The following is a 72,089-nucleotide window of genomic DNA, read 5'->3' on the forward strand; positions in this document are numbered from 1 at the left end:
CCACGTATAACAGAATGTGTGGCACCCTTACGAAGGGCGACACACCCTTCTGTGTGGCGCCCTTGCGAAGGGAGCCACACAAAAGGGTTAGAAGCGTGAAATAGTTTGGCTGAAGGGTCATTTTGTGCAATTCTTACCTAAAAGGGTCATTTCTGTGTAAATCGCCTAGCAATGCATCTCTTTGTGTAGGACATGGCTGGCTAGACTAGCCGTTTCCCTCTCTCTCTATTCAGGTTAATTTGTAGATGACTGTTTGTCGGGTAGTCCGTTATTGTGGCCTGGGCTCACCTCAGTCGGTATGAATTTATAGACCCGTGCGTCTATTCCGTGTCAGACAGATGGGTACCAGCACAACTGAAAAAGCATTGCGTTTGGCATGTAATTTGATTAGGTATTAATGTACAAAAAACGGAACACTCTAGATCTGTGTACGTGTACATACTGCTTTTTTTAACATGGAAATATATTAACATTATAGACCAGGGTACAATATTACATGACGACCGAGCGCCAAGCAGAGAATACAAGTGCCTAGAAGCACAAATTAAATAACATAAGGATGATCTAAACACGAGTAGACGATACTGAAGACTGCATATGAAGCCAAACAGCGATCGTTTATCCGTCGACAACACAGACTTGATATTGCTGCATCTGCAATCTTCGAGGGCCTCATTTATGCTCCATACCAGTTGATGCCCCGCGGATGGCTCTCCTGACGGTCTATTTGGCGTATGCATTCGAGATTTAGGTGAACTAAGCTGTAGATTTTTAAGAACCATCACCAAGCTCAGTCTCGACGGGCTCCTGCTATCTGTTGAATCTGGGGATCAACAACAGAGAAATTGTCGTGCACCTCTGGTGAAAGAACCCGAACAGACAGGCCGTCGTATCTTGTACAGGGTGATCATCAGCCATGAAGAACTTTGTGCATCTAGAACTGAAAATGCAATCTTGCTCATGCTTTGAGGCATTACCCATCTCCAGATTTGCTTGTGCGTAACGATCAATATGAAGCAGCAGCCTTGTATGAGCAGCAGGATTGAACTTGTCACTCTTCTTCTTATATTTGTGTTGAGTTTGAGCTATCGGGAGAGCACCACCGGCCCGACCGAGTCAGGTCAAAATCAAGCAGGTGAAGAAGGGGGAAGGAAGCGCGCGCTCACCAGAAGGTCGTCGGAGATGCAAGAACGGCCGGAGGCATCGGAATCGACGAGGAACGCGCCGTGCCGGAGATGAGGAAGAAGGCGTCGTAGTCGATTCCAGCCGATTGAGAGCGTCCCAGCCCGATTCTTTGCGCCAGGAGGGAGATGGAGATGCGGCGCTTCTCGGGGCGGCGTCAGCTCGAGGTGGGGTGGACGGAAACGTCGGGAACGGCGGCGTCTCAGCCGGCGGACATGGCTCGGTGAGGCTCTTTTCCGTGTCTTTGCATGAGGCGGAAGAAGAAGGAAAAAGGGGAAAAGTGGAGACGCCGCAAAGGCTTGCAAGAGGGGAAAGAAAAGGAGAGGAGCGAGAGGAAACAGTGGGCGAGGATAATGGCGCCGTGCCAGCTCGCACGTACGCGCCGCCGTGCCGCTCGCACGCGAGCGAGGAAGACGTAGTCGGGCCGAAAAGAAGAAGAAGAAGAGAAGAGCGAAAGGGTACGTGCTAGCTGGGCCGGCCGGAAGAAGAGCTGGGCCGCGCGGAATAGAAAGAGAGGAGAGAAACGGGCGGCTGGCAGTAGCTAGGTCTAGTATGTTTTCTTTTTCCCTTTTTATTTCTTTTCTCGTTTCAAAACTGCTTTAAAATCCACTTGAATTGCAAAAGAACTCAAACAAAAATTTGAAAAGTGAAAGTAGGGAAGAGCTAGGGAATAGAAACTCTGATGTTGCCAACTTTTGAAAATAAAATAAAATAACTTTATTTTACAAAATATCAACACCACATATTAATGGCATAAAATAAGAAAAGGGATTAGGGTTTGGATTTAACATTAATCCAATTAAGAAAAATTTGGCATGACCTATTTGAAATGTAGGTCAAGTGTAGGAGTAGGTTAGGCTAGAGTTGGAACATCCCAAGTGTGATAGAGAGAGAGAGAGAAACAAGAGAGAGAGGGAGAAGAACTCAACCACATAAAATAAAGGGCAACAAAACCAAAGTGCAATTTTGATAAAAAACAAATGTGACATGATGCATGTATGAGATGCAATGATGATGTACGAATTTGCCAACTTAACAAGGGTTGCTCACTTGGGATGTTACAATGAACCTATACACACCGGCAATAGTAAGGCCGACACGGTCCCACTACCGGTTGCGGAAGACCCTGCCGGCGTCAATGGTGGCTTCAAGTGAAAATAGCATCACTATGATAATAGCAATGCATCTCTTTGTGTAGGACATGGCTGGCTAGACTAGCCGTTTCCCTCTCTCTCTCTTCAGGTTAATTTGTAGATGACTGTTTGTCGATGTAGTCCGTTGTTGTGGCCTGGGCTCACCTCAGTCTGTACGAATTTATAGACCCGTGCGTCTATTCCGTGTCAGACAGATGGGTACCAGCACAACTGAAAAAGCATTGCGTTTGGCATGTAATTTGATTAGGTATTAATGTACAAAAAACGGAACACTCTAGATCTGTGTACGTGTACATACTGCTTTTTTTTAACATGGAAATATATTAACATTATAGACCAGGGTACAATATTACATGACGACCGAGCGCCAAGCAGAGAATACAAGTGCCTAGAAGCACAAATTAAATAACATAAGGATGATCTAAACACGAGTAGACGATACTACTGAAGACTGCCTATGAAGCCAAACAGTGATCATTTATCCGTCGACAACACAGACTTGATATTGCTGCATCTGCAATCTTCAAGGGCCTCATTTATGCTCCATACCAGTTGATGCCCCACGGATGGCTCTCCTGACGGTCTATTTGGCGTATGCATTCGAGATTTAGGTGAACTAAGCTGTAGATTTTTAAGAACCATCACCAAGCTCAGTCTCGACGGGCTCATGCTATCTGTTGAATCTGGGGATCAACAACAGAGAAATTGTCGTGCACCTCTGGTGAAAGAACCCGAACAGACAGGCCGTCGTATCTTGTACATGGTGATCATCAGCCATGAAGAACTTTGTGCATCTAGAACTGAAAATGCAATCTTGCTCATGCTTTGAGGCATTACCCATCTCCAGATTTGCTTGTGCGCAACAATCAATATGAAGCAGCAGCCTTGTATGAGCAGCAGGATTGAACTTGTCACTCTTCTTCTTATATTTGTGTTGAGTTTGAGCTATCGGGAGAGCACCACATTTGACTGTCCTAGGAGAAGTCTGAGTATAATATTGCAATTCATCTTCTCCAACCAAATAAATTTTCAGTAAAACCAGATCCATGATGGTGCGTTGCTTCTCATTCCATACTAGGATGTACCAGGCATGTAGCAACAAAAAAGTGGGGCTACCAATTGCTGCAAGCCTAATGCTGAACTGACTGCTTGTGAAAGGAGAAACGGCAGCATACCATGGAGTGGTGCAGATGGAAGTCCAATCCTTGGCGAGGAGATAGAAATTGCACGTCCTGGAACCGCATATGCAGTTGCAACCCACCAGAATCTGGAGAAAATTATCCCGCGTCTCATGGCCACGGGAGGAGGATTTGGTGCTATACGACAACCACCAGTGCTCTGTACTTGGCATCGACCGAGGGGAGAAGACGACGACGCAGCATCCAACTCGGCATTACCATGGCATGGATGCAACCTGGACGAAGCCCCGCAAAATCCCCACCGGCACGAGAACCAGCGGCCAGAGACAGGTGTTGCTGCAGCTTGGCTGAGCCCAAGCCATCGCTCAATAAGCCTAGCCTAGCCCTGGCCACAACTTGGAGGAGACCAACCAGCTCCCTCTTGACCGCCACCGAGGAGCATAAGGAAAGAAGGGGCACCGGGGACCTCACCAACCACTCCGGCTGCGCATTCGGTTAAATCGGTTCGGTTTATACGGGTTTTCGGTAAATACGATTTTAATACTTCGGTAAATACGGTTTTGTACGAGAATACGATTCGGTTTCGGTAATAACCAATAACATCCGGTTCGGTTTCGGTAATAACCAAATTAACCAAAGTTGACGCGAATTTTTGAACAGCAGACAACTTTTTGCATGTCTTTTTGTATGGTGCATTCGGTCAAGTGAAAATTTTGGCATGACCTTTTTGCTTCATGCTAAAATATGACTTTCGGTCTCGGACATCTAAATCAAGACAAGAAATTTCTCTCATACATCTAAAATATGACATCTACCAGCAATCTCTAAAATCTCTAAAATTTCTCTCATACATCTAAAACATGACATCTACCAGCAATCTCTAAAATCTCTAAAGAATAGAAGTGCTAAGAAAGTAAGAAGTAAGGTGGAGGCGTGGAGCCATGGTTACCTGAGGCCTGACCGCTTGAGCAGTGAGCGGCTGAGCGCCGATTAGAGGACGACCAGAGGAGATGGTGGAGGCGTGGAGCCGTGGTCGTGGCCGTGGGGATGCAGCCGGAGGGTCGCCGACTCGCCGTGGCCCGTGGCCCGTGGGGATGGTGGAGACGAGAGAGTGGAGAGGATGGGGACGGTCGGACGGGAGGGGACGGGGGGGTCGCCGTGGCCCGTGGGGATCCGGTGGGGGCTTGCAGGTTGCAGCAGTCGACGTGGCCGTCGCCGGTCGGCCCGCCGCCAGCAGGATTAGGGTTCGGCGCCGCCCTTCTGCTCGCCTGTCGTGCGCGCCTGCGGGGTGCGAGGCCGAGCCGACACAATTGACGACGGGACGAGGCACGACCGCACGAGGACGAGCATCGACTTGCTGGGCCTGCCGGCCTGGGCATCTCCGCGGCTGGGCCTGGGCTGTGCGGTTAATTTCGGTTAAAACCGCGGTTATTCGGTTTAAAACCGAAAAACCGAAGGTTAAATGGTTAGTGATTCTGCTAACTGTAATCTTAACTGTAAACTGATAAAACCGAATTTTTGGGTTCAGTTAGGTTTTTTCGGCTTCGGTTTTTGGTTTCGGTTCGGTTATGCCCGGCCGGACCAACCACACCCAAATTGGTAGATCTGCTGCCTTCCTTCCTGGACATCTCCCAACTCTTCAATTCCGGCCACCATGGACGAAAACGAGAGGAGAAGAAGGCATATCCAAACCGGAGATCTAGCTTATTAGCTAGAGAAGCTAAAACTACTAGAAAACCTACCAAAAAGACGCCGGACCTCCCTTCCCCTCACCATCGGCCACCGTGGCCGCCGGAGATACTGCTATACCACGAAGGGTCAGTCGCCACAGGGGCAGCTCTCGAAAAGTCCACGTGTACATACTGCTATAGCACGAGTGAGAAATTGGCACGCATTTGATCGGAATTAACGTACTACAAACCATCGCCTATGGATCACTTTAAATCCGTGTATTTATGTGTATTTTGTGCTAACTTACTACAGCCACTAAGCAATTCAGTTGGTGGGTATTTAATAAGCATTAACGTATAATCCAACGTTAATGGAGCACTTCAAGTAGGTGTATATATAAACTAGAGCCCAAGTACGTATAGTCAATTCACAGGAAGTGGTCTCCCTGCTCGCCGCATGTCGCGAGGAAGCAAAGTGGGGACAAGGGAGCACATTTTTTTTAAATAATACACTTTTTTATATTTATTTTAGAAATAATACTCGTTTTTAGGTTTTTCCACGAATAATACACCGTCGGGTTCGTTGAACCCGATTTTTAAATATCGGGGTAGCAGAACCCGAGTACTTAAAATCGGGGCAGGCAACCCCGACTCATTCTTTTGCCGAGAGGCGAAAAAGGAGAAAGAAAAGGAAAAGGAAAAGGAAGAATCGGGTTTTAGAAACCCGATATTAGTGAATCGGGTTAGGCGATCCCCAGATTCCCGCATATTTCGGGTTACTCTACCCCGATTTTGAAATTTCGGGTTCCTCTACCCTAATTCTGAAATTCCCAATTCCTTCTTTTTCGCGCGGAAACAGGATTAGTCGGGTTACTCTACCCCGATTTTGAAATTTCGGGTTCCTCTACCCCGAGTTTTAAATTTCGGGTTTCCTGAACCCGACAGTGTATTATTCCTGGAATATCTCAAAACCGAGTATTATTTCTGAAATAAACAAAAAAATGTGTATTATTTAAAAAAAATCGCGACAAGGGATGAGAGAAAGGTCACGTGAGGGTGGGTTGTTTCAGTTTTTCCCTTTTTTTAAAATGAAATATCTTGAGAACCGTTCGTCCAAATTGCGAACGGTTTTCACATTTGAGATCATCGCGTCGAGATTTTCAAAACTAGATCCCACGGTTGATAGGTTTTGTGGGTGTATTTTTGTTTTTAGCATAATTTTATACTTTGATTTCACTACGGGTGTACTTCCATGTACTTTCGGTTTCAACGCAAGTGTACTTGGTGTACTTGGGGTTTCACTACGGGTGTACGCGTACTTTGGTTTTACTACGATTCTATTTGGGTGTACTCGGGTGGCAGTGCAAGTGTAGTTTAGTTTCCATGTAGTTTCCATGTAGGGTTTTACTACGATTCTATTTGGGTGTACTCAGGTTTAGGGTGTAGTTTGTGATTTGCTAGATTAATCGAAGCAGTAAAATGAGGTATAGCAGTTTCAAAAGCGACTCGATCGATTTTGGCCAAGTACACGGAATCAGCGAAGCTTGTGTTGTTGGATCGGAGTACTCACGTCCACGATAGCTAGCTACGAGTGTACTCCCGTAGGTGTCCGCGATAGATGGCTAGCTAGCTACGATGGCATGCCGAACCAGACCTCCCGCGCGCGTCTTTTGATGGGCTGGCTGGCTAGCTGCACGCATCCACCAAACATTTTTTTCGGTTAGCCCAAATATATAATGAAGAGAAACATGCATGTACCACCGATCTTTACAAAGGGAAAAAATCAGCCCGCTGTTACACCACAGCTCCACACGTGTCAGCGGCACAGCAACCGCTGGTCCTTCCGCGAGAGTCCCGAGCGCGCAACAAGTACGCTCCGTGACCGAGTTCCGCACAACCAAGTACGTCCAGGCGATAAAATTTCCCGCGGCAAGTACGCTCGCCCGTGCAAAACAATTACGGAGTAGCTAGTTCCGCGCGATGGATAAGCTAGCTCAATCAGCGCGATGTATAAGCTAGCGCAATCATAGGCTAGCATGCAAGTACAAAACGCACCGAGTAGGTACAGTCGCGCACACGACGAAGTACAGTCACGCACAACCAAGTACATGTACAGTAGCGCACACGATCGTATGGCCCCACACACGAAAGATACAACAAGACACGAGCAAAGATCTGCAGCACACGAAAGTACATGTACAGAAATCTGATCACGTACACGAGTAGGTACGATCAAGACACGGTGATCGTGAACACGAGCAAGTACATGTAAGTACAACAGACACACGAACGAGTACAATACAAGACATTAAAGTAAGATGTAACACACGGACGAGTACACACACTAAAAACAAAGTTACTTATCAGTTGAAACATGAGTACAGTTAGGTACACACCACAGGTACAATCATACTACTATTGGAAATACGGGGGAAAAATATCTCCAAACCTATCAACATGGGATCTAGTTTCGAAGATCTCGACTCGAGGATCTCAAAAGTGAAAACGGTTCGTAATTTGGACTTACGGTTCTCAAGATATTTCATTTTGAAAAAACGAATCTAGAAAAAAAGGGAAAAACTGACACAACCCAGCCTCCCGTCTTCTTTCCTCCCTCATTGCTTCCCCTTGCGACACGTGACGAGCAGGGAGACCACTTCCCAGGGATTTTCTGGCACCACAGCGCGCCACTTGTCGCGTGCGGAGCGAGTTGTCTTCCCTTCGCGAAGATTGGCCTTTTTTTTAACGATTTCCTGTATATCTGATCGGAACATGCATGGCTATAGCTTTTTCCTTTTTCTTGTCGTATACGTGCAGCGCAGGGATCGCCAAACTGCGGGCATGGATTTTGATTCGCGACACGGAAAAGGCAGGCCCATCAAAACCAGTAACGCTACACCTATGGACGAAACATGCTACGGAAATTCCTTATTCAGCTGGTTGAGGCATGATAAGCTGAACGAGAGAAAAGGCACATGTGTGCGGTGCCACAAAGCCTATGTGTACGTATTCTTCTACATGTGTTTAAGAGAGAGAGAGCTAGAGAGAGAGAGATAGCCAGCTACATTTGTGGCAACTCGAACAACAGTCACATATAGATGCATGCTGTACAAACTATAAATTGACTTCTGTCAACAAACAAAAACTATAAATTGATTATGAAAGGACCATGAATTTTAGCAGTAACTGAGAGAGACACCAATATTCTACATACATCTAATACTAGGATATTTGTTTTCCTCATATATTATAATGCCCTCAATCATTCTAATAAAGGGTACACCTTATTATGGCAATGAATGTGATTTTATTGTCATTTCTATTATATTTAGTAAGATTGAGATTAAATTCAGTCCAGTTAAATCTTCGAATCAGAAATTTTAAGATGATGTTATTTTAAATTGGATATTTTTCCTCGAGGAATGTTGTATTGTAGCGATAGAAGTTTGAATTGTACATAATTTTTTATATGATCAACAAATCTATGTGGACGATATTGCTAAATACTGTAAAATAATTCATTTAAGATTATTTGATATATGTAACATGAATAAAAAATGATTGAGATTCAGCGACATGATAAGTTGTAAACAAGTAAAAACATTTAGTATAAATGGTTATTGTTTTGAAGGCAGCTCATCTACTTCAGCTAATATGAGACACTACTACAGAGTGACCCTGTGGACACGGGTCAACAACCCCTATGGCAACAGAAAAAAAAGGCTCGTTGCCACGAGCATGTGGCTTATGTGAAGGCCTCTATGGCAACGATAAAAAAAAACCGTCATCGATGAGGCCACTTTTTTGGCATCGGTCATTTCTTATGCATTGTCACCGAAATAAACCTTGCTTTCAAAGCTAGTAGCATCAACTAAGTGTAGCGCAACTGTTGAATTATCTATCTCCATTTTTATGCACAATTCTCAAAATAGACTCCTGATTTTATATGCATGAGTTCTAACTTAGTCACAAGAGCACTTAATTTTGCAGAATAAGAGAAGAACAAAGGATAACAAACAGTAACACAACAGTGATAATGTGCTTTTATACAGTTAACCGAAGCTACACCCACATGATCTTCTAGGATACTATAAACAACACCCACAATTAGCCGAAGCTACAATTAGCAGAACCTACAATTAACCGAAACTACAATTAGCAGAAACTACAATTAACCGAAGCTACAAGCACTTGATTTTTCAGAATAGCATAAACCGAAGCATAAACAGTTAATCGAAGCTACACCCACATGACCTTCTCGGATAGTGTAAACAACACCCACAATTAACCGAAGCTACATTTAGCAGAAACTACAATTAACTGAAGCTAAAATTAAAAGAAGCTACAAGCACTTGATTGTTCAAAATAGCATAAACCGAAGTATAAACAGTTAACCGAAGCTACACCCACATGATCTTCTTGGATACCGTAAGCAACACTCACAATTAACCGAAACTACAATTAGCAGAAACTACAATTAACCGAAGCAGGACATAACAGATCCAAAAAATAGCCAACTATGAAGAAAGCCTAATTTATCAGCACGACGGCCGGTCAACCAAAGATTTATACCTTTGATTACGTGGGAGGTCGTCATCGGCGTCGCCCTCAGGTCCAGCCGATTCATCATTGGTATCGCCGGCCACGGATCTACGCGGCATGGGATGTAGGATACCTCCGCGTAGGAGCCGGCCGTCCCCCACCGGACGAGCAGTGCGGAGAGGAATCCGGATGCGCACGATGCCGGCCGGATCCGCCCACATCCGGCGGGCTTCGTCTTCGATCTCTACTACTAGGCCACCTTCTACCCGGTACGACCAGATCTGGAAGAAGAGGAAAGGAGGACGTTGAGCCGCCGTGCCTAGACACGGCAGATGCGCTCCCTTGCGACGGGACAAGACGCGAGAGACCACTAGGCCACCTCGAGCGCCGCCGATGCCACGCTCGTACGAATTCATGGAGAGAGGGGGCAGAGAGAGTGAGGGTAGGGTTTCTGTGAGGGTTAAGTGTTGTATATATATGTCATTTTTTTATCGGAAACAGATATTGATGTAGAACTGTTTGTATAGTGGACAGTATTGGAAATAGAGGCGTGAAAAGAATCGTTTGCAATATTTCTGTGATGGAAAAATAAATTTCACCGTGGCCCATGCTGTCTCCGCAGCGGCGGCCCATATCTGGTAGGCCTCTTTGGCAACGCGGAATTACGTTTAACCGTGGGCCGTGTCTCTGCCGTTTTCATGGAGGGGTGTCCTTAGCGTTGCTCTGTACTAGTGAGCGGATAATTGTCGTTTTGTAATTTGGTTTTTTAAGTTGTAATTAAGTTTGTTAATTAATAAAGTCGTTAAAAGTGCAATGTGTTTGCCCCATGTTTTGTGTGTTTGTTGACAATACGAGAATATTTTACCGTGTGCTAAGTATGTAGATACATTGGATGAAAAACATCACGGTCGGCGACCCGCAAAAACCTTGTGTCTGTCCAACCCGATCCCATCCCAGTATCACGCGTGTACCTACAAATTCACATACTTCATGGCTGTTTTTCCTCGTGACAGACAGCATTTACAGCTAGTCGTTGCCATCAGCTAGCTCTCAAAATGGAAGGCACAAGCTTTGATCCATCTCACTAATAGATCGTACCTACTCACTCCGTTCCAAAATAACTTGCTCAACTTTCTCTAAATGCGAAAGTATATAGACACATTTTAGTTATAGATACATCCGTATCTTGAAAAAGTTGAACAAGTTATTTTTAGGACAGAGTGGGTACTAGTTTTTAGTAGTGCTATTTTTAGTAGTTTTTAGGACAGAGTGCCTGCTAGCTTATCCATCAGATGAAACAGTCGCAGTCAGCTTCATTCGTAGATCATACCGTCTCTGTTTCAATGAAGCAGGCTTATATTATTTTTAATAAATCAAACCATCTAAAGTTTGACCAAATTTTTACAAAAAATCGTCAACATAAAAATACAAAATCAATATCATTAGATACATCAAAAAATATATGTTCATATGATATCTATAAAATATCATATGGGTTGATAGATTTTTTTAAAAGTTTGGTCAAATTTTACTTGGCTTGACTTTAAAAGAAAAATAAGCCTTATTCATTGGACTGAAGTGAGTATCTACTAAGCATTAGCAATAGGTGTCCAGTACCAAACAATCCGTAGTATGGATGCAACGCCCAGCTGCATAGCTGTATCAAATAAATTGGCAAAAATACATACATACCGTATGGCCGGCCCGTCGGCAGCGCAGGACACCAACTCCTTTTGGTGACCAAACCATCATATGAATCTGATCTCAATCGGACAAGATGCAGCTAGCTCTGGTTATGAATTCATCACATGAACCGATGGTAATCACAAACTTCACAAGGAAGTGCAGGAGTAGATACTAGCCAATGTTTGCCAGATCACATCTAGTAGCAAAACAGGCATCAATCTTGTTAGAAATAGAATAGCTTTGATACTAAACTAACTAGGCAGTTATTAAGATTAGCTTAGATCCTAAAATAAGTAAGCAGTTAGTTTTGTCCAAACGTTGTAATCCTGAAGGGTGCCTAACCGCCGCCTATCTGTTCGGTGGGTATATAAACCCCAATAATTAATTGTCAATGAAACAACATTTGATTCTCTCAATCATTTTATTCTCAAACACGTTATCACGCACGCTGCTCTCCGTGAGAGCGAAAGGCCACCAGAGAAAGAACTGGCAGTCAGAGAGACGACGGAAGGTACCGTACTCGGCAAGGACCGAAGCTGCAACTAACTACGGCTACTCCTCTGCACGGCAAGGTGAGACAAACTCCAGCGTCGCCCCGGCGAACTCCGGCGTGCCGCGGCCAGAAACTCCACTCACCAACGTGCGACTCCGGCAAACGTCCGGCGCGCACATGACCGGGCCAGCGGCGGTTCCTCGCGACGCGGCTACCGGCAAGAGGCCGCCTAGGCGCGGCGAAGGCGACCTCCAACGGGCCTTCGGCTCGTCCCTCGCTCGCAACCCGGTCCCGACATGGCGGACGGCACGCTCCAGCCTTAGGCAACGGCGGACGACGCGCTCCGCAGATCGCATCAGCGCGGCGACACCCGCGAGAATGACCACCCGGCGCGGCTCCACGCACCATGTATCTCGTCGGTGCGGCGACCAACGGCCGAGCTCCGCGCTGTCCGGCGTGGCCCGAACAACCCAAGCGGTGGGTTCTGTGAGCAAATCAATTGATTGATTTTGCCCATGAAGAGGATGACGATGAAGCCTTATCCCTTCGTCAGTTTTGTTTAGATGTAGCGTACGGTCCTCTGACTTTCTATTTAGGTCCTCAGATCTAGTTTATATATACAGTTCAACCATCAGCTTTACTATAGATTAACATATGAAGACACCACAATTGTTGTATAAATTCGCCTCTAGTATTTTATATACTATTTGACTAACAAGCAATTTGATAGTACAACAACCTTATTTTGCAATTGTAATTATTTTTTTCTTGCAAATCTCTCATTAAAATTTGATTATAAATTGCCAATATAATATGTGACTATCTTAAATTTTATTTGTGAATCACAAAGTAATGGCATCGACTGCGAAAATTGCAGATTTTTCATTACTGGGAGATGTACTTATTTGTCATTTTGACAATAAATTATCTTCAAAGTGTTTTTCCAAATAAATTAATGTCAAAGTGTAACACAAGGTACTAGGATAAGGCATCTACTGACATATGTCACACTGTGCTTCCTATTACTCGGAGATGTACTCCATGAATATGATATTATCTACAATGTGTTAATTTAGAATTTGAGATCAACCCATTTTAGCTTAACATTTAAGTTGTTCCTCTAGAGCATACTTGTTGTTTACCAAAGCAAATTTTTACTATCAAAGTAAAATTAAATTTCAGCATGATCACTGCATGCTTCTATTACATTGGTATAACGAAAATTGTGGAGCCTACATCACTAAGTATTATTGTTGTTTTATGTCTATCAAGACAAAGTCCATCATACATAGCAATGATTGTTCCTTTGACAAACTACTATAGGTTCTAGATCATACGGTGATAATTATATTCACCATGAATAATCAATGTTAGAAAGACATATCACTATTTTGGCAGTGAATGTAACATCACATATCCCTTTAGGAATGAAGTCCAAATCATTAATAGAATTATCATTTAATGTCTCAACATTGAATGTCTACCTTATGGTTATTAAGGAGTCACCTTGACTATTAGTATGCTCAATCATAGCATTTTCATCATCTTTAATTTACTACTATAGTAAATGAATTGCATGATCATCTCATGTAGGACATGGCTAGCATTTTCACAAAGGAATGCATGAACTAGCATTAGATGAGATTTTGTTTGGATAAATATTCATTTCCCTCTAAACCTCCATCAAGGAGATGTATGTTGCATGACACAATGCGAATAGTCTCACGTTCATTTTTTATAACTTTTAGTCCATTGCATTTTTTAATTTTGTTGTCTAAAGAATCAACTCCAAGTTGATGTTTCTGATCAGGCTTTCCAAGCATAGTTCTGATTCAAAGCCTCAAAATCAGTTTACATTCTATTTTCATGATAATGCAATCAATTATCGTATTTATTTCAGGATAATAATATATCATGTCTTCTTATGAAGACTCATATGATACACCCTACAGGTGATATACCATTACCTGTTATTCATATTAGTACTCAAAATAATAAGAATCTCAATGGTTACAAAAAGAACCATGAGAAATCAATGTAAAGTGGAGGTAAAATGACAAGCAGAATCATAGTAGACATATTAAAGGGGATAAGATAACTATCAAGTTTATCAAATATGTTATTGCATGAATCATTGTACATATAAATGCTCCCTAGCATCTAGTTGAATTATACTACAGATTCATTAAGTAATGTGAGTGTAACAGGATAATTTTGAAGCTCACTTTGACAAACACCAGAAAATAATCTGGATGCGGATTGTACTTATAATCTTCATCGAAAGATAACATAAGTCCACTCCGGTAGGAGATACACTCCTTCACAAAAATAATTTTCTTGTGGAATAAAATTCCCAATAAATTTTTGGGACTTCGTTCTGTCTCATAACTATTCCAATATATCATTTAGCCTATAATCATACTAAATGTGGTATGTTGTCCATTAATATCATGTTTCTCATACATGACATTTCAATGTATGAACTAAATTATGCTAAACTTTGTTGCGTACAAACTTTTTTTTCGAATTTTGATGAATTTAAGATTTGTCATAATCGCCTGGGTCACCCATTTTAGCGATAATGCAAAAAAATAGTGAAATTTTTGGTGATCATAACTTAAAAGTTGCAAAATTCTCAAATCATTAGATTTTATGAGCACCTAATGTGCCATGAGAAAAAAATTCTAAGGTTCTCTCACTCCACTCAAATTTCTTAAAATTATTCAAGAAGATTCATGTGGACTATTCAACCACTATTTGGGTCATATAACTACTTCATGGTATCCATAGGCGCATCTAATTGATGGTCCTATGTGGATCTCTAATCTCCACAAACCCATGATTTTAATAAATTAATTGCTCATATTATCAAATTAAGAGCAAATTATCATAACATATTGGTTTAAACCAATTTGAATATCGTTTTCATGAGCATTTATGATTTTACTAAGTAGCTAAGTGTACGTACCCAGAATAGTGGAACTAAATTCTTTTTCCAAAGAATCAAACTAATTAAATGACCACTTTAACAGAATTTAATATACCAACATCTTGTTGGAGACATGCGGTCTTACACACCGCAGATCTAATCCAGATCACAACAACTGTTTATCATACTGCTTTCCCCTTGCAATAAGTACGTGGAAATCAAATAACTATTTCTCATCTGCGATAATTCGTTTATATATCAATATCACCACCCCAACGTACATCATGGGTCCTCACATCAATTTGGGATCTATGTGAGAAATAACTGAGGTGTATTTTTTTATCCGTCAAATACCTTAAGACCCTAACTCGGGAGTTATTGACAGCCCGTACGCTAATTGCATTTGCAATAAGGACACTTTTCGTCATTAGGGGGAGATTAGTACCACAAAGAATGCCGATAAATAAGTTAGAAATGTCATAGACATTCAGTCCTCATATTCACGTACTTAAAATTATGAACGAGAAGTTCAATCATAAATTTGCAACACATTGCAAATCTGCCAGATATTTACTCGTGACAAAGATGTCACTAAATCATATTATGCATGCAACCAATGTGCCAAAAGAGTGAAGATACCTAATGCAACCACTTGTCTCCTCAAATGAGAGCAAAAGGGGGAGAAAATTGGCCACATGACATATAAATTCTCACATGCTTCCGCAGAAATAGAGGAAATTATATCCTCAACAAGTAAATGTTGTTCAACCTCAAGTTGAATAACACAAACCGGATGCTCATCATCCAAACCCAACACAAATGCGCACACAATTTGAAGTGTTGGGACATCGAAACACCTTGACTCCATTGTTATGAAAAATTATGAGGAGTTAAATGATTTTAATAACATTCCACAAATCTTATTGATTCAACAGAATCATATAGCAAAGACTACATTTTGTCAACAAATATTTATTCTTAAAATTGCTAAAACCATTAGGGCCTAGAACTAAAGTCCATGGCAGAGTGCCTAATGCACTCATATATTGGTTCAACTAGAAGGAAGCAATTAACTAAAAATAACACTCGCTCAACAAAAGAGAGGTATTTACCATAGTAATACCTTCTCCTCAAAAGTATCTTCTCTATGGAAGACAAATTTGTTTTTCGTTCATAACGAAAACAATGAGGTGGTGAAAAAGCGAGGCTTGTAGCACAAGGGTTCACGCAGAAACCCGACATCAATCATGATGTATCATACCCTCTTGGTATAAGTGGAATTATGTTTTGATATTAATATTATTAGCAGTTACAAATAAACTATCCATGCAGTTGATGTAGTGATTACATACTCATAGGATCACTCAACTCGGATATCTATATTAAAGTCCATGAAGGACTTAAAGTTCTGAATCCAAAAGAAAATCGCAATAATATCTTTATAAAAATATAAAAGTCACTCTATGACTTAAAATAGTCAAAAATAAATTGTGTGGTGCAATTGACTAAGAGAGTTCCTTCTTCAAAAGTATTACTCAAATAATGATGATTGGTTAAATGTAGTCATAAATAAAAGTGTGCTTAATCATTTTAAAACGGAAATTTGGATTAAACCAAATATTAATCAAGTTTACAACTTGAATATATTCCCCCTGGAATACATATCTATTATTCTTACATGTCCATAAAATTTTGGAGACATTAATTATGGATAAATCATATCAAAGATACATATGGTCACACTGTCCCTAACATGGATACAAATTCATTCATACATTATAGTAGTAATGAAGTGATATTGGACCTCTAGTTCTATATCTCAATACAAACTACATCACGAATGAGAATGTTTTGTTATCAATTTATTTAAAGTGCATATCTCAACTAAACGGTTGGTGTAAGTAATATCATGCGATATCTTTAAGGAACAAACAATCTTGATTAATTCTCTTAGGAACATCAACATTTGACCATTGTGTAATATACATTGGCTATAATTATCCGATCCTGAAGATGCCATATCATAGACTAAATTCAATGGAAGAGCCTTCTAAAGTAAGTCTACTAAATAGACTATAGACTCTAATGGCTTCACATAATGATTGACCACATTCAAGATCATGTGGTTAAAATTCAACAGAATCACCTACCATTATCTATCAAGATAATACCACTTGTATTGCTCAAATGCATACGGGTTATATAGAGAACAATATTGCAAAGCAAATTGCTCGTAAAATAATTTTTCCCAAAGTGGGGGCATTTTATAAACATATCTTGTGAAAAATCTAACAGATTTATTCGCAATGTCTTTACCAACTCTATTTTCCATAACAATGTTCGTGGAATTAGAATGAGACAACTTTGAGATTTGCAAAGTTTAGAGGGAGTAAACTCCAAAATTATAACCCATTGATGATTATCGGATCATATAATATTGTACTCTTTTTCATTCCCTTAATGAGTTTTCCCTAATGGTTTCTCATAAAAGGTTTTTAATGAGACAATATAAATACAAGTGTTCGCATATGCCATTTCATTTTCTCCTTATATTTTTCCCACTGGGTTTTAAAGGAGTTTTAGCGGCATATCATATTGCACTCTTGTGCATTATCATCTTATTATCATATGTCATACTTTCTATTTTTCCCACCTGGTTTTTTAAAGAAAGTACACAATGCATATTTATTGTTCTCCAAACTGATCTGTGAGGTTTTTTCCTTCTCTAAGGTTTTCCTCATATGAGTTCTCAAGGAGACAACAATCTTTATATGTTGTATTATTTTCTCCTTATTTTTCCCAAAGGGTTTAAAGGAGTTTTAACAACATATTAAATACAACTCTCCTCATATTTTTCCCTCAGATTTTTTGGGGAGAGATTCTCAAGATGATGACTTTCAAGATATTAGAATATTTACAAAGAGTGGTGTTGTTTACAAGGACATCCTCATGGATACGCAAGAAGACTTTCAAGACTATATGAGAAGATCTTGAAGATTATACAAGAGATTTTCAAGAAACGGCGTTGTTCAAGGGGGAGTGTTAGAAATAGAATAGCTTTGATACTAAGCTAACTAGGCAGTTATTAAGATTAGCTTAGATCCTAAGCTAAGTAGACAGTTAGTTTTGTCCAAACGTTGTAATCCCGAAGGGGTGCTTTTTAACAGCCTTATAGGCGTCTGTTCGGTGGGTATATAAACCCCAACAATCATCAATGAAACGACACTTGATTCTCTCAATCATTTTATTCTCAAACAAATTTAACCCAACTCATGGACTGGTAATCAGGTCGCACAACAGCAAATCCACCGCATGCATCGGCCGGCCCTGGGCAGACCGCGCCACGTCAGGGTGCCGCCCCAGCCACGACGGCATGGCTCACACTCGACGTCCACGGTTAACGGCCGCTATCGTGCCGCCTGGGGGGTGGCGGCAGGCCTTGCCGTCTAGATCCACGGCAGCAGGTGCCACGTGTCGCCTAGCTACCATGCCGCCACGTTAGTTTTGCCAATTCATCCAGCAAGTTGTCATTTCTGTCAATACCCTGGGCAAGGTGGTCCTTTGTGGGAAAAAGGACAGATTGAGCTATTCTGATTAGTCTTTAGTTCCTCTGTAGTGGTACACATTGTGCTGCCCAAGTGTAAACTAGAATCTCTGGTAACCTCGTATGATCTTTCTGACTTTCAAATGTAAAGCCGGGTTATATTTACAATCTCAAATGGGATGCTAACCGGTACTTGGAATCTACAATTACTGATGATGCATCAAATGCTGCGTGTGTGCATCCATATCCATTGTTACCCAGTCTGAAAACCGCACCTGCCAACTAGAACAGGTCGCTGCGAGATGCATTGCACATCCATAAACTGTAAATGCTGAAACTTTCAATAATGAAATAAAAGGTCATATGCATTAGTCGATGCAGAGACCGGGGCATGCCCCTTTTCGAAAAGAAAAACTGAGTAGTAAGTAGTTTGGTGGTGTGTACAATGAAACACTACTGCTGAATTGCTTAGTGCTTTTACAGCGGACAGGGTGTTTCTGCACCCGGGTGCATATGCACCCTTTATTTGAAATACATATTAAATATATTTACAAATATCAAAAAAATATAAATAAAAATGCCGCATGTATACCTTGACATGTTACATGCACTACAGGAATCGCGGTAGATGCCGACGGCATTCGACCCTCGTCGTAGCACGCGCTTGCCCTCGGCGTACGATACGCCGACGGGCCCCCTCGGCGTAGCTCCTCGGGGAAGATAGGCCTCGGCAGAGCACACGCGGCCCTCGGCGTAGAGGCCGCCGTCGGCGTAGCCGCAGAGGGCCGACGGCTGGAACCGCTCGTCGGCGTCGCAACCCTCGGCGTAGCACGGTGACCGGCGCCGTCCGGCTAACGTCCGTTTGGGCTACGCCGAGCGTCGCCCCGTCGGCGTATGGAGGCACGTGGCGCCTCCTGGCCGCTTCTACGCGGACGCTACGCCGAGCGTCGCCCCGTCGGCGTACGGAGGCGCGTGGCGCGGCCTGGGCATCCCTGGGCGACGGTACGCCGAGGGCCTCCCCGTCGGGGTACCTCCACACGTGGCGCGGCCTGGGCGTCCCTGGGCGACGGTACGCCGAGGGCCTCCCCGTCGGGGTACCTGCACACGTGGCGCGGCCTGGGCATCCCTGGGCGGCGGACGCTACGCCGAGGGCCTCACCGTCGGGGTAGGGGCGACCATTTGGTCCATTTCTGGACGCGTGGCGCGCCCTGGTGGAACCTGGGAGCTACCCCGAGGGTAGACCCGTCGGCGTAGAGGGTGCAATTTGGTTCATTTTTTTCGTTTTTTGCTGTTTCGCGCGTTTTCCAGATTTGACAGGATACACAAGCAAATATAATTCACATGAAATTCATAGGCATGAAGTGCAAATACATATAACATCAAGTGCATACATAGTGTCATAGTACCATAGGTTGCATACATAGTGTCATAGTGACATGGGATGCATACATAGTGCCATAGTGTGCATACATGCATGGTGCCATAGTGTGCATAAGATACATGGGACTACTAGAGGAGCTCGTCGCCGCTAGACACCGGCCCAGGCCGATTCCTTCCGGTAGAAGCTGCGGAAGAACCACCGGGAGAAGGACCGGGAGAAGTACCGGGTGTAGCACCGGGAGAAGGACCACCATGATGAACCGGTGTCATGTCCCTCCCACCACCCTGGTTTCCGGAACATCCCGTTCCCTACACACATGTTCCCGAGATGTTAGCAATTTGCGAGGCAAAGGAAAGCCGTAGTATTCGGTTTGGCGAAGAACTTACCGTTGTTCTCCCATAGTACTCCGCAGCGAAATTTTCCTTCGATGGCATGTTTGGCGCCGGCCCCGGAAAGAGAGGCATCGGCCCTAAATCCGCTGTCTGTCCAGTTTGATTGGCCACAAACGACGCCTGCAAGATAGTTTACATGTCAGTCTTTGCAGAAATGAAGCATCAAACTAGGGGAAAGTGGGACTTGTCATCATTTGCGAAAACAAAGGTTGGAACTTACATGTATATATGCCATGTACTCCATGAACTGCTGCTGGTGCTGGTTGAAGGCCATCTGATATTCTTGATGAGCGGCCACGTAGGCCGCCTCGAAGTCAGGCTACAATTTCACAAATTCATGTCTCGTTAGCACTTAGCAATGTATGAACGAAAGTCGGAAAGAGGATGGAAATGAGGGAAACTTACGTCGTATGCGGGTTGTTGCCGAGCCCGGCGACGAGGCGGGAGAGGGGGGCTGTCCTTGGTGAGTCCCGCCTTGAGACGCGTGAAGGTCGTGGTGAGGGTATGCTTGACGGCCTTGTTCAGCATGGCGAGACGGCCATGCGGCAACCCTCCGGACGACAGGACCAACGACTCCTCGTCGACCTCCGCGCTCATGGGGTCATCCACCTCCGGGTGACGATGCCTCACCATCTCGCAGAGTTCTCGACGTCCTCGGCGTAGGTGCCGAAGTACTCGGGGAGCGAGGGCTGAGGCTGCGAGAGATCGGGCTTCTTAAGCCGCATCTTGTTGTATATCTCGAGGTCGGACATCTCCTCCTCGGGTCCTAACGCGGCCCTCTCGCATCGCGAAAGGAAATGTTGTGAGTACCAACTTTGAACCTGAAGGAAAATAAAATGTATACATACCGTCTTCCCCTTGTAGCGCTCGTAGCTGAGGTTTCCCCCACAGTGTGTGCCACCGTCGCCTCGGTTCTCCGCGTTCCGCCTCGCCACGGCTACAAAGTCCTCGTCCATCTTGAGCCACCTCGTCCTAACCATCTCCTCCCATGCCTCGGCATGCGGCTCGGCCCAATCGGGGATAACCTGAAAATGCAATACTCAACTCAATCTAATGCAATCGCAACTTAGTAGCAATGTAGAATCTCATTGACATTTTACTCACCGACATGTAGTCCTCCACCGTCATCTCGTACTCGGCCTTAGCATTCTTACCGACAATGTCCGGCTTATGGACCCTCTCGCCTCTCTCTGCCCGAAGTGACCCGCGGACGTGATCCTTTGGTTGTACCACACTGCGGTGTCAACCTCTCACAAGTCGCCCGCAAAGTCCTGTTCGCGGCCGCCTCCTCAACCTCGGGCGCCACACGATAAAAACACTTCAATCATGCAAAAAACAATTGTGAGATTCATGAGTTAGAACATTGGGGTCATCAAATATGAACGAAGCTCGAGAAAATATGTCTTACCCAAAACTTTCTCATCACGGCCTCAGCAGCCGTCGGGAAGCCTACGCCAGGGGCACTCTCGTAGTCCGTCCAAGTAGTGGCTAGCTTCTTCTCGCCAGCTGGGACAGTGCCGAGGGGATAGTACTTGCCCGGCCAGAACTTCCTAAGCAAAGCTCCAATCATGCTGCTAGGCAGGCGCCCCTTGACCCCCGGAGGAAATATCCAATTGCTGCACATGAAAATCAAACATTAGCACATGAAAATCAAACATTAGTACATGAAAATCAAACATTAGTACATGAAAATCGAAATTGCCAAATTAGTACACTTACTCAGTGCCAGCAGGAATTATAAGGGTCTTCGCCTCATGGGTCTTAGGCTCCTTCCTCTCGTCGGGGACTCTCGCTTCCCCACGAATCTTCAGTGCCTTCGGCCGCCCATCCTCCTCCGGAGTCTCAAACCCGCGGCTAGAGTCCTCCTCGGCTCTAGACTCCGTCTCCGCCTCCTCTCTAGACGTCCCCTCCAAAAAGAACCCGGAAGCAACGTCGCCTGAAGCCGAGGGTGGTGGCTCAAAGTCCGGTCCTCCCCAGCCACCTCCACCTCCACCTCCACCTCCACCTCCACCTCCTCCCAAGCCACCTCCAGCTCCACCACCTCGTCCCCGTCCTCGTCCTCGTCCTCGTCCTCCTCCTCCTACCGCACCCGTCCGCCAACGCGCGAAACGGAAAACATTTAGCACATAAAATGACGCGTCCTAGACCTAAAAACATTTTTCCCTCCATTTATTGAGCGAAGGAAAGTGTCGCCCCAGTTCAAATCCGGACAGTTTCCAGCGGATTCGGCGGGGCACCGCAGGAAGCGGGTGGGATTCCCAGATGGCTTCCGCGCGCATATGGCATGTGATAGGTGGTGCGTAGGAGGTATCCTACCGCCGCGCGGAGGTCCCGCGCGATACTGAAATGCGCACCATGTAGCTGCTTCACAAAAAAAAGCCCTTCCGGCACCCCGAAAATGGAAAAACCATCGCCCGTGGTTCGGATTGGAAATCCGCGACCGGGGCCTTGCTTCCCATCCTAAGGCCCACGCACGTGCCAAATATGGCCTCGTTCCGACAAACTATGTGGTGAAACGGGCCGTTTCCTACTCATTTCCCCTAAAAGCCATAGAACTCCGGACGAGATAGCCCTGTTCGTGAAGGGTTCTCCAAGATAATTGCCGTATCCCAGTTCCGTCTTTTGCAGTGGTTACTAGGACACATAAAATGACGCCACGCGGCTCCGGTCGATTTTTTGGCTCCGTTTGCTTTGCCAACTGCGCAAAACGGGGCCGCCGGGACGCGTGGCGATTTAATTACCTCCGGCCGTTAGACCTCCCGCATTTGTGTGATTCAAAAGCTAATGAACGCGCAGCAATTCATGCTTCCTGCAGCTGTGGGAAAAAGTGCGCGGTCTACCCTTTAGATCTGGCGGTCTACCCCTTTGTCCGAATCCGCTGTATCCTAGTTCCGTCTTTTGCAGTGGTTACTAGGACACATAAAATGACGCCACGCGGCTCCGCTCGATTTTTTGGCTCCGTTTGCTTTGCCAACTACGCAAAACGGGGCCGCCGGGACATGCGGTATGGCCGTACCGGGCGCGCGCGCGTGCACCCGTCCGAAGCGCGAAACGGAAAACATTTAGCACATAAAATGACGCGTCCTAGACCTAAAAACATTTTTCCCTCCATTTATTGAGCGAAGGAAAGTGTCGCCCCAGTTCAAATCCGGACAGTTTCCAGCGGATTCGGCGGGGCACCGCAGGAAGCGGGTGGGATTCCCAGATGGCTTCCGCGCGCATATGGCATGTGATAGGTGGTGCGTAGGAGGTATCCTACCGCCGCGCGGAGGTCCCGCGCGATACTGAAATGCGCACCATGTAGCTGCTTCACAAAAAAAAGCCCTTCCGGCACCCCGAAAATGGAAAAACCGTCGCCCGTGGTTCGGATTGGAAATCCGCGACCGGGGCCTTGCTTCCCATCCTAAGGCCCACGCACGTGCCAAATATGGCCTCGTTCCGACAAACTATGTGGTGAAACGGGCCGTTTCCTACTCATTTCCCCTAAAAGCCATAGAACTCCGGACGAGATAGCCCTGTTCGTGAAGGGTTCTCCAAGATAATTGCCGTATCCCAGTTCCGTCTTTTGCAGTGGTTACTAGGACACATAAAATGACGCCACGCGGCTCTGCTCGATTTTGGCTCCGTTTGCTTTGCCAATCGCAAAACGGCCGCCGGGACATGCGGTATGGCCGTACCGGGCGCGCGCGTGCACCCGTCCGCCAACGCGCGAAACGGAAAACATTTAGCACATAAAATGACGCGTCCTAGACCTAAAAACATTTTTCCCTCCATTTATTGAGCGAAGGAAAGTGTCGCCCCAGTTCAAATCCGGACAGTGTGCTTGGGATTCGGCGGGGCACCGCAGGAAGCGGGTGGGATTCCCAGATGGCTTCCGCGCGCATATGGCATGTGATAGGTGGTGCGTAGGAGGTATCCTACCGCCGCGCGGAGGTCCCGCGCGATCTGAAATGCGCACCATGTAGCTGCTTCACAAAAAAAGCCCTTCCGGCACCCCGAAAATGGAAAAACCATCGCCCGTGGTTCGGATTGGAAATCCGCGACCGGGCCTTGCTTCCCATCCTAAGGCCCACGCACGTGCCAAATATGGCCTCGTTCGACAAACTATGTGGTGAAACGGGCCGTTTCCTACTCATTTCCCCTAAAAGCCATAGAACTCCGGACGAGATAGCCCTGTTCGTGAAGGGTTCTCCAAGATAATTGCCGTATCCCAATTCCGTCTTTTGCGGTGGTTACTAGGACACATAAAATGACGCCACGCGGCTCCGCTCGATTTTTTGGCTCCGTTTGCTTTGCCAACTGCGCAAAACGGGGGCCGGGACATGCGGTATGGCTGCACCGGGCGCGCGCGTGCACCCGTCCGCCAACGCGCGAAACGGAAAACATTTAGCACATAAAATGACGCGTCCTAGACCTAAAAACATTTTTCCCTCCATTTATTGAGCGAAGGAAAGTGTCGCCCCAGTTCAAATCCGGACAGTTTCCAGCGGATTCGGCGGGGCACCGCAGAAGCGGGTGGGATTCCCAGATGGCTTCCGCGCGCATATGGCATGTGATAGGTGGTGCGTAGGAGGTATCCTACCGCGCGCGGAGGTCCCGCGCGATATCGAAATGCGCACCATGTAGCTGCTTCAAAAAAAGCCCTTCCGGCACCCGAAAATGGAAAAACCATCGCCCGTGGTTCGGATTGGAAATCCGCGACCGGGGCCTTGCTTCCCATCCTAAGGCCCACGCACGTGCCAAATATGGCCTCGTTCCGACAAACTATGTGGTGAAACGGGCCGTTTCCTACTCATTTCCCCTAAAAGCCATAGAACTCCGGACGAGATAGCCCTGTTCGTGAAGGGTTCTCCAAGATAATTGCCGTATCCCAGTTCCATCTTTTGCAGTGGTTACTAGGACACATAAAATGACGCCACGCGGCTCCGCTCGATTTTTTGGCTCCGTTTGCTTTGCCAACTACGCAAAACGGGGCCGCCGGGACATGCGGTATGGCCGGACCGGGCGCGCGCGTGCACCCGTCCGGCAACGCGCGAAACGGAAAACATTTAGCACATAAAATGACGCGTCCTAGACCTAAAAACATTTTTCCCTCCATTTATTGAGCGAAGGAAAGTGTCGCCCGGTTCAAATCCGGACGGTTTCCGGATTCGGCGGGAGCACCGCAGAAGCGGGTGGGATTCCCGGATGGCTTCCGCGCGCATATGGCATGTGATAGGTGGTGCGTAGGAGGTATCCTACCGCCGCGCCGAGGTCCCGCGCGATACCGAAATGCGCACCATGTAGCCGCTTCACAAAAAAAGCCCTTCCGCACCCGAAAATGGAAAAACCATCTCCCGTGGTTCGGATTGGAAATCCGCGACCGGGGCCTTGCTTCCCATCCTAAGGCCCACGCACGTGCCAAATATGGCCTCGTTCGACAAACTATGTGGTGAAACGGGCCGTTTCCTACTCATTTCCCCTAAAAGCCATAGAACTCCGGACGAGATAGCCCTGTTCGTGAAGGGTTCTCCAAGATAATTGCCGTATCCCAGTTCCGTCTTTTGTAGTGGTTACTAGGACACATAAAATGACGCCACGCGGCTCCGCTCGATTTTTTTGGCTCCGTTTGCTTTGCCAACTGCGCAAAACGGGGCCGCCGGGACATGCGGTATGGCCGTACCGGGCGCGCGTGCACCCGTCCGCCAACGCGCGAAACGGAAAACATTTAGCACATAAAATGACGTGTCCTAGACCTAAAAATATTTTCCCTCCATTTATTGAGCGAAGGAAAGTGTCGCCCCGTTCAAATCCGGACGGTTTCCGGCGGATTCGGCGAGGCACCGCAGAAGCGGGTGGGATTCCCGGATGGCTTCCGCGCGCATATGGCATGTGATAGGTGGTGCGTAGGAGGTATCCTACCGCCGCGCGGAGGTCCCGCGCGATACTGAAATGCGCACCATGTAGCTGATTCACAAAAAAAGCCCCTTAAGTCAACCCCAAAAAGCAAAAACCGACGACCGTGGTTCGGATTGGAAATCCGCGACCGGGGCCTTGCTTCCCATCCTAAGGCCCACGCACGTGCCAAATATGGCCTCGTTCCGACAAACTATGTGGTGAAACGGGCCGTTTCCTACTCATTTCCCCTAAAAGCCATAGAACTCCGGACGAGATAGCCCTGTTCGTGAAGGGTTCTCCAAGATAATTGCCGTATCCCAGTTCCGTCTTTTGCAGTGGTTCCTAGGACACATAAAATGACGCCACGCGGCTCCGCTCGATTTTTGGCTCCGTTTGCTTTGCCAACTCGCAAAACGGGGCCGCCGGGACATGCGGTATGGCCGTGCGGGCGCGCGTGCACCCGTCCGGCAACGCGAAACGGAAAACATTTAGCACATAAAATGACGCGTCCTAGACCTAAAAACATTTTTCCCTCCATTTATTGAGCGAAGGAAAGTGTCGCCCCAGTTCAAATCCGGACAGTTTCCAGCGGATTCGGCGGGGCACCGCAGGAAGCGGGTGGGATTCCCAGATGGCTTCCGCGCGCATATGGCATGTGATAGGTGGTGCGTAGGAGGTATCCTACCGCCGCGCGGAGGTCCCGCGCGAGCGTGAAATGCGCACCATGTAGCCGCTTCACAAAAAAAGCCCTTCCGGCACCCGAAATGGAAAAACCATCGCCCGTGGTTCGGATTGGAAATCCGCGACCGGGCCTTGCTTCCCATCCTAAGGCCCACGCACGTGCCAAATATGGCCTCGTTCCGACAAACTATGTGGTGAAACGGGCCGTTTCCTACTCATTTCCCCTAAAAGCCATAGAACTCCGGACGAGATAGCCACATTCGTGAAGGGTTCTCCAAGATAATTGCCGTATCCCAGTTCCGTCTTTTGCAGTGGTTACTAGGACACATAAAATGACGCCACGCGGCTCCGCTCGATTTTTTGGCTCCGTTTGCTTTGCCAACTGCGCAAAACGGGGCCGCCGGGACATGCGGTATGGCCGTACCGGGCGCGCGTGCACCCGTCCGCCAACGCGCGAAACGGAAAACATTTAGCACATAAAATGACGCGTCCTAGACCTAAAAACATTTTTCCCTCCATTTATTGAGCGAAGGAAAGTGTCGCCCCAGTTCAAATCCGGACAGTTTCCAGCGGATTCGGCGGGGCACCGCAGGAAGCGGGTGGGATTCCCAGATGGCTTCCGCGCGCATATGGCATGTGATAGGTGGTGCGTAGGAGGTATCCTACCGCCGCGCGGAGGTCCCGCGCGATACTGAAATGCGCACCATGTAGCTGCTTCACAAAAAAAAGCCCTTCCGGCACCCCGAAAATGGAAAAACCATCGCCCGTGGTTCGGATTGGAAATCCGCGACCGGGGCCTTGCTTCCCATCCTAAGGCCCACGCACGTGCCAAATATGGCCTCGTTCCGACAAACTATGTGGTGAAACGGGCCGTTTCCTACTCATTTCCCCTAAAAGCCATAGAACTCCGGACGAGATAGCCCTGTTCGTGAAGGGTTCTCCAAGATAATTGCCGTATCCAGTTCCGTCTTTTGCGGTGGTTACTAGGACACATAAAATGACGCCACGCGGCTCCGCTCGATTTTTTGGCTCCGTTTGCTTTGCCAACTGCGCAAAACGGGGCCAACGGGACATGCGGTATGGCCGTACCGGGCGCGCGCGTGCACCCGTCCGCCAACGCGTGAAACGGAAAACATTTAGCACATAAAATGATGCGTCACACTTGTACATATATGTTAGGGGCAGATGCAAGTTTTCCAACAATTCTGACGCTCCGGTGATCTGTATCTTGGGAAACCCTAGGGCGGGGACCCCGTAGATCTACCCCTATAGCTTTCTCCGTGCGAGAGTTTACCAATGTAATTTTTTACTTGTTTTGGTTTATTTAGGACATATGTACATGGAAACCATAGGTTGGGCATACTTTACCATAAAATAGGCTCCATTTGAGCCGTGGCGAGAGTTTCCACATACAGATCCTGGATTTTACCAAGTGTTAGCCCATGTATGCGGAAATCGTCAACAACGGGTACATCCAAGGTTAGCCAAACCTTACATCACACTTGTACACATATGTTATGGGCATATGCAAGTTTTCCGAGCGATTCCGACGATCCGATAGTACGTATCTTGGGAAACCCTAGGGCGGGGACCCTGCAGATCTACCCCTATAGCTTTTTCCGTGCGAGGGTTTACCAATGGATTTTTTAATTTCGTTTCTTTGTTTATGACATAAGGACATGGAAACCATAGGTTTGGAATTAAATAGGCCACGAGATGAGCCGTAGCAGAGTTTCCACATACAAATCCTGGATTTTACCAAGTGTCGGCCCATGTATGCGGAAATCGTCAACGCGGGGTACATGCAAGGTTAGACAAACCTTACATCACACTTGTACACATATGTTAGGGACAAATGCAAGTTTTCAAGCGATTCCGACGCTCCGGTGATCCGTATCTTGGGAAACCCTAGGGCGGGGACCCCTGCAGATCTACCCCTATAGCTTTCTCCGTGCGAGGGTTTACCAATGGATTTTTTTATTTTCTTTGCTTTGTTTAGGACATATGCACATGGAAACGATAGTTTTGGAATGTAATATGCACAGTATGAGCCGTAGCAGGAGTTTCCACATACAAATCCTGGATTTTACCAAGTGTCGGCCCATGTATGCGGAAATCGTCAACGCGGGGTACATGCAAGGTTAGACAAACCTTACATCACACTTGTACACATTTGTTAGGGACAAATGCAAGTTTTCAAGCGATTCCGACGCTCCGGTGATCTGTATCTTGGGAAACCCTAGGCCGGGGACCTTGCAGATCTACCCCTATAGCTTTTTTCGTGCGAGGGTTCACCAATGGATTTTTTTAATTTCTTTGCTTTGTTTAGGACATATGCACATGGAAACCATAGGTTTGGAATGAAATAGGCCCCGGATGAGCCGTAGCAGGAGTTTCCAGCGATTCGGACGCTCCGGTGGTTTGTATCTAGGGAAACCCTAGGGGGCGGGGACCCCGCAAATCTACGCCTAGGGTTAGGGTTAGGGTTAGAGTTAGGGTTAGCAATGGACTTTTTTCCTTTGTTTTAGGTCATGTGGTGGCAAGTATGGATCCATGCTATCTAAGGTTTTCCTCCGGTTCACCCCACCGGTGAGTTCTGCCCTATACGTCCAGGACATGCCTAAGTGCCGTCAGCGCATGTGCGTGTAGCCGAAAGACCCCGGGGGTACAACATTAGACAAACAACACCACACCATGCTGGTGGTGGTGTTTTGTTGGAGAAGAACACATGGGTATATATAGGGAGGCGAGGGGCTGAAACGGCGAGAAAAGTCAAGTGGAGAAAATGGCGGGAAAAATTGGCGGGAAAGATTGGGCGGGAGAAATGGGCGGGAAAAAGGAAAAAAAAGATGGATGCTAAGCCGACGGTGCCCCTCGGCATAGGCTAGACAGCTGACGTCATTTTGGCGGGAGGGGCGGGAGGATTCGGCGGGAGAAATTGGCTTCAGCTACCCCGACGGTGGCCCTCGGCATAGGCTTCACGCCGTCAAGGTCCCGTTAGGGCATGGCCGCGGGGCGATGGGACGGGGTCGCACCCTCAACCTATGCCGAGGGCCGCCGATACGCCGAGGGCCACCCTCGGCATAGCGTGTCATGTGCCGAGGGTGGCTATACGCCGAGGGGCGCTTCGAGCAGCTGGGCTGACCGGGCAGTACGCCGACGGCCCCGACATTTGGCCGTCGGCGTACGCCACGGCCGTCGGCGCAGCGCGCCATTCCTGTAGTGATGCTCACAAAGTTGTCTCAGCAAAAATCAAGATGTTTTGTACCCTGTGCAAAAAAGACAAATTTTTGGTGCTAAAATAGTCTATTTCTCGAGGCATTATTTGTCTTTTTTACACAGGGTATAAAAATTGTCGGTTTTATGTGAAACTTTACGTGCACACATAGAACATGTCCCTCTACATGCTAAATTTTTTTCCTAAATTTTTTATGTTTTTGAAATATGTTTTATACATACCGGGTGCATATGCACCCGGGATCAGTTTTGGTTTTCCGTTTTACAGCATACTAGTATCACTGATTCATTCAATGGAAGAGTTTGTAGATTGATTAGTTCTGCGACAACAGACTGAGTGGCATACTAGTACGGCAGATAGGGACTCTGAATGCTTTGACACGGCGATTTGGACCGTCAGGGGGGCTATGTCAAGTTACGGCTGTAATAAACTTGCATACCAGAGGGGTTTCCATGAAAAGGATACTTGTGGCCATAAGGCCATTCTAGACCGTATTTTGTCCATGTACACGAAGTTTCCTCTCTTTTTCCTTAGACCTGGTAGGGAGGGAGTACTGACCCATGGAAGTGACGAGCGCAACAACCTGCTCCCACCGTTGGTAAAGAGCTGATATTATAGAACTTGAGATGATTTCCGGTATGCGTCTTTTTTTTTAGGAACTTACAGTACAGAGGTCCCTACAAGCATCTGCTAATACGAAATTTTGATTTTTATCTTGCCATTTTATGATATAATTTATGTCCATGAAGAGATGGTATTTTTGCCTCGGTGGATTCCTTGCCGTACTCGGCAGGACCTCCGTCCGCATCCCCTGAGAAAGATGGTACGGTGCAGCAAGTGAAAGCATCGAGCTCTGAACCGTGTTTCTAAGCTGCCACACCACATGACACCACACAAACATACCTCAAGTTCAGGGATACAGATTAATTACACGTGCAGAATGAGCTCATCACTGCGTACTTCAGTTACATTACCGGTGGATGTCCAGTGCATCTTGGTTGCAGTTACCTCTTATGCTTTGCCTGCACCGCACTGGGTGATCCTAAATTGCAGCTCGCTGGATCTAGTAGTGTTTTAGATACTAGTGCTGATGTTACGAACAGATCTGAGTAAGTTGAGAGGAGTAGACGTAACCTGTAGAAATTTCTTCTAGACCATCACATTCTGGTAGGTCAGCATCATAGACACCATACTGTTAGGGAACTATTATTGCACGCATAAATGCTAGCGTAGAAACTTCCTCTCCAACTATAATCTATATATATCATATCACAGTGTATGTATCCTACATCAAAAAGAACGTGCATCCATGGCCAAAGCAACAATGGACATGTTTCTACTCTCCAGCATTCATATAGTGATTTTAGGTGCCCTTCTCTTGCTCAACCAATGCAAGAGCTTTGTAGAATCATCACCATCTGCCCATCCAAACGATACAGTCACCATCCGTATTGTCAAAGAGAGATACGCGTTTGTCAACTTCAAAGCAGGCCTCTCTGACCCTAAAAACATCCTTTCATTAGGGAAGGGCGATGACTGCTGCAAATGGAAGGGCGTTCACTGCAGCAGCAGAAACAGCCATGTTGTCAAGCTCGATCTCCGGGGCGGTGGTTGCAACGGCAGCGACTACACGCAGGTGCTAGGAGGCAACATTAGCTCCTCGTTGCTTGGTCTACAACATCTACAGTATCTCAGCCTCGGCTGCAAGCCTGAAATGGGTTCGATGGGTTGCAAGTACCAGGGTTCCTGGGTTCTCTCCACAAGTTAAGATACATGGACCTATCAAGCTCAGGCTTGATTGGAAGGATACCACCACATTTGGGTAATCTCTCCAACTTATAATACTTAAATCTAGCCTCAGGTTTTGCCACCAGCACATACTCCACGGATATCACCTGGTTGTCAAAGTTAACTTCCCTTGAGCTCCTGGATCTGAGCAAGGTGAACCTCAGTAGAATTGTTCATTTTGTTCCAGTGCTGAACATGCTTCCATCTCTAAAAGTTCTTTGTCTTAGATTTTGCCGTCTTGGAACTAGCACTGGTTCACTTCGGCTTTCAAATCTGACATCTCTTGAAACACTTGACCTTTCCGCCAATAGCTTCTATACACGTATCACACCCAACTAGTTTTGGGGTTTGACTAGCCTTAAGGATCTACGTATCGTAATTAATGGTTTCTATGGCAAATTTCCTGACGAGATAGGTAATATGACCTCCATAGTAAAGCTTGATTTATCAACGAATAGACTTGTGGGCATGATACCAACAAACCTAGAGAACCTATGTAGCTTGGAAGAATTCTTTGTGCATGGAAACAAGATGATGAATGGAACCATAACAGAGTTCTTCCAACGCTTGCCTAGTTGTTCATGGAATAAGCTGACATTTGTGTATCTACCTTCAAGCAATTTGACTGGGAGCCTACCAACCAAACTAGAACCTTTAAGAAATTTGATCTGGCTTTATCTTCGTGGTAACAAGCTCATTGGTCCTGTGCCACTATGGATAGGAGAGCTCACAAAGCTAACTGAATTGGACCTGAGCTACAATAAACTCGAGGGTTTCATACATGAGGGTCATTTATCAGGCCTAAAAAGCTTGGAGATTTTGTGGTTGTCTAATAATGCCATAGCTTTCACAATGAATTCGACGTGGGTTCATCCTTCCAATCTAACGGACATTGAACTTTGGTCATGCTTTCTCGGGCCAAGATTTCCACTATGGCTTAGATGGCTAATACATGTGGAGCATCTTGATATCTCAAACACAAGCATATCTGATATGGTACCAGATTGGTTTTGGATAACGGCTTCCACGGTAAAAATTCTGAATATGCCGACAGAACAAAATTAGTGGTTCCTTACCACCTACAATGGAATTCATGAGAGCGCAAATGATTGACCTTAGTTCTAACCAGTTCAGTGGCACAATACCTAAGCTTCCCATTGATCTTACCGACTTGGATCTTAGCAGAAATAATTTCCTTGGGCCACTACCATTAGACTTTGGAGCACCTAGTCTAGTAACACTTTCTATTTGACAACTCCATCTCTGGCAACATTCCATCTTCTTTGTGCAAATTGGGGTCATTACTTCTGTTGGATATCTCCCAAAATATGCTAACCGGACCAAGTCCTGATTGCTCCATTGATACATCCACAACAAATATGACAACTCTTAGTATTCTTAATCTAAGCTTGAGAAGCAACAACCTCTCAGGTGAATTTCCTTCAATTCTCCAATACTGCCAACAACTCGTCTTTCTTCATCTTGCACACAACCATTTCTTTGGGACTTTGCCAACATGGATCCGGGAGAAATTGGCATAATTGGCTTTCTTACGACCGAGGTCGAATATGTTTTATGGTCACATTCCAGAGGAGCTTACGAAGCTAGTTAATCTTCGGTATTTGGACCTTGCCTGTAATAATATATCAGGGATCATACCAAAATCTGTTGTTAACTGGAAAGAGATGATAGTAATGAAAGGAGATGATACATTAAATGGTGCTTTCAGCTTTGTTCATGAAGTGTACCCTGGTTTGATTGATATTACCACCTATACCGAGAATTTCACGGTAGTCACGAAGGGTCAAGAGAGATTATATACAGGAAAGGTCATATATATGGTGAATCTTGATTTATCCTATAATAATTTTAGCGGAAACATCCCAGAAGAAATCAGCACTCTTGTCAAATTGAAGAACCTGAACCTATCATGGAACACCTTCAGTGGAAAAATTCCTGAGAATATTGGCTTCTTGGCACAAGTGGAGTCACTCGACCTATCACACAATGAGTTGTCGGGTGAAATCCACGCGAGCTTATCGGCTCTCACATCATTAAGTCGTTTGAACCTGTCCTATAACAACCTGACAGGATTAGGGTTTAGGAACAGCCACAACAACAAGCAGTAGACTTTGGTCTCCCGTCAGTGCACGCACAGAGCAAAGCTCGGCCCTTTCGCTCCCTGCGCTATTGCTAGGCGTAGATGCAATTTGTTCGCTTGAGAAACAGTGTACTGGTTTCAGACTTGTTCAGAAAAACTAATTTGCCACATCTGGTTCTCAGCTCTGAGTGCAAAACATCACGTCAGTTCAGAGACAGGGCTGAATTCGTTGCAGCCTGAATTTAGTTTGCGCAGGAGTCTGGATTTAATCTCGTCGATCGGCTTGTTTAATTTCTTCACACAATCCAGACCACTGGAAGTAGGGTTCAGACAAACTAATTTTGCAACCCAGGCTCCACAATGTCTGTTCAGATAGGACTAGGAATAATCATTCACAGAAAGAATTAAGTATGTGCAAAGGTGCACGAGTGATATTATGGGAAATCATTTTATTTCATCAATTGGGTAGATTATTTCTTCACATGATCCAGATCACTTGCAGAGTATTACTGTACATAGCTAGAGAGTACAGAGTGGAAGCAGAACATGTATTTTTCGTATGAGGCGAGCATGGCACAGCAGAACGATCACTGGAAGAAGAAGAAGTAAGCGTACTAGTTCGCTACTCCGGGTCGTCGTAGGAGAGATGGGAGGCGGTGGCGCAGCCGGCAGCGTCGGGGTCCTCGGCGCCGCAGCAGTCGTAGAACCTGGCGGCGTAGGGCGGGTCCCCGTCCTTAAGCTCGTAGTACCTGCACCATCGGCGCCGTGGTTAAGGGTCAGTTCGATTGATGGATCTTTTGACTGACTGGGGATGGCAGCCAGGACCGGAATCGACGGTTGTACCTACCTCTTCTGGTCGTCGTGGCGGCGGCAGACGAAGAAGGAAGGGTGGAACCTGCAGGACTGCGGCGTGTTGTCCGATGGGAAGTACTTCGCCTTGCACCGCCGGCACACCCTCGACGCCGCCGCCGCCGCCGCAGTCGCCGTCGCCTTCGCCGCCGTGTCCTTCTCCATCGCACCCAGTTCTTCTTTTGTTTTCCTCATCATTTTTTCCTCTTCCACGAATAAATCGATTGCTGTTTTTTTTTTTTTTTTTGAAAGTAGAACTTGTATTACTCAAACAGTAGTAAGGATACAACAACCAAAAGCATAGAAATACAAGAACACTAGGAGCAGATACAGTAGGAAAGAACCTCGACTCGCTGATTTTCTATTTTGGTTGTAACTATGGAGAAACCTTGTACCGATGTGTAAGAAGCTTCCCCGGTTTTTCCCCATTTTCTTTCTCTTTTTTTTTGTTGTACTCGGTAAAACTAAATATTTTTCAAAATCATGAGCATTTTTAATTATAAATTTTTCTACACGGAGAACATTTTTTAATTATGAACCATTTCAAAATTCATAAACAATTTCAAAAGGTGAACATTTTTAGATTTGAATATTTTTTAAATTTAAATATTTTTATACCAAGCGAACCATTTTTAAAATTTGAAACTTATTTTACTGGCTGAACAACTTTTAAAATGTAATATTTTTCCTAAACGAAAACTTTTAGAACCCGAAACTTTTTTCAAATCATGAACAGTTTCCAAAATATGAACCCTATGTTATTCTGTGAACAAAATTTAAAATCAGAACCATTTTTCAAAACTAAACCAATTTCTATATCATGGACATTTTTTAATTTATAACTTTTTACCTGGTAAATATTTTTTATTTTGGAACCATTTTCCGTAGTGGACTCTTTTTTAAATTTGAACCTATTTTAACCAATGAACAATTTTAAATTTGGAACGTTTTTCCCATCGAACTTTAAAAAAAAATCTGAATCATTTTTAGCGTAAACGATTTTATTATAGTGCATGATCGTCCCTGATTGCTTTCTTCACTTGCTTCTCGTATGCCAGGTCAACTGGTAATCGCGCGAACTTGCTTGGTGGGCCAAGCCCAAGTAGGTACACGACAGGAGCACGATGTGGGTGAGCTGGGTTTTCCCGCTCGCTAGAAACCGGAAAACCTATACATCGCCCATTAGCATGCGGTAATACTGCAGCGACATGGGCCGTGGCCGAATTTGAATACTGTTTTTCTTAAAAACCTGAAGTTTACCAAATTTGAAATTTTTGAAAAGAAAAAAAAGAAAATATGGAGAAGAGGCTTTACCTGAACCGGCCCATTAGGAGCGAACGCGGGAGCTTTGTGTGCGTGCGGTTATCCCGCACTCACTGGAGCGATTAATTTGTCTCGCGGGAGACTTCTTTGAGTTGTTCGTTATCACAATTTTCATCATGTCGTTTGGATGTTTACATTGAGGGGGTGGTATTGGATATTCGGGTGATTCAAGTCCCGAATACACAATTCTAACTGTTTTTATGTAGTATTACGTATTGAAAGTAGCTATTCGGGCCGAATATTCACGTGAGGCCCGCACAGCCAAAAAACGCGAGGCCGAATGTCGAAGGATTTAGCTCGACATCGATTGGTATTCGGATTCGACGCATCGCCAGGCACCGCTTCGACGCCTCGCCCCGCACCGCTTCAATTCCTATGTTCTCTACACCTCCGCTCGGGCGGAAGACCGGCCTGGCGGCGGCGATGAAGGTACGCCGGCTTCCTCCCCCATCCGCCCACATCCGCATGTGTTCTCTGGCCTCTAGCCATCCCTCCTTCGCCGCCCCATCTCGTCTCTGCTCTCTCTTCCCCCATCTTATCTGGTTTTGTGCTGCATGTATAGGGGGGGCGACCTTGGCGTCCGGCGGCTGTCTCCCGCGAAGATCGGTGATCGCCGGCGTCCAGCACCCAAGCGAGGTACGTTTCTGCAGGATGCCAACATCACCTATCTTGTCCGACATCCTCCTCTGCTGTCCATGTGTTCTCTGTGAATGTGTTGTATGTTGTGGTCAAATTAGCAAGCTTTTAATTAAATTATGTGTACATATAATGTTTCTGCTTGTCAAATATTGTAGTACAAATTGGATGTCGTGCTAATAGAATTGATCTACACTGTAGTTGAAAAATGTCGGAAGAATTAGAGTTGGTTTCTTACATAATGGAAGAAAATAAAAGAAGAAAGAGGAGAAGGATTGTGTTGACGAAAAAATACTTTGAATCCACTCTTCTTGCGATGGCATATCTTAGTACACAAAGGATGCCGAGGGAGTTAGGGAGTTTTTCTGACGATGAGCATAAGCACACTCTTAGAAAGTACTTGTTGAAAGATATGTACGACGGGACCGAAGTTGCATGCTATGATCAACTTCGTCTAACAAAAAGAAATTTCCATGATTTGTGGGTTATGTTGCGTGAGAAGTGTGGTTTAAAGGACAGTATGTATGTTAATGTTGAAGAAAAGGTTGCCATGTTCTTGCTGATAGTTGGTCATGGCCTGAAAATGAGGTTGTTGCGTGGACAATACAAGAGGTCTTTATGGACTATAAGTTCACACTTTTCTAGTGCGTTAACGGCCATTCTATCTCTCCATAGAGAGTTCATTAAGCTGCCAGATCCTTCTACTCAAGCTCCGAATGATTACAAATGGAAGTGGTTCGGCAATGCAATTGGAGCGATAGATGGTTGCCATATTGATGTTTGTGTTAATGTGGCTGACCAAGGAAGGTACAGAAATAGAAAACAAGCGATAACCACTAACATGCTTGGTGTTGTTGACTGGAACATGAAATTTCTTTATGCATTACCTGGATGGGAGGGTTCAGCATTAGACTCTAGAGTCCTACGTGATGCAATGAGAACAAGTCGCCAAGATGCATTTGTCGTACCTAATGGTAGGACGCTTTCACTTGGCCGTAGGAAAATATTACTTAGTTGATGCTGGTTACACGAATGGACCTGGATTTCTAACTCCTTTCAGATCCACTCGATATCACTTGAAAGAGTGGGCATCAAGTGCACAACGACCACTTGATATTTTGGTTGTGCTGTACCAAGTTTCACACGTATATCATGTTATGTGAACATGTCCATTTCATTGGATAACTACTGTACGTGGCTAGGTGCTACTATATGTGCAAGATTTACAAGAGACAGAAGAGCAGCAACCAATACAGAACCTTATTTGCGATTCCACATGTTAACCATCCAAACACAATTTGATATTCAACCTCAATATCTAGTCTGGGTTCCGAATATCTAAACATCCAAACATAAATATTGATATTCAATCTCAATCTCAATATCCTGGGTATTAGACATTCAACCCAATATAATATCTAGCCTTCCAATGCAGACATCCAAACGAAGTAACTGATTTCATGCATACCAACAGATGTTATAACAACTGTAGAAATTAATGGAGTTGTGCCTTTGTAGAAAGAACATTATCCATCTCTTTGTTGGTAATCTTAAGAGTTAAGTCCATTTTAAAGCTTGAAGTTATGGACGAAAGCTAAATCGGACCCCAAACTCTCAATCCCGGTAATCAACACACGGATATTTGCAATCCCAGTCTAAAGCAAACCTTTTTTTCCTTTCCAAACAAGGATTCCCGACGTGGACAAGGTGTGGCTGGGAACGGCGGGTCGAGGAGGGTGCGCACATTGGTACATGTTTACTTTGGGTCGGCCCAGTCTTTTCAGCCCAGCTATTCCGTAGCTGTGCAGGATAGGTGCCTATGAGCACTCGCGATGACAATGGCGATCGACGATTGATCGCTGCCACCGGCGACGATCGTGATGAAGCGAGGAAAAACGGCCATGCAGGTAATGTCTCTGACGGGCTACTCATCTTCTCTCTATATGTTTTCCCTTTTGGACACCATTAGGGTTATGGTTTTTAGAGGCCAAATTGTGAGTTTTCCTGTAGGGGGAAGTGAGATTTTTATGGGATTTATGTGAGGTTTCATCGGCTATACGGCTCGAATTAGCATATTTATGTGTTATCTCTTTCCAATGTAGGATCTTTCTGTTCATTCATGGACCCTTCAAAGATACTGATTTGAGACGAAATTGATGGCATCGGAGAGGTCCGACGGATTGTTTCCAACCGGACACCGATAGATAGTGTTTACCAATCAATAAATATGACGATAAGATCATGTACATTACAACCAATGATTGATATGCCTGTTTTATTGAGTGATACTATTCCCATGTAGCTCAAGATCACATTTTTTAATGCTCAAAATAAACTCAACAAAACATCACAGTTTTATTATATTTGTTGTCCTACCAAAAACTCATCATATAGTTTACCCATGTAGCTAAACACAGCCTGCTGGGCCACCATAGAAAAACTTGGCACCTATTATTGGTGACACATAATAACATTTCGGAGTTTTTGCAATAACTGGTAAGTCTGATTGTATAAGGGTGGCTTGACCATTCTGATCAACAAAGTGAATGTTGAAAAATGATGCAGCATTTTTTGATGGAAGCGATCCACTGCCCATTGGAGGAGTTGGAAGATTCCCTTTGGCTATTGATTCTCCGCCAAAAGCAATGGAATTTGCTTTTGTTGCTAATGTTGTAAATAAGTTGGCAGCATAGTAGCCCACTGCTGTTGGAGTGTCATCATTGATGCCGCAATACAACCACCAATTTCCACTAGACTTCTCCTGTTATCAACATTAAAAGTTATTGAATAATAAAATGCGAGAAAACTTAATACCATTCCTAGCATGTGTGGAAAATATTGGATGGGTGATGTTTAGGTCAAATAGGTGGTGCGCCATTCAACAAACAAAACAAAAAAACATGATTACTTATTTATGCAAAATGTGCATGCATGGTTTTATCATCTTACATCATGGTTGAAGACAATGGTGAAAAGAGTGCCGACACAGTCCACCAAAATGATTTGTCACGCGCTTGGAAGATATATTCGTTCCATTACTATTTTTGGTGTCTGAGAAACACTTTTAAAAACCTGAATTTCAGGAAACGTGATTTTTTCTTCTTTTATGACTTTCCTCATTATATGTACCATGTGTCTGGTTGCTATGGTTTTGATTGGGCTTGTCAAAATATGTTCGGATCAAATAATAACCCTACCCTTTTTGGAAATGCATACATAGTCAAAATATATACAAAATATAAAGGTACTATAGAATCTAAAAGGTCAAATCTTACTGGGAGCGATGTTTTGAAACATGGGAGGATATTCTCCTTTTATTTTGAAATATGTCTTAAACACATTTTGAAATTTCAAAAAATTGAAACAAAAAATTCACACGTACATCTCCACGTACTACGCGCTTACAAAGTTGTTTCATGAAAAATCAACTTATCACGTGGCGCGTGTAAAAAAGACAAAATCCGGTGCTTAAAATAAGACTTTTCACGAGATAAATTTTCTCTTTTCTATAGAGACCACAAAAATATCTATTTTTCGCGAAACTTGACAAACGGAAATAAATTGTGGAGATATATATGCAGATTTGTTTGTCAAATATTTTTGACATTTCAAAATATGCTTTTTTGGTAGAGGAAGCATATAAACCGGGGAGCCAAATTGATTTTCCAAATCTTAAATCTTTATCAAATCTAAGTATCAATGTATTGAAAAAATAGACAATGTTTTCATACCTTAATCACTTTTATTGTAATTGTTTGACCAGACCCACCAACAATAGAACCACCATTTATAATAGAGCCTGGAGTTATTTCCGATCCATGTTCTAATTGAAAACCAGGGCAATCCATGTTGTAGCACCCCCTCCTTCCATATCCATTCTATTTAGAAGTATAATCAGGTAATGTCATTAAATGGAAGCTGAAAAGTTAGATAATACAAAGAAATAAGGAAAGATACAGTCCAACGAGTGTAGAAGTGAGTATATGTATCACCATATCTCTCAGGAGAAACCTACAATATAAAAAAGAAAATATAAACAGTTAGCAAACTCTAGAATGTTATTGGAAAGAATGATTTTATTTTGTGCAATTGGAATTTATCAGTTCCTCGAATCACCACTGCAAATGGATGCTTCATTGTAGTATGATAAATAATTAGATGCCTAGTTTTAATGGTTGACTGAATTATGTCTTACAAATTTTGGAACTTCTTAATGCCACCGACTTACAACAATAGATGGTAGCTTCAAATAAACTTCTCGTGTTCTTCCCAACATATAACTCATTAAAAAAGTGTTATTCTAACATGAAGAAAAGGTGCATGGGCTATGGTGTGAGCATATAATTCTAGGTGGGAGCCAATCAGGCTATGTATGCTAAGAAGAATTCAACTAGAATCCATTGCTATGTGATATCGAAGTGGAATGGACTATCGATACTCTAGGTGCTAACTAAGGTGATTATGTTGGAAAAAAATGTTTGGCTTACATGTCACTAGTACATAACATCGTGATTAGAACACTTTCAATAGATGGGAGACAAATTAACATATATGATGAAAGTGACAGACTAGTGTCAACTTGGTGAAGGTATGGTGTAGTTTTATGGGGTAGTAGCGTCCAATAGCCTCACCGGAACAACCCTCGGCGGTTGACGTGGGGTAACCACACCAATGCCCATACATGATGGACTTGAGTTTTGGGGAAAAAGCATGTTGGTGGTTTCGATGGTGTACAAGCACAACACACAAGGAACGAGGCGAGTTTTACCCAGCTTGAGGCCTCTGAAGGAGAAACCCTACGTGATGCTTGTCTGCTTGTATTATCGACGTGGTTACAAAGATCGCTGAGATGGCTATGGTGAGATTGGTCTAGCGTAACTAGGATTTTGTTGGGTATCGTTCCTTGTGCCTGGCGGCCCCTCCTGGAATTTATATGCGAAGCAAGGTCTCAAATTATCGTGTCTAGTTAGGTTACAAGGTAGGAGTTTCCTTAGTCAAGCTTAGTGTTTGTTGCACATGCCATGTCCATGGGGCTTCGGGTGCTTTGTGTAGCCCAGCTTCTCTTGGGCTGATCAATCCTTATGTGGGCCCTTGCTTGGACCGCACCGGTTATGGTCACGAGAGGTGTCCGTTTGGGTATGTCTACATCAGTAGCCCCTGAGTGTGTAGGGGAGTTGAAGAATCGCGTAGAGACTCAAACCGTTATGAGCATCGTCTAGAGCCAACAAATTTATAAGGTGATGTTGTGGACTTGGAAGTGCATCAGGCTCACATTTAATGTGTTTCTAAAGCCATAGGGATATCGATTAACGTTCCTGGTACATCTGATGGATCGGGAACGGTTAATTGCTCTTGGGAAAAAAAACTACGCAATCTACTCAAACTCGAGTCCCCGGACTCGAGCCCGGTATATTCTAGGCATAACTCGACTCGTGGCATGGAGGCCTTAGCGAATCGAGCTCCTACTTATGTAAAGAGTACCTAACGCATCCGTCGGGATTTTTCATCATGCCATAGGCACGGTAGTTAACTGGTAGAGCATTGCGGAGGCGAGTAACTGGTCAATAGATAATATCTAAAGGGATTATCTTTACGTCGTAGATGTAGCATCCAGATTCAATCTCACAACGGATGCGATCTGGGAAATTGAGGATTTATGGACTCCATACTCGACATCATATAGGTTGTTGTGTGAAGTTCAATACAGCCAAACATAAGGCAAAAATCGATGTTGCGGAAGCAATCGACAAGTGAAGTTATTTTTCTTATCAGGTGCGCGACCAGCACTCCCAATGGGAGTAGCCCACGGTTCTATGAGCAGGTGCTTACAGATGTGCATAGATTCAAGTTGTAGAACTCAAGGAGAAACTCGAGCCAAGTTCTGGGTGCAGCCCTTTCCTTATCGACTCATGTTGGAGGATTTAATGGAGTTGGCGCTTGTGGGCATGGCCCATTTTCTTGTCAACTCCTGCTGGAGGAGTTATGACATGACGCCAGGAATGACATCATGGCGCACTCGAGTGCTTCCCTGAGTGGTCGATGGGACATGACGCTTGTGGGCCTTTGTCAGAAGTCTGACTAGCAGGGACCGATTTGTCGGCACAGCGTGCGCAAAAATCGGGGCACGCTGTGTAGTAACTTCCTCTTTTCCAGGGATAGTGGAATAAATGGGGTGATGGTTCACCTCTCCGCACCGCTACATGTTGCTTGTCTGCTTGTATTATCGATGGGGTCACAGAGATCACCGAGATGGCTACGATGAGATTGGTCTAGCGTAACTAGGGTTTTCTTGGGTATTGTCCCTTGTGCATGGCTTTTATATGCGAAGCCATGTCTCGGGTTACAGTGTCCAGTTAGGTCACAAGGTAGGAGTTTCCTTAGTCAACCTTAGTCTTTGTTGCACACGCCAGGTCCATGGGCCTTCGCGTGCTTTGTGTAGCCCAGCTTCTCTTGGGCTGATCAATCCTTTCGTGGGCCCTTGGTTGGACCGCACCGGGTATGGTCACGAGAGGTACCCATTTGGGTATGTCCACATCAGCGGTGGCCGGTAGTAGTGAATAACTTCTAACCACCTTAACTCACCCCTTTAGATTTGGTAGTTAGGTATTAACATGCATATATCTTTGTCTTGTGCTTCTGCACGGGATCACAACTCCACTTTATAAATGTGGTGTTTTAGGACCAAAGACCAAAATGTGGGGTTAACAACTACCCACTTTAGCTTGGTCCATTACAACCTTTATATAAAAAAATCCAATTGATTCACATAACTTGATTGATTTTAAATAGTAGTAGTAGTTGTTGACGAGGTTTGGCAACTAAACTTGAGGAATATGATGCAAAAATTATTTGTGGGCATCAATAATGATGGAAGTGAATAGAAGGATGCATGGAAAGGCCAATGAGACATTTGTGGTTAGATATATGGGACACAACCGAGGCGGGATTGCGATATTTTTAGCTTGGGAGGAATATAGGATAGTGAAATAAAAAGCAATAGGTGCATGGTGGAGTACGGAAAGCCAACATTATTGATATTATGAAAAGTATAAGATGTTTTTTAGATATAACATAGCAGTTCATAGTTCTTGAAAAAAAGGAAAAGGAATTACCATTTCCAGAGTCTCAAAAAATGAACTAGTTATAGTAATTTATATGGCCATTTATGCTATCTTGCAACTTCTTAACTATAAATGTTTTTTGCATGTCAGAAAGAATTAGTTACCATCCAGCCAACCATAATAGAATTGAAGCTTTCTTTTGACCAATTTCCAACATTAGAAATGTAAATCGAAGATGTGCTCATTTGTCCCTTAGTTATATTATACCCATACACATCTATGGTTGCAACAAATCCGTAGTATTCATTGTAGGGCTTTTCTGGAAATGATGCATGTGCTGCAGCCTGCAAAGTGGTAAAAAAAGTTAGACGTGTATGTATTGCAAGTACTATATGTCGAAACTCCAACTTGTAGTTATTAGAAATACTTATTGTTTATTTTCAGTGCATCCAATAAATTTTGTATTAGTTCCCCAAACTTTTCATGTTCTCTTCCAGGAATAGGAAAAAAAAGAAATTTATGCCGACTTAGAAGGTATATATATCAAGTTAAAAAATAAAGTGTAAAATAAAGGTGTGAGATATTATTATTATTGTGTGGAAGGCCCACGCTATATGTATTAAAGGTTTACTTGGATTCACGAAACCCATCTGAAACTGGGAGGTGTGTCATATGGTTATCTTTGGAAGTGGTGGGATGACACAAAATTGTCATTAGTATGTTAACAGCATACTAGCAATGAATAATGAGGTGGTATATTGACCAACTTCATCCTCCAAACAAATAAAAATATGAGTAGTATGAAGATCCACTCCTAGAATGAAACACAACATTGGCATATGAACCCACGAAAACTCTAAAAGGCTGGTGGAACATAACTAGCTTCTGCTCGCAGTTGAGCGGTGGTACCATAAGTCATATACCAGGTACCAAAATCTATTTATGGAAGAGAAGTTGGAAAATAAGTGGTGCCAAATTGGTCTAATATAAGCTTGCTTCAAAGTTTGTGACTTAATTTCGTATTTCACACGAATATCTATAAACCATTCCAAATGTTTATGTATAGCACTTTTTTCTACATATATTCGAAAGGATGAAGCAAAAAAAAAAATGTTTGATGTATGTATTATCAACCTGCAAGATAATTCTTTACTTGTAAAGAATAGAAAATCATAAAATAAATCTAACAGCTAGTCTTGTTAACTCGTACTAAACAACCAATGTTTCAATCTTAAGATTACAATAAGATTTTAATGAAGAATATGGACAATATGTTAGCCATGTAAGCCAAATTTATAAGTAATTAATCTCTTAAATAAAAAATGTTTCTAATATTAAAACTCACGTAGTACATGTCACACCTTCTGATGCGTATGCATGTCTTGTTGATTCCTGAAAAGAGAAAGAAACCATCCTCAATAATTATCCCCATTTACACCCTTCTACATTGAAGTTTCTATTCCTTTCAGCAAAATATAATCTGAAAACCCCATTCAAAGGACCATAATATGTCACTCTTGATGCATATAATCTACCTTGAATTGTATAATTCATAGCAATGCGAGGAAAGCACACAAATATTATGTTTGCTGTAGTTCAGTAGGAATGTAACAACTTGATGGAATTTCAACAAAGTTTTCACTTACCTCCTGAGTCGTGAGATGCTATTTACATATGCTTAATTTTTGTGAAGGAAAATTGCAATGTAACAATAATTAAATATAACAAATTAAGTCTTAACATCATGTAACATAAAATATTTTTTTCTTTAAACAGATCTTACATAAAGAGATAACTTATGAAACATACAGAGACATATATATCATTGTAAGGTTCTTTTATTTGGCGATCACAATAAAAAAAAGGTGTGGATATAGATCTTTACATGTAAGAAATGGATATGATCCAAAGCATTCATAGATGTGACGAACGATGTTCATAATATAATAATATTCAATATGAGTTTGATAAAAAATAATATATATGCATGCCAAGGATATGGTCAATGTAAGAATCATTTATTTAGTACCATACTACAACGGAAAGTATATGGAAGGATATCGGTTCCACACAAGGATTCAATGTTGATAGTAATTTCTCATAAATATTTCAAACTAAATAAGTCTATGAAGGAATGACGTGAGAAATATGAAAAATCTCAACTTCTTTGGTGGTAACATAATCCCAACTAAAATATATTTAAGCATATCATATACGCATGAGAATTTAATATGCACACAAATTCGAAAAGAGAAGGTAGATGATATGTTAAACAAATTAATTCTCAAATGATCAAATGATGTATTAAATATGAAAGCTTTTTCACATTAGAATGTTCCAAAAAATACGCCTTATTTTGTTTGTTTGTTATATGCATACAAAAAATGTATAAATTTGTAGACCATTCATTAGTATTCTAATATATTGAAGGAATTTATTTTGGTAGTATAATTAAATAAAAATAGACTTGGAAAACTTAAATAATTGGATATATTGAAGGAATTTATTCTGGTAGTATAACTGAATAAAAATAAAATTAGAAAACTTACAAAATCGAATATATTGAAGGAATTTATTTTGGTAGTATAATTAAAGTTGGTCACATAATCGTCATTGTAGTTTGAATTATGAATTTTATACAAAATTCAGATGGTAAAAGTTAAGCGCCATTAATGGAATAGTACGTGTGACATCCATGTAATGTGACATTGATATCTATAACAAAAGTTCTCATCATATAATGTTTTGAAGAATCAAACTACATTGGATCCCACATAGCCTAGGAGCTTGACTTAGATTTTGGATCTAACATGTCAATGTTTCAATGAAAGATCCATACCACCATAAATCTTAACAGGCATGGCACTTTTTGGAATCTATATGGGCCCAGCCCGGTTATTTGGCCCACAAACATTTGGTTCTACCTCATCTATTTAATAGATGAGGCAAAAACTATTTTTTGTTTTCTGTATTTTTGACTTACAAGATCATGCTTCTTTACTTGTACTAGTTGAATGCCATTGAGTTGCTACAGATTACAAAAAAAAATCATTTTGATCATAATGGTTGTTTTATTCTCAATTGTCTCTTCATAAACAGTGTGTGCCCTTTGTATGTCACTTCCTCCCGTACCATGTAATCTCACCTGGTTCATTGCCTCATCCAACTAAATCTACTTTTGCATGGTACCGATAATAAAATGAACCATCATATGAAAATGGCAAGAAAATACTATTTCCTCTTCTACCGTTAGGAAGGTTTGCAACCCACACCTTATTGGCCTTTCACGCATTTTTCCTTTTGTCTCCAATTGTTGAGATCCACATGTTTAACATTGCATGAGAGCATACATCTAGAATGTTTTTCATATTTTTAAATAAAAATAGTGTCCAAGTTCTTCATAACTACTCCAAAGTTTGTTGCCTTTTCACATAGTATGACACATCCTCATGCAAATTATAAATTTTCTTGATTATGATGGTCCCCTAATGACAGGTAAAACTAAACATCGAGCCACAACGTGCTTATAGAACAAATTTTATGAGGCAAGCAAATAAATATTTTATATATGTATTTTTGATCTACAAGATAATGATTCTTTACTTGTATATGACAGAAATTCATGAATTAGTAATAGATGCTTCTTCTATGAACTCATAGTAAACTATAAATTCTACAATTGTAAACAATTTTAATGAGATTTTAGTTAATGGTGCACAATATGTTAGCCTTTTACGTCAATTTCATAAGAAAACAATCTTCTGCATAATGAATTTTGCTCCAAAAGTGAAACTCACATAGAACACGTCACTACGACCACCTTTTGATGCAAAGGTTTCTCCAGTTAATGCCTGAAAAGATCGAAATAACCATCTTAAGTATTGTTTCCTATTGTTCACCGTACTATATGAAAGTCCCTATTCATGTCACAAAAATGTAATCTACAAGCCACATCGAAAGTAGCATAAGATGTATCACTTAAAAATACATACTAATTTATCTAAAATATGAGAACTTTCCTCAACGCAATGAAATTACACAACTCTTATGCACACAATGTTTTTTAATAGGAGAGTACGAGATGGACAAAATTTCAGCATAGCTTGCACTTACCTCCTCAGTCATGTGACAATGTTGACATGATTCAGTTTTGCAAACGAGGATTGAAATGGTGAGAAGGACAAGATAGGACAAACTAAGTATAGACATCATGGAGCATCCAAAATAAAATGTGATTTTTCTATAAACACATCCCCTATATATAGAACTTCAAAGGAAACATACGAAGACATAGGTCATAATAATGGTCATTTATTTGGGGGTCAAAAACAAATTAAAAAGATATGGATGGAGATCTCCTCCATGTACAAATCTAATGTGATATTAAGCACTCATGGATGAAGTAATGATGTCTCGCAAAATATATGTGTATCACCGATATATGCATCCAAAAAGATAAGGTTTTAAATATCATCTTTACTATTAAATGGGAGTTGGTCGTTTGACACTCAATGCACTTTGGTTGTCGTCATTGGAACCATCCTAGCCATCAAATCTAATCTCGCGGCATCTATGTCGTCCCACACTTTTTTGCTCCTTCCCACTTCCCGCATGTGATTTATGGAAGGAATCAATCAAAACGATTCTCAATCAATACAAATTAATTACATGATGTTTAATTCCCTCGTATGTGTCTTTTCTTGCCCTGGTATGCAATCAATCAATATATCCTCCTACTATCTAGAATGACGTCGTACCACCCAGGGCAAGCATATAGGGAGGAAGCGAGCCAAGACCTACCGATGGAGCTCTAGGCTTGGCTGATGAGAACGATCAAGGTAGCGCGGCGGCGGCGCTGGGCGACGGCCGCGTCCGACGGGAAGGGCGCGGCCGGGAAGAGCTCGTCGGCGGATTGATGCAGGCTCCCATTCGATTTATTCCGAGAAGAACAACACTACCGATGGAGCTTCGGCCTTGGCTGATGAGAACGATCAAGGTAGCACGGCGGTGGCGCTGGACGACGGCCGCGTCCGGCAGGATGGGCGCGGCCGGGAAGAGCTCGTCGGCGGATTGTTGCAGGCTCCCATTCGATTTATTCCGGGAAGAACAACACTACCGTGCAACGCCCGCTGTTCCTGGAGGCAGGATCCCGCCTGAGCACCGCCACGCGCAACCCGTGCTACGTGAGTTCCCAGATCCGAAATCTTGCAGATGCGCGAGTGCAGAAGTTGTTCGATGGAATGGCATGACAGGATTTTTTCCCCTTTTGTGTGTGCAGGGAGACAGGTTCATACCGGACCCGTCAGCGATGGACATGGACGTCGCGCACTACCTACTCACGGAGACCAAGAAGGACAAGGAGAACGTTGCGACCATGGCGGCTTTCCCGTCCAAGGAGGCCTACCGGAGGCTTCTCGTGGAGAAGCTGCTCAATAACCGCACACCGATCCTCGCCTTGAGGAACAAGCCGCCGGAGCCTGAAAATGTCTCGGTTGCGCCGCTGCGGACACGATTTCTTCTCACCAGACCAAGCAGGCAAAGCAGATGCGCTACATTCCCCATGTATGAACATACTTGTGATTCTACTAATGCATTGCCGTTATGTATGTACTAGCAAGTCGTGATGGTTACTGATTATCGCTGCAGTCTGCGGAGAGCACTCTGGATGCACCGAACCTCATAGACAGACTACTACCTCAACTTGATGGGCGGAGCAGCAACCTACTGTCCATTGCGCTGGGAGACATGATCTACCTCTAGGATGTCTCAAGTGGATCCACGTCTGAGCTTGTGGAAGTCGAGGAGGACAATGGTTGCATCACAGACTCCTGATGGATGCCATCTTGCTATTAGGCTCAACTCCTCTTTTGTGTGTGCTAGGACACGAGCTGAAACCACCTGGTTAGTTAACCACTGTCCAAAAAAAATGTTATTTATGTCCTAAATAGCTTGACCATACACCAATATCTTAAAATATCATCGTCAATCTCTATTTTTTTGAGCTAGGTCAGTGTTATATATTGTTGTTGTAGCACCCATATTGCTCCTATTTTGGGAAAATTCCAATATGAATCAACAAAAAACTTGGAATTATTTATGATTTGTACTTCTCTTCTCAAAAAATGTCCCTTGTCCGTTTGATTATATGCCTATCATGGTTCTTCTATTAAGTTGCTAAGATTTTTTTTAAAAACCCATTCACATTTTCCTCCAATCCATTCAATTTCCAGTGATATGCCTACATGGCATAGAAAAAACTTTTCTATTTCCTTTGGAGTGGATATTTTGTCAGATTTAGCATCATTTATGCAATATCTAGATACTAGATCTTGCAGTATTTAATATTACAATCACAAGAGAAGAGAGCAGAAAGCTGAATTGCAAGAGAATTCATGTCATGGCAAGATTCACAGTAATACAAAGCCTATCAAAGTATTAAATTTGTTCGTGCTATGAAATGTTTTGTCATTTCCTCTCTGTTTCTTGACATCGATGTCATGACATTGCCTAGAATCTATACCTAATAATAAAAGCAAAAGTGTTTCCGTGGTTTGGTTTGGTTTGGTACGTCACAAAAGCTACCCCTAAAGTTAACGTATAATTACCCACGATGCCATCAGTAAGCTATCCCAATGAGACACGAGATTCATCGATCTGATTAGCACTCGGGCATGACACGGAAGTATCCCATGCATATAAGGGCAGCCCTCCGTGTGTTTCCTCCACAACACAACACCATCGAGTTTACCCATATGTGCACCCACGCGAGCAAGATCAACCGACGACTTTGGACTCCGCCCATCCATGGGCACGTGCGTCGGTGCCGTCGACTCCAACCGCATCTTCGATCGAATTCTGACTCCAGCGCGCCATGTTGTCCTGACTTACTTCCATACTTACATGCCAGGCTCCATCCGTGGACTCTTCTGCGCCGGCCAAGAAACCAACCCAGCGCTGCGGCACAATCGAGCTAGCCCTACCTGGCTTCTACAACGTGGAGAACTCAGACGATGGTTAGCCACCGTCCGCCGGTGTCTGAGACGTGCACCACTGCCGCCAACAAGAGAGACTGGTTGCTGTGGACGATCAAAGGGGCACTAGCGTTAGTACTAGACAGCATCCCCGACCACCCGACGGCTCCGGCCACAAGGTTTTACACCATGTTTTCTCTAAGAGTTACTCACAAATCAATACACGTACGTCTCCTTCTCTACATTCATACATAGGAGCACTAGCAGTATTGGACATATGGAGTCGTCAGTGTGGTGTTGAGCAAGCAAGAAGAGGGAGAAACGTGAGATTTTTTCAAAGGAACGGACAGTTTTTGTAGTCTGAAAGGGCGAAAGAGAAAATTAAAGAATTTTCGCTCTCGGGGTGGAGGTCGTCCGCCAGCTGGCCAGACTTTTCGGCGAGGACAAGCGCGCGGATGAAGGAGCCGCGCCCGAGGAATCGTGGAGGTCGTTCAGTGCTTGTGGCTGCACCAGCCGGCCATGTTCTTCGGCCAGTAAGGAGCTAGCATGTCGAGAAAGGGCCGGTCATACAATACGGCGTGCCGAATGTTTCAGAAAAAAAATTCTGATTTAAAATTGTGTCAAAGTGGACAGTCAGCTAACATATATTGGAGAAACAAATGCCAAAGTTTATAATTAAGTGTGTACAAAGATGCCTTATGAAACAACGAAAGTAAGCGACTGATTTCTCACAAGTTGATATATTATGTGTTTGTGTGAGCTACCACTAGAAAGGCTATTTACACCTGAAAGTTTGTGTTGAATAAGTTGATTAAACTGAAAAGATCAATTTGATTTCTCACAAGTTTTTTCTTTCGATAAAGCGCCCCTTATCGAAAAAAAATCTATTTTAATATGTTTGGACAAATCATTTGTCGATATATTTTCAGTGTGGCTATAAAAAGAGGGAACGGGATATGTGCCATAAGTACTATTCGCATAAACTCGAGGGCATACGGTTGCATTAATTAATTAGTAGTGGAGTTGTCTGTATACTTGCAGTTTGATGATAATTTGGAAAATAGGACCCAACGATACTAACAGCATGGTAATTATTTAGAAAATAGGAGCTGAAAACTCTTGATAACCATTAACAATGGTGTCAAAGATAATAAGTGTCAACACAAATGGTTTGCTATTGCTTTGATTATTTATTCATTCCGTTTCAACCAAGGTTTAAAATAGCGTGTTAAATGAAATAGCGTTGGCCTCCATCAAACGCTATGGACGCTATACCGTGCTAATTTCGTTCTATATTTCAAATAGTGTTTTGAAAAAATATTAAATATAGTCTAAAAATAAAGCATTTCGCTAAAAAGGTTGGATATTGAGTCCAAAAAATGACCGAATCATACATACATAACCACATACAACAAATAGATCTCTAATTTTTTAGAAGGCTAACATCAGTATTCCACAAGGCAACAACATAATATAAATTCTTTATAAGAATCATCAGCATTAGCGCTAACGCTATGAAGTTTTAACACGATATATCATGTTATTTCACAAATAGCGACATAGCAAGCAAAATTACTAAAATTTAGCGTAGACCCTCCAAATATGCTATTGCGTGGTATTAGCGGAGAAATATCGCGCTATTTTAAACCTTGGTTTCAACGCACCCCGGTGCAACGCACAGGCATTTGTGCTAGTAAATCAAATGCCATTAAAACCATTTTCCATCCTGCAGGCTGCAGCTCTCTTCCTATGAAAAAGATGTACTCTAGCTTCCTTTTTGTGTGTTGCATATGCTTGGTTGGATGCAATTTATGCCGGTTTGTGTTTGTATCTTATTTCTTAGGTCGACTGTGTAATCACTGGTTAGCTAAAAATAGGGTAACTAAATGCGCACTTGACAAGGAAAATAATGGCTTTCTTGCCTACATTAGGTGAGGAAATTCTTATTTCTACGTATGCCAAATGACTGGATGTTTTGAAAATTCCATTTCGCAACGAATTAATGAGATTCCGAACTGTGACCAGGGCATAATCATGATTTTTAGCTTATTTCTTAACATGCTTGTTGAACCCGAACATGTTAGAATAAGCTTTTTTTAGTACCTATCAACCTCATATCATTTTCTTCACGGCCATTATATGAAGTTGTGGTACATGCTCTCCCTATATGATTCCTTGAAACTAAAAATTGTAACATTTGGAAATTGGAACCTCTCCTATTTCTTGTAGAACAAATCTGTGCATCCTAATGTGCACACACAGAGGCAAGAGACTGCGACGATCCGGTGGTACCAATTTTATTATGATTATCAGGACCAGTGAAGTGTCGCAGCAACGGCGTGTATCAACCGAAGTCAGATGCATATGATGTTGGATTATGGTTGAATCTTATTTCAAGTACAAGTTTGTTTGTAATATTATTTTACTACTATCAGATTATTTTATATATACACATGAAATTACATCAACTTTTTTGAGCTTATAAATTTTAATTTTATTAAATTAGAGGTCATGCGGAGGTGCACGGGAAAAGCTCAGGAAGAACCCATGGCACTCTGCCCCTGGCAGCTGCCTGTTTTTGCCTGTTTCCTTGAGGTCGCTTATATAATCCAGTCATGTATGGAATACGTGCACGGGTAGGGTTGCAAGTGTCGTATGCAACACTAATATGGTTGATATGATGTCTTCGTATGGATGATTCTCTGCAGAACAAAGAAAAGTAGAGAACTCGTGAAAATTTTGAATTTTTAAGGTCAACCCATAATCTTTTAGTTATCTTTAGACCAATGATACAAGTGTGTGCTTCTTGTTTATAACCACGAACCATATGGGAAATACCAAGTTGAATCGGGATACGCGTACACCTGTTTTCTTCAATATTAGAAAAAAAATGATATTTCAAAATTTAAAAAAATTAAAATAAAATTTTGCACGTACATATTATGTTGATACTTGTGTAAGTTTTCACGGAAAAATACAGCTGCATGTGGCCTACAAGAAAATAACAAAATGTTTAAATGATAGTATAATGATTGGTTTTGTACTGTTTGAAATATAATTTTGTATTTTCCCATTTATGTGTAGGTCACACATGGTCATTTTTATGTCAAAATCTGCACAAGTAAATGTCAACATAATATATACATGCGTGCATTTTTTCAATTTTCTCCGAAACATTGAAATAACATTTTAATTTTTTCGTAATCGGGTGCACTAACTTCCCCTCCCGAACCATGTGCACTACTGGTATGCATCAAACAGATAGCAGGTGCAAAGTACGACCTATGGTTATTATCTTTGGAGCATGGAAGGTTGTTAGCGGAGGCCAATCTGCAACGAAGCTCATTGTTGTTGTGTCGGAAAAGTTCAGTCAATAAAAAAGTTCCGTCAATAGAAAAGATAACGCATGATTGTGTACCCAAATCTAACAAAAAAAATTCACTCATTACGTGTAGCTATAATTGTTTTGGAAGGTTGTTCCTTTCTTGAGGACAACATAGGATGTCTCTACGTGAAAAATATTGTCTCTCTAAAGTTGCAGCTCACCCAGTCTGGGGAGGTGATACTAGATGTGACGGTGGAGCAGGGTAGAGAGGAGGAAGATAACTCATCCTCGTCTTGCATTTTAGGGTTAAAGGGGTAAAAAGGGCGGAAGAGATGAAAGATTGATGCATGATTGGAATAAGACGATGATCGGTATGTCCGTAGCAACGCACGGGCATTCAACTAGTTTATTTAGTAACACAATTCAACCAAAAATATAAGGAAGGATCTCGTTTCCATGCTTAAACTTAAAGAAAACAGATATGGTTGGAGATCTTCTCCATGTAAGAAATTAATGTGATATGAAACATTCATGGATGAACTAATCATATGTCACAAAAGATAGGTGTATCACATATACATGCATGCAAAAAAAGATATCGAATTAATGTAAGGACCAATTATGGAGTAACATAGTCCAACAAAAAGATATGGAAGGATCTCATTTCCACGCAAGAGTTTAACGTGGACAATAATTTAAGATAATAGTGTGTACTAAATCAATCCTTGAATTAATGGTTCTTAAATGTGCAAGCGCTTAAATAATTTTGTAAGAAATCTAAATGTATAGATATTTAAGGATATCATTTCCGCATAATAATTTATTGTCTCTGAAATATTGAAAAGATCAATGAAGTGACACTACAAGAATTCATGGCTATACCCTCCACTGTTTTTTGACAACATATAAAAAAGTACCTAGCTGATTCCCCACATCAAGTGTTAGACTTCTTTCGTTGTTGGGACAACGAAGCCCATTCGGGGAAGCAGGTGGTCATCTCATGCCGCCCGACCTGGCAACGCTAGTCGAGCGCCGCCTCCCTAGCTTCACGGCACTCCGACCTTCTGAGGGATCTAAGGGATTAGGCAGCTAGCTTCCCTCGAGTGTTAAGGCTGCTGGACTTTCTTAATGGCAGTCGAGGCACATTTTGTAGTTTCTTGGTACCCAGCGCTCGGTTGTACATAGGTAAATTTGGAATCGTTATAAATAAGACTCAAAAGTCTCGGCGATTTTCGCTATCTACGTCTACCCAAAAGCAGCACGCCGTCCCATGGTGAGCACAGGAGGACACACGGGGACATCGCAGCTGAGCCCCCGTCTTTTGGAGCAGGCGCGCCTGTTGGAGATATGCCCAAGAGGCAATAATAAAGTGGTTATTATAATATCTTTATGTTTATGATAAATGTTTACATACCATGCTATAATTGTATTAACCGAAACATTGATACATGTGTGTTATGTGAACAACAAGGAGTCCCTAGTAAGCCTCTTGTATAACTAGCTTGTTGATTAATAGATGATCATGGTTTCGTGATCATGAACATTGGATGTTATTAATAACAAGGTTATGTCATTAGATGAATGATATAATGGACACACCCAATTAAGCGTAGCATAAGATCACGTCATTAAGTTCAATTTGCTATAAGCTTTCGATACATAGTTACCTAGTCCTTCGACCATGAGATCATGTAAATCACTTATACCGGAAGGGTACTTTGATTACATCAAACACCACTGCGTAAATGGGTGGTTATAAAGGTGGGATTAAGTATTCGGAAAGTATGAGTTGAGGCATATGGATCAAGAGTGGGATATTGTCCATCCCGATGACGGATAGATATACTCTGGGCCCTCTCGGTGGAATGTCGTCTGATTAGCTTGCAAGCATGTGACTTGGTCACAAGAGATGACATGCCACGGTACGAGTAAAGAGTACTTGTCGGAGACGAGGTTGAATAAGGTATGGAGATACCGATGATCAAACCTCGAACAAGTAAAATATCGCGTGACAAAGGGAATCGGTATCATATGTAAATGGTTCAATCGATCACTAAGTTATCGTAGAATGTGTGGGAGCCATTATGGATCTCCAGATCCCGCTATTGGTTATTGGTCGGAGAAGAGTCTCGACCATGTCTACATAATTCACGAACCGTAGGGTGACACACTTAAGGTTTGATATCGTTTAAGTAGATATGGAATATGGAATGGAGTTCGAATGTTTGTTCGGAGTCTCGGATGGGATCCAGGACATCACGAGGAGGTCTGGAATGGTCCGGAGAATAAGATTCATATATAGGAAGTCATTTTCTAGGTTTGAAAATGATCCGGTATTTTTCTGGAAGGTTCTAGAAGGTTCTAGAAGAGTCCAGAAGAAATCACCATGGAAGGTGGAGTCCCAGAGGGACTCCACCCACCTTGGCCGGCCAGCCTAAGGGAGGAGGAGTCCCAGGTGGACTCCTCCCCATGGTGGCCGGCCACCCCACCAAAGGAAAGGGGGGAGTCCCACTTCCCCTAGGTTTGGCCACATGGAAGGTTTTGGAGTTGGGGTCTTATTCGAAGACTTTGGCCAAACTCTTGGGGATCCACCTATATAATGAGGGAGAGAGGAAGGGGGCCGGCCACACCAAGCCAGCACCACCCAGGGCACCCAGGCCGGTGCCCCCCCCAAAAGCCCCCTCTCCCCAAACCCTAGCCGCCCCCCCTCCTCCGGCTACTCCCACAGCGCTTAGGCGAAGCCCTGCCGGAGATCTCCACCACCACCGCCACCACGCCATCGTGCTGTCGGGATTCCGAGGAGGATGTACTACTTCTGCTGCCCGCTGGAACGGGGAGGAGGACGTCGTCATCAACACCGAACGTGTGACCGAGTGCGGAGGTGCTGCCCGTTCGTGGCACCGTCAATATCTTCTACGCGCTTTTGCAAGCGGCAAGTGATCGACTACACGAACAACGAGATCTAATCTCGTAGGCTTTGGAATCTTCGAGGGTTAGTCTCATGATCTTCTCATTGCTACCATCTTCTTGATTGGATCTTGGCTTGTTGTTCGTTCTTGCGATAGGAAATTTTTTGTTTTCTATGCTACGAATCCCTTCAGTGGTATCAGAGCCAGGTCTATGCATAGATTGGTTGCACGAGTAGAACACAATGGTTTTGTGGGCGTTGATGCTTTTGTTGTCTTTAGTTCGTGTACTTTGCATCTTGCGGGATGGTGGGATGAAGCGGCTCGGGCTAACTTTACATGACCGCGTTCATGAGATTTGCTCCACGCTTGACATGCAACTTGGATTACATAAGTGGCTTTGCGGGTGTCTGTCTCTCCCACCATAGTGAAGATTCAATCTACTCTTTCTATTGACAACATTAGTATCACCGTTGTGGTTCATGTTCGTAGGTAGATTGGATCTTACTCGAAAACCCTAAACCACATAAAATATGCAAACCTAATTAGAGGCGTCTAACTTGTTTTTGCAGGGTTTGGTGATGTGATATGGCCATGATGTGATGATGAATATGTATGAGATGATCATTATTGTATTGTGGCAACCGGCAGGAGCCTTATGGTTGTCTTTAAATTTCATGTTGAAGTATTATTTCAAAGTAGTTGTAATAATTACTACATGAGAGCACAACCATGAAGACAGCGCCATTGACCTTGACGCTACGCCGACGATGATGGAGACCATGCCCGTTGATGATGGAGATCATATCCGTGCTTTGGAGATGAAGATCAAAGGCGCAAAGACAAAAGGGCCATATCATATCACATATGAATTGCATGTGATGTTAATCCTTTTATGCATCTTATATTGCTTAGATCACGACGGTAGCATTATAAGATGATCCCTCTCACTAAATATCAAGATAATAAAGTGTTCATCCTTAGTATGCACCGTTGCTAAGACTTGTCGTTTCGAAGCATCACGTGATGATCGGATGTGATAGATTCTACATGTGCATACAACGGGTGCAAGCCAGTTTTGCACACGCGGATACTAAGGTTGCCTTGACGAGCCTAGCATGTACAGACATGGTCTCGGAACACGGGATACCGAAAGGTAGAGCATGAGTCATATGAATGATATGATGAACACTTTGAGTGTTCGCCTTCGAACCTACATCTTTTCTCGTGATGATTGGAATTGGTGTAGTGGACTTGGTTCATGTGATCACTAAGACAATGCGAGGGATGTTGTTTTGAGTGGGAGTTCACCTAGTTAATTTAAGAATTAAAATTTGAACTCAATTTATCATAAACTTAATATAAACTCTTTGCAAATATGTTGTAGATCATGGCGTCCCCCTCCATCAATTTTAACCAGTTCCTAGAGAAAGAAAAGCTTAAAAGCAATGGTAGCAACTTCACCGACTGGTTCCATCATGTGAGGATTTTCCTCACTGGTGGAAATCTGCAATTTGTGCTCGAAGCACCGCTAGGTCCCCCACCACCACCTGCAGTATCCGAGGAAGAAAAGAATGTTTACGAGACTCGGGTAACTCGGTACTCTCAAGTTCAGTGTGCTATCCTGTGCAGCCTAGAGGCGGAGCTCCAAAAGTGTTTTGAGCACCACGACCCTTATGAGCTGGTCTATGAGCTAAAAGCTATCTTTGAAACTCATGCGGCCATGGAAAGCTATGAGGCCTCGAAACACTTCTTTGGCTGTATGATGGAAGAGGGTAGCTCCGTTAGTGAGCACGTGCTCGCTATGTCCGGGCATGCGAAGAAGCTCAGTGACTTGGGGATAGTGATTCCTAACAAGCTGGGTATTCATCGTGTACTCCAATCACTGCCACCTAGTTACAAGAACTTTGTGATGAACTACAACATGCAGAACATGAACAAAGAGTTACCTGAACTTTTCTCCATGCTGAAATCTGCTGAGGTGGAGATACAAAAAGAGCACCAAGTGTTGATGGTCAACAAGACCACCAGTTTCAAAAAGCAGGGAAAGCCTAACAAGAAGGACAACTTCAAGAAGGGTAGCAAGAAAGTTGCTGTGCCTCCTGTGAAGCCTAAGGCTGGCCCTAAACCTGATACTGAGTGCTATTACTGCAAGGAGAAGGGGCACTGGAAGCGGAATTGCCCCAAGTACATGGCTGATCTGAAGAGCGGCCTTGTCAAGAAAAAGAAAGGTATATTTGATATACATGTTATAGATGTCTATCTTACTGGTTCTCGTAAGTAGTGCCTGGGTATTTGATACTGGTTCGGTTGCTCATATTTGTAACTCGAAACAGGAACTACGGAATAAACGAAGCCTAGCGAGGGACGAGGTGACGATGCGCGTTGGAAATGGATCCAAGGTCGATGTGATCACCGTCGGCACGCTCCCTCTACATCTACCTTCGGGATTAGTTTTAAACCTCAATAATTGTTATTTGGTGCCTGCGTTGAGCATGAACATTATATCTGGATCTTGTTTAATGCAAGACGGTTATTCATTTAAGTCAGAGAATAATGGTTGTTCTATTTATATGAATAATATCTTTTATGGTCATGCACCTGAGATGAATGGTTTATTCTTGTTAAATCTCGATAGTAGTGATACACATGTTCATAACATTGATGCTAAGTGAATTAAATTAAATGATAATTCTACTTATATGTGGCACTGTCGTCTTGGTCATATTGGAGTGAAGCGCATGAAGAAACTCCATTCTGATGGACTTCTTGAGTCACTTGATAGATGCGAAGCATGTCTAATGGGAAAAATGACTAGGACTCCATTCTCTGGTACAATGGAGCGAGCTACAGACTTATTGGAAATCATACATACCGATGTGTGTGGACCAATGAGTGTAGCATCGCGCGGTGGTTATCGTTATGTTCTAACCTTCACGGATGATCTGAGTAGATATGGGTATATCTATTTCATGAAACATAAGTCCGAAACTTTCGAGAAATTTAAGGAATTCCAAAGTGAAGTAGAAAATCAACGTAACAAGAAGATTAAGTTTCTGCGTTCTGATCGCGGAGGCGAATATCTGAGTTATGAATTTGGCATGCATTTAAAGAAATGCGGAATACTTTCACAGTTGACACCGCCGGGAACACCACAGCACAATGGTGTGTCCGAACGTCGTAATCGAACTCTCTTAGATATGGTTCGTTCTATGATGTCTCTTACTGATTTGCCGTTATCGTTTTGGGGTTATGCTTTAGAGACAGCCGCATTCACTTTAAATAGGGCACCATCTAAATCCGTTGAAACGACACTGTATGAATTATGGTTTGGCAAGAAACCTAAGCTGTCGTTCCATAAAGTTTGGGGTTGCGAAGCTTATGTAAAGAAGTTACAACCTGATAAGCTAGAAACCAAAGCGGAGAAATGCGTCTTCATAGGATACCCTAAAGAAACTATTGTGTATACTTTCTATCACAGATCCAAAGGCAAAATCTTTGTTGCTAAGAACGGATCCTTTCTTGAGAAGGAGTTTCTCACTAAAGAAGTGACTGGAAGGAAAGTAGAACTCGACGAGGTTGTTGAACCTTCTCTCGTAGATCAGAGTAGCGCAGTACCGGAAGATGTTCCTGTGCAGCCTGCGCCGATTAGAGAGGAAGCAAATGATAATGATCATGAAACTTCGAACGAAGAAACTACTGAACCTCGCAGATCGACAAGGGAGCGTACCACTCCAGATTGGTATGATCCTTGTCTAAATGTCATGATTGTGGACAACAATGATGAAGACCCTGCGACGTATGAGGAAGCAATGATGAGCCCATATTCCAACAAATGGGATGAAGCCATGAAATCCGAAATGGGATCCATGTATGATAACCAAGTGTGGACTTTGGTAGACTTACCTGATAGCCGCAAGGCTGTCGAGAATAAATGGATCTTCAAGAGAAAAACAGATGCTGATGGTAATATTACTGTCTGTAAAGCTCGACTTGTCGCAAAGGGTTTCCGACAAATTCAAGGAGTTGACTACGGTGAGACTTTATCACCTGTAGCGAAGCTAAAGTCTGTGAGGATTTTGTTAGCAATAGCTGCATTTTTCGATTACGAGATTTGGCAGATGGATGTCAAAACGGCGTTCCTTAATGGTGACATTGAGGAAGAGTTGTATATGGTACAACCCAAAGGTTTTGTCGATCCTAAAAATGCTGACAAGGTATGCAAACTTCAGCGTTCCATTTATGGACTGAAGCAAGCATCCCGGAGTTGGAACCGACGCTTTGATAAGGTGATCAAAGACTTCGGGTTTATACAGTGTCATGGAGAGGCCTGTATTTACAAGAAAGTGAGTGGGAGCTCTGTAGCATTCCTGATATTATATGTAGATGACATATTATTGATTGGGAATGATATAGAACTATTAAGCAGTGTAAAAGGTTATTTGAATAAATGTTTTTCAATGAAAGACCTTGGTGAAGCAGCGTACATTTTAGGCATCAAGATTTATAGAGATAGATCAAGACGCCTAATAGGGCTTTCACAGAGTACATACCTGGACAAGATTCTAAAGAAGTTTAGAATGGATGAAAGCAAGAAAGGGTTCTTGCCTATGTTACCAGGTAAGGTCTTGAGTAAAATTCAGGTCCGGCTACGGCAGAAGAAAGAGAGAGGGTGAATCAGATCCCCTATGCCTCGGCAGTAGGCTCTATCATGTATGCCATGCTGTGTACTAGACCGGATATCGCACATGCTGTTAGTTTGACCAGCAGATATCAAAGTGATCCAGGAATGGAACACTGGACAGCGGTCAAGAATATCCTGAAGTACTTGAAAAGGACTAAGGATATGTTTCTTTGTTATGGCGGTGACCAAGAGCTCGTTGTAACCAGTTACACCGATGCAAGTTGGAACACTGATCCTGATGACTCTAAGTCTCAGTCTGGGTACGTGTTTATGTTGAATGGTGCTGCAGTAAGCTGGATGAGTTCCAAGCAGTGCACGGTGGCGAAGGCTTCAACTGAATCTGAATACATAGCGGCTTCGGAGGCTTCATCGGAAGCGGTATGGATGAAGAGGTTCATTGTTGAGCTTGGTGTGGTTCCTAGTGCATTGGACCCATTAGTCATCTATTGTGACAACATGGGTGCCATCGCCAATGCACAAGAACCAAGGTCACACAAGAAGCTGAAGCATATCAAGCTGCGTTTTCATTCGATTCGCGAGTACATCGAAGATGGTGAAGTAAAGATTTGCAAAGTACACACAGATCTGAATGTGGCAGATCCATTGACTAAAGCTCTCCCTAGGGCAAAGCATGACCAACACCAGAATGCCATGGGTGTTAGGTACCTTACAATGTAATCTAGATTATTGACTCTAGTGCAAGTGGGAGACTGTTGGAGATATGCCCAAGAGGCAATAATAAAGTGGTTATTATAATATCTTTATGTTTATGATAAATGTTTACATACCATGCTATAATTGTATTAACCGAAACATTGATACATGTGTGTTATGTGAACAACAAGGAGTCCCTAGTAAGCCTCTTGTATAACTAGCTTGTTGATTAATAGATGATCATGGTTTCGTGATCATGAACATTGGATGTTATTAATAACAAGGTTATGTCATTAGATGAATGATATAATGGACACACCCAATTAAGCGTAGCATAAGATCACGTCATTAAGTTCAATTTGCTATAAGCTTTCGATACATAGTTACCTAGTCCTTCGACCATGAGATCATGTAAATCACTTATACCGGAAGGGTACTTTGATTACATCAAACACCACTGCGTAAATGGGTGGATATAAAGGTGGGATTAAGTATTCGGAAAGTATGAGTTGAGGCATATGTATCACTAAGTTATCGTTGAATGTGTGGGAGCCATTATGGATCTCCAGATCCCGCTATTGATTATTGGTCGGAGAAGAGTCTCGACCATGTCTACATAATTCACGAACCGTAGGGTGACACACTTAAGGTTTGATGTCGTTTAAGTAGATATGGAATATGGAATGGAGTTCGAATGTTTGTTCGGAGTTTCAGATGGGATCCAGGACATCACGAGGAGGTCCGGAATGGTCCGGAGAATAAGATTCATATATAGGAAGTCATTTTCTAGGTTTGAAAATGATCCGGTATTTTTCTGGAAGGTTCTAGAAGGTTCTAGAAGAGTCCGGAAGAAATCACCATGGAAGGTGGAGTCCCAGAGGGACTCCACCCACCTTGGCCGGCCAGCCTAAGGGAGGAGGAGTCCCAGGTGGACTCCTCCCCATGGTGGCCGGCCACCCCACCAAAGGAAAGGGGGGAGTCCCACTTCCCCTAGGTTTGGCCATATGGAAGGTTTTGGAGTTGGGGTCTTATTCGAAGACTTTGGCCAAACTCTTGGGGATCCACCTATATAATGAGGGAGAGAGGAAGGGGGCCGGCCACACCAAGCCAGCACCACCCAGGGCACCCAGGCCGGTGCCCCCCCAAAAGCCCCCTCTCCCCAAACCCTAGCCGGCCCCCCTCCTCCGGCTACTCCCACAGCGCTTAGGCGAAGCCCTGCCGGAGATCTCCACCACCACCGCCACCACGCCGTCGTGCTGTCGGGATTCCGAGGAGGATGTACTACTTCCGCTGCCCGCTGGAACGGGGAGGAGGACGTCGTCATCAACACCGAACGTGTGACCGAGTGCGGAGGTGCTGCCCGTTCGTGGCACCGTCAAGATCTTCTACGCGCTTTTGCAAGCGGCAAGTGATCGACTACACCAACAACGAGATCTAATCTCGTAGGCTTTGGAATCTTTGAGGGTTAGTCTCATGATCTTCTCGTTGCTACCATCTTCTTGATTGGATCTTGGCTTGTTGTTCGTTCTTGCGATAGGAATTTTTTTGTTTTCTATGCTACGAATCCCTTCAGCGCCCACGCATTGCATCATGAGATTCCCACGCACTCCCCTCTCTCGGGAAAGCATCTCGTACCCCACATCATTGGACACTGGGCCTCTCCGCCTTCCGGGCCCTCGCGTCTGCTGAAGCGCTTACGCTGTGTTTGGATGCATAGCTGCAAGTCGTCTTTGGTAGCCTAAAGATCAAGAAAATAAAAGACTCACTGACTCACAACTTTGGAGATAAAATGACAATCCCCAAGTCGCTCTTAAGGGTGCCGGGTTTATTTATATTCATCATCAATCAAACTATTTCAAAGAATACTAAGTATAAAAGGGTTGAAGCAGACTAATGTTCCATGGGCGCTTGTTGCGTGTATCGGGGGTATCGACCAGATAATAATCTTTGTTGTGCAACACTTTGCTGACAACAAAATGACCTTCCACTAGTGGACACGGGGCATTAGCACCGGTTGGTAAGGGGCTTTTTTACCGGTTGCCTAACCGGTGCAAAGTATCCGGTGCTAAAGGCCCCCCCTTTAGCACCGGTTCAGTTACGAACCGGTGCTAAAGGGGCACCACGTGGTGGCTGCCGAGCGCCCGGGCGAGAGGACCTTTAGCACCGGCTCAGGTCTGCCGCGGCAGGAAAACGCCCCAAAATGCTGCCACAGCAGAACCCCTCTACCGGTGCCATTTTTTTATATCCAATTTTTTTTCGAATTATTTTCCACTCCTTTTTTTTCTATTTTCTTCAGAATACCCTAATATTTTAGTTATTTGACAAGTTTAGTCTCTAACTACACTTATTTCTAGTCAAATTACTTACTCGTGGTCAAACCTCCCGCTCAGTCACCCGTCCTCCCACTACTCCAGCACTAGCATGCTTAACTTCCGAGTGCCTTCTCATCTCGCTTCCAAGTGCTTCGCGCGCATGTTATTGATACTATTATCATGTGAATCCTATTAACATGTTGGTCACGATATGACACTTATTTATTGTTTGAATTCCACACGATTCTTTTAGTAAACAAAAGTAAAGATGTAAAAATATTCTTAAATAAATAAATAAACAATAAATTTTTAAATATTTTTAAATTTTAAATATATTTAATTTTTTTTTTTGCAATATCTAAAACCTAAAAATTTGTAAATCTAAAAATTTGCTAACCTTTATGGTTAAGTAATAGTAATCTTTATGCAGGAAGGAAATATTAATTTAAATTAAAAATATATATATATAATCCTGAATTTCTGGCAAAAACTAAAATGTTCCTGCTTTCATATTTCCATTTGTAATTTTGACAATCTAAAAATTGGCTAACCGGGTAAAACCCGGTGAATTCGGATGTAACTTTTTCCCACGACCATTTTGATATATTATACGCTTTTTTCCGACGTCGTATGCAAAAGTTAATGCCATTTTACTTTTTCTAAACTTTTTATGCAAAAAAGTCGAAATTCAAATTTGTTAATTTTCCGTTATAGTAGGTTGAGTAACATACAGGAATCTCAAAAGATTTTATTTTTTGAATTTTCTATTATTTGCCTAACCGGTGCAAAGTATCCGGTGCTAAAGGGTAGACCACGAACCGGTGCTAAAGGGTTCACGGCTGACGCCAACCCTTTAGCACCGATTCGTAACACGAACCGGTGCTAAAGGTCCCGCATGAACCGGTGCTAAAACTCTGGCCTCTCGAACCGGTGCTAATGCACCTTTTAGTCTGAGTTCGTAGCCTTACCGGTGCTAAAGCTCCAGGCAGCTCTGAACAAAAGCCTCTTTTTCTACTAGTGTTCCCATGGTGCAGAATGCTTGTCCATCCCATCCCCCTTGTGAATCCAGCACAGGATTAAATCGCCTTCTTGAAAAGAGTGGCCTGTGATTCGCTAGCTATGATAGCGGCACAATTTTTACAGGTAGATGGACAATCTTGAATTGGCAAGATCGCGAGCCTCCTCGAGGAAGTCGAGTCCATTTTGTCGAGCCAAGTCATTGTCTTGCTCGACATAGGCAGCGACTTGTGCAGAATCATGAACTATGTCGCTCGGCATGACAGCTTCAGATCCGTAGACCAAGAAGAAAGTCGTGTAGCTGATGGATCTGATCGAAGTCATCCAGATGCTCCAACACACAGAGGGCAGTTCATCTAGCCAAGCGCTGGCTGCTCGCTCGAGTGGAATGAGTAATCGCGACTTAATGCCTCGTAGAATCATCTGATTCGGACATTCCGCCTGCCCGTTCGACTAAAGGTGTGTGACTGAAGCAAGATCGAGGCAGATGCCATGCACGCTGCAGAATCGAGCAAAGTCACCTTCTGCGAAATTGGTCCTGTTATCAATAATGATACTATGCGGGTAGCCATAGCAATATATGACCTCCTTCATAAATTTGGTCACCGTTGAACCATCAAGCTTTTTAATGGGCTTAGCTTCAGCCCACTTGGAGAACTTGTCCACTGCGACTAGCAGATGAGTTAAGCCTCCTCTCATCGTCTTAAATGGCCCAACCATATAAATGCACCATACAGAAAAAGGCCAAGTGATTGGTATGGTTTTCAGCACCGAGGCTAGCATGTGCGGCTGATGTACGTACTTCTGGCATTCTTCACACCGATGAACGATGTCAACTACATCCGTGTGCGCTGTAAGCCAAAAGAATCCGTGATGGTATGCCTTGGAGACTAAGGATCGCGACGAAGCATGATGGCCACAGTCGCCAGAGTGGATGTCATTTTGAATTTGTCGTCCTTCTTTGGGCAAAACACATCGCTGGAACACAGCAAATGCATTGTGTTTGTAGAGCTGGTTGTCGATGAAGGTGTACCCCTTGGCTTGACGCTCGATCTGTTGTGCTGCAACTTTGTCGGGGGGTAACTCGCGGTGTAGTAAGTGGGCAAAGTATGGTTCTATCCAATCTGGGATGATAGCATAAACTTCTACTGAAGCCGGCTCATTGGAAGTCGGGTTGGTTAATTCAAACTTTGTTTTCATCTTGATTGAAGGTTGATGTTCGTACTCGAGGAACATGCCTGGTGGTACGGCTGACCTTGAGTAGCCAGCTCAAGAGAGAGCATCAGTCACCTCATTCTTTCTTCCATCGATGTGATTCAACGTGAGGCCTCTGTAGTGACCAGCAATTTTGTCCACAGTACGATGATACTTGGCCATATTGGGGTCCGTGGCATCCTAGGTGCCACTGACCTACTGGACCACGAACTCAGAGTCGCTGTAATAGACGATCCGACTGATGCCCATCTCCTTGGCCATGCGTAACCTATGAAGGAGGGCTTCATACTTGGCCATGTTAAATGGCCCATAGTGGCCGTGAAGTGAATCTGCAACTTGTACTGAACCTTGTTGCCTTTGGGGGATGTCAGGATGACTCCAGCCCTTGAGCATGTTTGATCCATCGAAGTGCATTCTCAAGTAAAGCGACCTGGTGGTTTGGTCAATTCCAGGGACTCAGTCCAGGTGACGAGAAAGTCGGCCAAAGCTTGCGACTTAATCGCGGTAAGTGGCTCGTTGTTGATCATGTGGGCCGCCAGCTCGATGGAGCTCTTAGTGACTTGACCAGTCGCCTCTCTATTGCAGATTATGTCATCTAGGGGAGCTGTGCTCATGACTGTGATGACATGCTCCTAAAAGTAGTGCTTCAACTTGTGCACTGCCATGAAGAAACCATAAACAAGCTTCTCGTAATGGGGGTAGCGTTGTTTTGACCAGGTCAACACTTCTCTTAGTTAGTAGACAGGTCTGTGAACCAACTGTGCTTTACATTCTTCTTTGTGCTTGACCACCACGACGACGCTGATGACACAATTAGTCGCCGCGATATAGAGCAACATGGGCTCCCTCTCCAAGGGTACTGCCTAGATCAAAGCCGACTATAGCATCTTTTTCAAATCTGTCCGACTTCTTCATCAGTCGGTACAGCGGCAATGCCTTCTCCCTGAGTTGATATACGAATCGGCTTACTGTGGTGACAAAGCCAGCGATTCGCTGCACATCTCTGATGCAACTTTGCTTCTCCATCCTGACGATTACATTAATCTTGTCTGGTTTTAACCTCAATGCCTCGCTCCAAGAAAATGAAGCCAAGTAACTTGCCAACCGGCACCCTGAAGATGCACTTCCCTGGGTACAGCTTCATATCAGACTTGTGTAGATTGGCAAATGTCTCCGTTAAGTCAACGATGAGGCCGCCGCTCTTCTTTGACTTGACAATGATGTCATCCACGTAGGCATGAACATTGTGGCTCATTGAGGCATGTAAAATGTATCCCTGAACTTGGGTGTTTATTATCTGATATTCCTTGATATTTGCAGGATATATGAGGTTCCCTACATGTTTTACATTGATTTTGAGGATTTTCCACAAAGTCCCCTTTTATTCGTTTATAATGCTACAGAATAGGAAAACCCTATTTTGAGTATTTTTTTGTTTGAGGGACCTTCCGGACATCAAACGGTCCCAAAAATTTTACCACATCATTTTTTTCGGGAAAAGCTAGAGGATGAGAAGAAGAAATGCCAGAGGAGGCTAGCGAGGCACCTGGTGGGCCCCATGGCATGGCCAGCCCCTTGGGACGCGCCATGGGGGCCAACGGCCGCCTCGTAGCTCCTTTCACCTCGGTTTCGATGCCCACGCCTCCGTCTTGACCTAAAATCATCCATAAATAAGACCCCATTAGTGAGATCACAAAGAGGCGGCCGCGAAAGATAGAATAAACGAAATAGAGAAGACTTACGGAGATTGGAGGGGGAAACACTGCCGGAGTCGCCCCCGGTTGGTCCTCCACCTCCATCAACATCATCACCATCGACGCCATGATGAAAAGGGAGTAGTCCACCCCTGGACTATGGGTTTGTGGAAGTAGCTTGTATCAATCTCTCTATATCTTCTTCACTAATTAGAGCCACATGAGCCGCCTACATGATTGTGGTCATATATGTATTACCTTGATGGTGGATCTTTTGTTATAAAATGAGTTATGAGATACAATTGATATGTTGTGCATGATGTATTTGTAGATGCATATGTTACCCCATTCATGTATGCTATGTTCTGATCAAACTTGTATAGAAGAACCCGTGTGGGGGATGTGTGCGTTAGTTGGAGTAATCTGGTAGTAAGCATGTGGATAGTGACAACAAAAATCTATGTGCTACTAAGGTTTTTACCTTTCCATTGGTTACCTCACTAGGGATAAATGAGTGCTTATGCTATAGTCCAGCTAGTGACATTTTTGATGGCCTTGTTTACTCAAGATAGTATAGTGTCAATGAACATCATGTCAATGTTCTTAAGGCAGTAATCTATTAATTCTTAAACATGGTTGAAGGAGTTTTCCCAACTAAGGGAGTATTAGTGAGATGTGTTGCATCATCTCTATGCTAGGACGTGATGCCCATATAAATGCGTATCAATCACTTCATTTATTTTGCTATCACTCTTAACTTGTTATTTGAAGCTATATTCGTGCCTCCATGTTTATGAGAGAGAGGTCAAGTGAAACCATGAATCTATGTACATTTTAATCCATAAGAAACACCTTTTACTTTACTTTGCATGCTATTTTATTTTCAGCACTATTTAATTTCGAAAATACAATAATACTTTGCACCTCATATTTACTTTATTTATATTTTGTTTTGTATTGCTTACACACCGTTGTGTCTAACAAACACCTCGGTGGAGTTGGGGACAAAAAACTATTTCTTTTGCATTTGCAGGTTGCTTGAAGAGGATAGAGGATAGAACCACTTTTTCGCCAAGAGTTTAATATAAACCATCGAGTCACCCTTGTGGGGAAAACTTATGCTTGCTGCATCACTCTAGGCTTGGAGTCCCAACTAGGTGGTAAAGACGTGTAGTTTTGTTGCGATCAAGATATGTTTTCTGGCGCTGTTGCTAGGGAAGAAGTGCCAACACCTTGCATCCATCTAAGCTTGGGGAGGTCTCCACTCTATCTTGGCTTAGTTGTAAGATCTCTTTCTCATTTATACATGCTTTTGTTTTTGTTTTTAGTTTTGTTTCTAGTCCTATTGTTGTTTTTTTGCTTTTGTTTGCTTGCTTGTTAAAAATCCAAAAACACATAAAAATTAGTGTAATATTTATTTTTGTTTGTCATCATGGGAGACAAGAAAAAGGTGAATCTTGTTTAACAACCTGTTAAATAAAAATGCCTGATCGTACTAAAAATGATACATCTACTTTTAAGCAAAACTATGGAGAGTCACTGAAGGATGCTTGGTTTAAATATCATAAAATGCATGCTAAAGACCCTAATCGTAGTAGTGAAGCAAAACTAAACTTAACTTACTACTATGGTTTAGTATCTTGGGGGACGAATGCTTAGGATTTAGCTAGGGGTGGCAGCTTTTTTTTATTAGCATCTGATGAATCTGCTCTAATAATCAATAATCTTTTTGGCGATCAAAGTAAGAAAGAAAAGGAAGTTGAAGATTTCAAAGAAGTGCTTAGATCATTTAAATTAAGAATAGAAAATTGCGCAAAAAGAATACCTGATAAAAGAAACCTTGAACATCTAGGATTATTTGCTAATGATAAATTAGAAGGAATGGAACATGATATTTAAAACATTATGAAAAACTTAATCTTTTTGAAAATGAGTTGAAAAAGGATGATAAACCTATCTCAGACATTAAACAAAGGATTGATCTTATGTGTGATGTTTTCAAAACTGTAGGTTCATTTAAGACTTTTCCAAAAAGGAACCCCCACCAACATGTTCTAAGAACCACTAAGGAAGAGAAAGAAAAAGAACCTAAAAAAGTACAGGAAATTAACATGGTAAGTGATATACCTAATGATCCTCTACTTAATCTTGATAAGTGTAGCTTACATGAATTATTAGCTGTGCTTCATAAATATGCAAATGATCCCACTATTAATATGCACCAAGCAGGTTTTGGATCTTACATAGATGATCTTGTCATTAAAGAAATGATTGACAGTTAAAATAAGGAAGCTATGATAACACCTAAGCTTGGAGATATATGGGAACAAAAGATACAAGTCACCATAGGAAAAATAACATGCACTGCTGTACTTCACTTAGGATCTAGTGTTTATGCTATTCCTAAAACTTTATATGAAACTTTAAACATTGGTCCTATGGAAAAATGCAACATTGATTTATTACTTGTTGATTCTTCTACCAAGCATGCATTAGGTAGAATTAATAATGTTATGGTTGAGTTGCATATGGTTTTTGTGCCTGTTGACTTTATTATCATGGATATGGAGAGTAAAGTCTCATCTCCTATAATCCTTGGAAGACCTTTTCTTAGAACTACAAGTGCTATCATTGATTCAAAGGAAGTAAATGCGATGTTTCAGTTTCCACACAAGAAGTGCATGGAGCACTTCCCAAGGAAGAAGGAGGGAGCAAAGAAGACTTGCCCCCATGACATGTGCACCTCTTGAAAATAAAAGGTATGAAGCCTAGCTATATGGCTATAAAGAAAGCTCTTTGCGGAAGGCAACCCGGTTATTTTATTTTTGTTTTTGTTTTGATTTTTTACTGTATCTTGATAGGTTGGTTTTTTGTGTTGCTTTTTGATTTTTTAAAATAAAGTGCCAAGTTTAATCCATTTGGATTCTAAAAGATGAGTACAAATGCACGAGCTGCTGTTTTCTCCGCGTTTCTGTTTACCAAAAAATATTCTTCAAAAATTCATGTAGCTCGTATGATGCTAAATTTTTTACCGTGAGTTCATCTTTTGTTTCTCTGCATGCTAGTAAACTTTCAGATTTTTCTGATTAATATAAGTGGCGTTTCAAAAATTGTTTTGCTGCAGCTACTTTTTTTGACAGATTCTGCCTTTAGTTACTTAGCTGGCTCTTTTGAGTTTCCATTTGATTGTTTATGGGTCTTTTGATGTTTATTTGATGTTATCCACTTAAGAAAATCTATGGAAATTTCAAAACCAAAATCATTTGGGTGTTTAATCACAGCATGCTATCTATCTAAATGCCACTAACCCCGCAGAAAAGAGTGGGAGAAGTTTTTGTTGTGAAGTTTTTTCATAGTGAATGAAGCCAAACCAAATCAAGGTTTATCCAAGAATGGTTCAAACCATAAAATTGCGGATGCCAAAGGCATCCCTCCTACACCAACACAAATCTCGGTTTGCAAATCTTCAAACTCTATTTTTTTAGCACTTTGAGAAAGTCTATAAACTTACAGCGTCTTTTTGTTTAGTTTTTGTTTAAGATTGCATATCTACATATGAAATAAGGACCACCACCAGTATGCTTGTTACATTATTTATCTTATAACTAATGGAATAAAATTGTAAATAAATAAAATGCTTGGGAA

At 43.2% G+C, this 72,089-nt stretch overlaps 2 protein-coding genes and 1 pseudogene across 2 annotated transcripts; 2 read left to right on the forward strand and 1 right to left on the reverse strand.

Moving 5' to 3' along the window:
- Positions 1–31,182: 31,182 nt before the first annotated feature.
- Positions 31,183–34,238, forward strand: LOC127349367 (receptor-like protein EIX2; annotated as a pseudogene).
- On the reverse strand, positions 34,232–34,909 carry LOC127349368 (uncharacterized). Its single transcript, XM_051375108.2, has 2 exons — positions 34,645–34,909; positions 34,232–34,546 (listed from the first exon to the last, which is right to left on the reverse strand). The coding sequence occupies exons 1-2, from the start codon at positions 34,842–34,844 to the stop codon at positions 34,420–34,422; spliced, it is 327 nt and encodes a 108-aa protein (XP_051231068.1). The 5' UTR covers positions 34,845–34,909; the 3' UTR covers positions 34,232–34,419.
- A 14,051-nt stretch (positions 34,910–48,960) lies between these two features.
- On the forward strand, positions 48,961–49,694 carry LOC127347990 (cell division cycle 20.2, cofactor of APC complex). Its single transcript, XM_051374112.1, has 2 exons — positions 48,961–49,228; positions 49,313–49,694. Exons 1-2 carry the CDS (start codon positions 48,975–48,977, stop codon positions 49,347–49,349), a joined length of 291 nt encoding a protein of 96 aa, XP_051230072.1. The 5' UTR covers positions 48,961–48,974; the 3' UTR covers positions 49,350–49,694.
- The last annotated feature ends 22,395 nt before the right edge of the window (positions 49,695–72,089 follow it).

This window comes from Lolium perenne, chromosome 4 (assembly GCF_019359855.2).
Source record: "Lolium perenne isolate Kyuss_39 chromosome 4, Kyuss_2.0, whole genome shotgun sequence".
Taxonomy (NCBI): domain Eukaryota; kingdom Viridiplantae; phylum Streptophyta; class Magnoliopsida; order Poales; family Poaceae; genus Lolium; species Lolium perenne.

What these genes read in the sequence shown, in the direction of transcription:
- LOC127349368 (XM_051375108.2), bottom strand. Translation starts at nt 34,844, where the DNA reads ATGATGAGGAAAACAAAAGAAGAACTGGGTGCGATGGAGAAGGACACG. An exon ending in CGCCACGACGACCAGAAGAG is followed by an intron (nt 34,547 to 34,644) that starts GTAGGTACAACC and finishes CCGATGGTGCAG; the next exon opens with GTACTACGAGCTTAAGGACG.
- LOC127347990 (XM_051374112.1), top strand. Translation starts at nt 48,975, where the DNA reads ATGGACATGGACGTCGCGCACTACCTACTCACGGAGACCAAGAAGGAC. An exon ending in AGATGCGCTACATTCCCCAT is followed by an intron (nt 49,229 to 49,312) that starts GTATGAACATAC and finishes TTATCGCTGCAG; the next exon opens with TCTGCGGAGAGCACTCTGGA.